Source organism: Osmia bicornis, chromosome 6, assembly GCF_907164935.1.
Source record: "Osmia bicornis bicornis chromosome 6, iOsmBic2.1, whole genome shotgun sequence".
Lineage (NCBI taxonomy): Eukaryota > Metazoa > Arthropoda > Insecta > Hymenoptera > Megachilidae > Osmia > Osmia bicornis.
The window spans coordinates 11644154-11716242 of record NC_060221.1 but is presented as its reverse complement, the minus strand read 5'-3'; the positions used below and the strand labels follow the sequence as shown (position 1 = coordinate 11716242).

General features: G+C 42.8%; 3 protein-coding genes across 3 annotated transcripts; all 3 read left to right on the top strand.

Moving 5' to 3' along the window:
• The first annotated feature begins 50536 nt into the window (after positions 1-50536).
• LOC123987900 lies at positions 50537-51649 on the top strand. Its single transcript, XM_046286219.1, has one exon. It carries the CDS (start codon positions 50537-50539, stop codon positions 51647-51649), a length of 1113 nt encoding a protein of 370 aa, XP_046142175.1.
• Positions 51650-54589: 2940 nt separating this feature from the next.
• On the top strand, positions 54590-55387 carry LOC123987899 (golgin subfamily A member 6-like protein 6). Its single transcript, XM_046286218.1, has one exon. The coding sequence runs from the start codon at positions 54590-54592 to the stop codon at positions 55385-55387; it is 798 nt and encodes a 265-aa protein (XP_046142174.1).
• Positions 55388-62559: 7172 nt separating this feature from the next.
• On the top strand, positions 62560-63588 carry LOC114882166 (vicilin-like seed storage protein At2g18540). The gene has a single exon (XM_029199048.2). The coding sequence runs from the start codon at positions 62560-62562 to the stop codon at positions 63586-63588; it is 1029 nt and encodes a 342-aa protein (XP_029054881.2).
• Positions 63589-72089: the final 8501 nt, after the last annotated feature.

Genomic DNA, 72089 nt, shown 5'->3' with positions numbered 1-72089 from the left:
TGTAAGTCAACCGTCCCTTATTTTTCTGTTCTATTTGACTATAATTGATAACCGAGCTATTCTATTTTCTATCTGATCAAATATTAATAACGTACGAAATGCCTTTATCCAACCACACAATGAACACAAATTCAAGTAATCCCGATTTAAACGTCACAAACACGATGCTAACATCAATGGCAGAATGCTTTACCTTACAATACGGTACACTAAATATACCTTTTTTCGATGGAAAGAATATACCATTAAAAGACTTCCTGCAAGACATTCAAAACGGTGCAGTTTATGTACCACCGGCTAGTGAAGGAGCATATGTTAGAGCAGTTATAGGCAAATTACAGGGATCCGCACGTGATAGTACGTACGGGAAAACATTTGGCTCGTTAAACGAATTGATCAAACATTTAAAAACTAAATTCGCTCCAGGAAAATCTTTTCCGTACTATCAACATGAAATAGGAAAAATTCGAATGCGGAGAGACGAATCCGTAAGTGACTTCCATGATCGATTAAATATTTTAATTAGTGGTGCTCGAAATGCGTTAGAAAATTCTTATGGTAAAGAAGCCGAACCTATGATACGTCCTGTATTAGAGTGTGCTTGTGATGCATTTCTCCGAGGTTTGCCTGACGATATGGCGCGTTATGTGGACGCACGCAATCCTAAGGATCTAGATGAGGCAGCAAAATATGCCGTCCGATTTGAAACTCGCATAAAATCCGGAATATTCTCTTCTCGTGATGAATCCAGTAAATTATTTTTGTCTCGACAAAACGAATCATACCAAAATTCTCGATCAAATTCTCCTAATCAACATGGAACAGAGACACATTTTTCCATTCATCGTAACCGACCTCGAAGTCCAAGTCCGATTCCCCATAGAGTTACCGAAATTTCAGAATCACCAACGGGGATTCTCAAATCACCACGAAATACTTCTGAACAATATAAATACCAACAACCCAATCTTCCCCAGTACCCACCTCATCCATATTTTCCTTATCCACCATATTACCCAATGCCTTATCCTCCTTACTATCCACCAAATCCGTATGACTCTCGTAGCCCATATAATTCTTATTCCGCTAATAGTTTCCAGTATCAGACGACCCCGTCGGGACCTCCGCGAAGTCCAAGCCCGGGTCCTCACACATCCTTTACACCGTCAAACTCAAGGTTAGAACAGCGAAAACCTTCTCGTTACAACGACAATAGATCCACTTCACCGAATCGTGTCCGTTTCTCCTCACCACAACCTCAATCGTCAACCAGCTCAGATTTAAACTCCAGAGTAGCTCTCCAGAAGGACGCGATGGAGGGTTACCAAGATTCAATGCGTCATCCAACGGTACGACATTTAGAGAGAAACCAATAGTATTAGATATACATTCTCGTCGCGATTCACCTCTTATCAAATTATCCGCGGACGAACTCAGGTCAAAAACAGCTACATTTTTAATAGATACAGGCGCAGACATTAATCTAATTAAATTGAAAGCATTGCATGAGGATCTGACAATAGATACCCACGATTCAACCGAAATGTCAGGAATTACTTCAGAGAAGGTTGAAACTTTAGGAACAACCACAATAACAATTTTAGGCCAACCCGTAAAATTTCACGTAGTACGATCATCATTTCCAATCAGTAGTGACGGAATTCTAGGAAAAGACTATCTAAGACAAGAGCAGGCTGAAATCTCTTTTGCACACAATACGTTAGTAACGAAAAGTGAACCTATCAAACCGTTTCGTTTTATTGGTGAAAATCCTCCAAAAGAAAAATCACGGCAATACAAACCTAGAGTTTACCGAATTCAAAGTCGATCGCGACAACCAATAGCTATAGATACGATTGATTGTGACCTAAAAGAAGGTTACCTCCCTTTGCTTCAAACTAAAGATGGAATATATATTGGAGAAGCAGCCGTAAGCGTCAATCAAGGCGTGTGCCATGTTCTCGCGATAAATACTTTAAACCAAGACGTAGAAATAGAAATTCCACCACAAGAAATTTTGCCATTCAAATATCATAATTTCCCTGAAGAAAAAGAACACCTCAACTTAGATTCGGAACACGAGAATCCATCAGAATCGGTAGACCGCGTAGCAGAAATTTTGACCACACTCCGTTTAGACCATGTAAACAACGAGGAAAGGGAACATGTAATTGAGTTAATCAAGGAATTTCCAGAAATATTTCATTTACCAGGTGACAAGTTAAGATCCACTCCGTTGATACAACACCCAATACATACCATAGACGACGTACCCGTTAACACTAGACAATACCGTTTTCCTCCAATTCATCAAGCTGAAATAGAGCGTCAAATCACTACGAAATTAACCGCAGGAATAATAACTCCTTCAAGTTCTCCCTACAATTCACCACTATGGATAGTACCAAAGAAACCAGATTCTAAAGGAAATCCAAGGTGGAGAATGGTAATTGACTTTCGGAAACTTAACGAAAAAACGATAGGCGATGCATATCCATTACCCAACATTGTAGACATTCTAGACCGCTTGGGCGAAGCCAGGTATTTTTCCACCTTTGACCTTGCAAGTGGGTTCCAGCAAATTGAAATGGATCCGAAACATCGTAGCAAAACCGCATTTACAACACCTCACGGTCACTACGAATACATTCGTATGCCTGAAGGGCTCAAGAATGCTCCCGCAACATTTCAACGGTTAATGGATCAAGTATTGCGCGGATTACAGGGTATAGAAGCTCTAGTGTATCTCGATGATATTGTAGTTTACGCGAAAAATTTGGTAGAACACGGAAAGAAAATTCGGCGTCTATTTACGCGATTAGGCGAAGCAAGGTTAAGTCTTCAACCGGATAAATGTGAATTTCTGAAAACCGAAGTAACCTATTTAGGACATATCATTAGTTCCAAAGGAGTAAAACCGGATAAAAAGAAAATAATCGCTGTAAAGAATTTTCCTCGACCGCAAAACGCAAAGAACATAAAACAGTTTCTAGGACTTGCAGGTTACTATCGTCGATTCATAAAAGATTTTGCCGCAAAAGCCAAGCCATTAACGGAATTATTAAAGAAAAATAGCAAATTCATTTGGGGAAAGGAACAAAAACAGAGTTTCAGAACTTTACGTAAAGCATTGTGCAAGAGCCCTAGACTGCAATATCCGAACTTTGACAAACCATTCACTTTGACGACAGACGCATCTGACTTTGCAATAGGCGCAGTACTTAGCCAAGACGTAGACGGACACGACTTGCCTGTAGCCTACCTTTCAAGATCGTTAATAAAAGCAGAACAAAATTATTCCACCACAGAAAAGGAATGTTTAGCAGTACTGTATGCCGTATTACATTTCCGACCATACTTATACGGAAGAAAATTCACCTTGGTTAGTGATCACGAACCCTTAAAATGGATAGACTCTATAAAGGATCCTGGACAAAGATTAGTGCGTTGGAGATTAAAATTGCGCGATTACGAATACGATTGCGTCCATAAACCCGGCCATTTGAACATAAACGCTGATGCACTTTCACGGAATCCCATTAAAGAATTATACGATACAAGTTCAGATTCAAGCTCAAAAGAAACTTCCGATAGCGAAGAGGAATGTGAGAAAATTCTTCCTATTCGAAAGCCAACCGTCAAACCAAAAGTAACAATCCCATCCGCATCCCGTACAAAACCTGCAGTGGAGCCCCGGAGACCTGTAGGCAGGCCACCAGGCAGAAAGGCACAACCAAAACTAGATCAACCCACATTAGATAAAAGTGCCATTTCAACAAGAACGCGTTCCAAGTCAGAAACTGAGGGATCGCCCAAACCTATAAACTATGCAGAACCTTCCACTTCCGAAATATCACAAAATACCGATGAGGATGAGGAACCTATTGAGACGTCTGACCTACCAGTATTCAGAGGACGAAAAAGCGTACTACCTAGTCTCGGTCCACCCACTGTATCACCACAAAATTTACCAAGGAAAACAGTTATTTTGGAAAACCCTGAGAACATTCCTGATGCAGAGTCTGACAATGACAAGGACGAAATCACAGAGACACATCCCGACAATGTAATGATAGAAATTTCAGCTCCTCTTGATAATAGCGACGATGAAGTATTTCTCCCTAACACCATCGAACAACCACCTATTAACCTAGACGAACCACATGAATCTTTCGACCGTTTTGACAAATCCCTCCACGAACATAGCGAAATTCTTCAGGAATCTCCCGACAAAGCAGAACCAGAATTAGAGGAACTAGACGAGGAAGAGCTAAACAAACGAGTAGACAAGTTACTGGCACGATACAAACAGGACCAACAAGACGCGACAAAACAGACTATGATACGACCTACATCCAAGGAATTCACACTAGACACAATTCATGAAGAAAACGAATTAAACGCACCAACCGAATTTGAAGATACCGTAGTAGTTCGACAACCATACAGATCCATATTACCCACACCAGTACCTTTAGATAAACCCTTAGCCCTTTCCACCCCTTTTCCACAGACTACTAATTCAGAAACGAAATCGAATCCTTCCATTTTACCAAAACGACTGATTACCTCACAATCATACGATACAAGTAAAATCACCCAGTACCGACCCGGCATTCAGATAACTGAAAGTATTCTACCAGATATAGAACCCGAACATCCATCCAGGAAAACAATTAAATTTACGCGAGAGAATTTGACGAGTATACGCAGTCATTATGTTCATTTCATCCCGGCTGACATAGAATTAACCACTCCAATCAGTAGGTTACTCGTAGATATGGGTGTTATAAGCATTGCAAATCTGAAAGCAGCAAATCCACAATTGGGACAGGTACTTGTTACACCACGAGGTAAATACAAAATTTTTAGCGTAGTAGTTAAACAGAAACATTACGATGTTATCTCAATTTCAAACTTTAGAATTGCTTTACGTAATTTAAGATTGATTCTTTCCAAATTAAAAATAAATACAATTCGAATTTCGAGATCTGGCGATTTTACCGATACGCTTCCCCAGGGTACCTTAGTAAACGTGCTAAGGGATACTCTTGGAGATAGCGATGTCGAAGTAACGATCTGCACAGGAAACATACAAGTCCCACCCGAAGAACTCCGTCTGAAAATAATTTCAGAATTACATGGAAGTTTAGTAGGAGGACACAAGGGTGTAACAAAGACCTATCACAGAATTCGAGAAAGATTTCATTGGCCACGAATGCGTAACGATGTGCAAAATTTCATTAGAACTTGTGAAAAATGTCAGGAAAACAAATTAGTTAGGACCAAAACCCGTGAGCCAATGCTTATAACAGACACTCCTCTCCAACCATTCGATAAGATCTCATTAGATACAGTAGGACCCCTTCCAGTAACTCCTAGCGGTAATAGACACATTTTGACTATACAAGACAATCTGACAAAATATTGTATTGCAGTAGCGGTACCAAACATAAAGGCAGAAACAATAGCACATGCATTAGTGACACATGTGATTTTGCAATATGGAGCTCCACGCACAATACTAACCGATTAGGGAACCAGTTTTATTAATAAAGTATTAAAAGAAATTGCAAGGGTTTTCAAAATTAATCACGTAACTACTTCCGGCTACAGACCACAAACTAACGGATCATTAGAACGAAGTCATATAGTATTAACTGAATACATAAAACATTATTTAGACGATTTCGATGATTGGGACAGAATAGTACCGTTCGCAATGTTCTCCTATAACACTTCCGTACATGAAGCAACGAATTTCACCCCATATGAACTGGCATTTGGAAAAATAGCGCGCTGTCCTAGTGCATTCCCGTCAGAAGAATCACTACCGACTTACAATAACTACCTCCAGGAACTAATTTCACGTTTAACAGAAATGCAAACTATAGCAGGACAGAATTTAATTCAGGCAAAAGAGAAATCAAAACTTTATTATGACGAAAAGGTATAACCATTTCAAGGAAAAATAGGGGACATGGCGCGAGTCTTGGTTGAACCTCAGAAAGGAAAACTTGGTAGTCGATATCATGGACCCTACAAAATTGTTGGAATCTTAGAAAAGAATAACGTAATTTTAGAAGCAGAAACGGGTAAACGTCTCATTAAACACGCGGACAAGCTACTGCTATATCACCAGAAATAGCTATCAAATAACTCTTCCTAATTAATTGTTGCAACAGGGCAAAATGAAATTGGTAACATTCATTTCTCTCACTCTCACTCTCTAGAGCGGATCGTACTCGGCGGAACAGGAGAAAACATATGAAATAACAAAACTTGACGCGACACCAGGCATGTACTTCGAAAAATTACACAATATCCGTTTGATAACAGCCGACTGGCGGGTGACATTGTCAATAGACACCAATAAGCTGAAGACACAATTTCCTCGCGAATATTCAGAATTAGACGGTGCCTACGGGAAATGCCTCACTCTAGAGACGGCAACCGCTTGCGCAGCAACCGTGCGATTATCCCACGTGTATGGAAAAGCAGAACAAGCACTAACCTTACAGGATGAACTAAACGAAACAGTAACAGAATTTCAGACACCGGAATCTTACGATGGCCCAAAAACAATAAGGCGACGAAGCGCTCCCTTTGGATTTATTGGTTCAATAAGTCATACACTTTTCGGAACACTCACCACAGAAGACGCGGAATATTATAACTCGGAGATAGATAAACTGTACCATAACCAACACGAATTGGCACATATCATGGAAAATCAGACACACATAGTTAGGAACGGACTACATAAACTTCACCAAGTATTTGAGAAAAACACGGCACTAATTTCGGAAAATCGCAATAGACTAAACGAGATTACCGAAGCCATCCAACAGGAGGAGAATAGGGTAACCACACTTCAATACATGATGGCTCTATCACGATTCGTACACGGCATAGAGGTATCTTTGGACCACTACATAAAAACAGCTGAAACATACCTCGCCGTAATACGAGCTGTAAAATCCGGTGAGGTGCCACACGCACTATTGGACAGATCTATTTCGTGCCGCATAATTTCGGATATACGGAACACACAGAGGAACTTCGATCTACCAATACCACCCGGTCACCAATCACTTAAAGAATTAACAAAATCTACCACCGTAAACGCAATAATTCATCAAGGAAGAATCCTCATAGTGTTACAGCTACCTCTTTCAGATGGAGCAACATACCATCTCTATCGCACTTACTCTTGGCCAATACCCCAAAGGTTAGGACAAAATACTACAGCATCTGGCTACATTCAACCTAAAACACCATATTTAGCAATAAGCAACGATCATCGATTCTACTTCGAAGCAGACGAGTCCTACATCAATAGTTGCCACAAGACTCCGTACACACACCTCTGCCCATTGGGACGACCGTTGTCTGAAATTGCCTCGTCCACCGCTTGCGAAGTTACCCTACTGCTGCGACCTACCGCCCACGCATTTAAAACATGTGAGGTGCGGATACAACCCCAGCACACACCATTTTGGGCACACTTAAGGACCATGCAAGCCTGGTTGTATTCATTAGAAAAACCAGAATCAGTACAACTCATTTGTAACGGAATGAAGAACGATATCCTAACAATAGAGGGCACCGGAATTTTCCAGCTGAGAGCGGGGTGCATCGCTAAAACTACTCATGAGACACTAATTGGAATGCAACATCTAGAAAGCCTGGAACAATATTTTTACCAACCAAATTTACTATTAAACATCTCAGAATTTTCTCCACAGATTCATCGTTCTAAAGAAATTAAGCCATTAGCCATGCCATCAAAAACCTCAGGCGTCATCACACCCATTGATGATTCATTAACTGATATAGAAGCCAAATTAGCCGAAATGGATACACACCATCGAAGCCGGAATCTTACAACCAACGTGCTGCACGGAAGCCTAGCCTACCTGGCTATTCTAACCGTAGCAATCTTTGTATACTGTACACGACATGCCACGAAGAAAATTTGGATAACAAAAATCTGTCAGAAGAAAAGGACCAAACCACAAAACCAACCTACACCCCCGGAGCAGCTCCCATCAACCACACCACCTTCAATTGCGCAACAACCACTGCCGTCACTACCTCAGCAGCGGGCACTAGTGAATTAAGGAAAAACTATTTATTGTAACAATTTATTTATTTTTCTGTCCGTTTTCTCTTTCGAGCCTCGCAGGGATTACACGTGTTCTGTCATAAGTTTAAAATTTCCTGTACTTGTAATTTTCGTTATTTTATTAGGATTGTAGTATTTTGAATCTCCTGCATTCTCCGATAAATGAAACAGAGAAGACTGGCATCACCAAGTCGGGAATCGGCAGTACGAGTTGAATCTAGGAGGGTCTTTGTCACGCGCCTAGCCCATTACACCAGGCAAAAGGATTTCCTCGAAATGATACTAGATACGAGCCACCACGGTCAATACCACTGCCCGGAGTGCGCTACACAACTACGAGACATCCACCATTCATAGATCTTGCAAAGATGGAACGAGTGTCCGAGAAACAGGCAGCAGGGCGTGAGTGGATACCTTCACCAAACGAAATTTCTGGATCTCACCGATCCGAGATGGACCAACAAGGGAGGGTACAGGAGAATATAGTCCGATGTTTATTTTTGGTAATATAGCACTGTAATCCCTGTCCAAAGTCATTAGTTTTAGTTAACGACGCAACTACCAATTATCAAAATCAATCACATCTAACATTAGATAAACGCTCCTACGACTATCCATATAATTCACATCATCGAGGACGATGATGACTCTAAGGGGGGAGGGATGTTACGTCTCGACTAAGAAAAATTCCATTGTCTTCAATTTCAAAATTACGAAAGCGTCAGCAATCAGGAAGTTGGTTCATTGACTGACCTCCTTGGAGTCACCAGCGTCAACAAATTCTCTCTTCTTCTCGAAACGCTGCGTCAATAATATGTAGCAATGATAGACATTCCAACAGGTCAATATACTACTGAACTCTTTCCTCCGAACTATGCGAAATCAGCATTTTCGACTCTAATAAAAAACCCGATTACGGACAATACAGATACAGTCGGCCATACAGTCGCGAGGTGCGCGGTCTCTCTGTCCGAGGAACGTTTAGTATTGCGAAATACGTCGAGCAGAGTTTCGTGAAAATCAACTGTCACACGAAAAGACTCAGTTCACTCGTTAAATAAAGACTCAAGTTTTCGAACCACCTACAATTAAAACTCTTAGTGTATGGCCATAGTTTCACTCAACAAGAACATTGTCCAACATCCGTACGTCGAGAGGAAGAGAGAGAGAAGGGAGCAATTCATCAAATTAACCGTTTACCGTTTCTGTACATCTAAACATCTGGTGAGTCCAATCAAGATCAGGATTCTCTATCCTCAGCAATTAAAGGAATCATAATATCTTTTGAATACGCGTTATATTTTCATACTTGTGTACCAATCAGATTTTTGTAACAATTCATTCTTTTATCAGAATATATATAGTTATTTATTCAAAATTTGATCATAATTTAATGCGTACTTTTCCAAACCTTGTATCTAGCGAGCGAAAGGCTTGTATAAGTCTAGACCAAATCCGAATCCTATATTATCTTTCCTTCATAAAGAAGGTGTTTAAGCGTTGCGTCGGAACATAACATACCGCAGAGTAGTCACCTACCACTACGCCTGCTCCGCACGTAACAATATAAGTAGTTGTTCTATGCGGATTCTAAATCACTGGCGTCAGCATTTTTTGTAATTTGACACCACACCGTCAGCAGAAATATGATACCCCCCCACCCCGACAATATCCACCCCTCTCCCCACCCTATGACCTTGAACTGAAATTTGACACCACCGTCAGCAGAAATATGATCCCCCTCCCCCTCCCACACCCCATAACCACCCCCTCGGCAGAAATAACCACCCTGTGACAACCCCCGCCCTATAACCACCCCCTCAGCAGAGATACCCACCCTATAACTATCCACTCAGCAGAAATACCCACCCTATGACAACCCCCGCCCTATAACCACCCCCACAGCAGAAATACCCACCCTATGACAACCTCCGCCCTATAACTACTCCCTTAGCAGAAATATCCCCTTCTCCCCTCCCCCTTCCCTCTCCCATGACCTTGAACTGAAATTTGACGCCATCAGCAAAAATATGATACGTCCTGACCTTGAACTATTTTTGTCTTATCGGAAGACGACACATGACGGTGTGGTATGATACCCCCCACCCCGACAATATCCACCCCTCTCCCCACCCTATGACCTTGAACTGAAATTTGACACCACCGTCAGCAGAAATATGATACGTCCTCGACAACCCCCACCCCACCCTCCATCCCACCCCATGACCTTGAACTAAAATTTGAAGCCACCGTCAGCAGAAATATGATACGTCCTCGACAACCCCCACCCCACCCTCCATCCCACCCCATGACCTTGAACTAAAATTTGAAGCCACCGTCAGCAGAAATATAACACCCTACCCCCACCCTCCATGACCTTGAACTGTTTGTTCTTATCGGAAGGTCACTTTTTCTACGTCTTGAAAATGATTTTTTCTACGTCTTGGAAATGAGGTTTTTGTTGACGCAGCAAATCTGACACTGCAATTCGTGACTATAGAAGGTAGGGGGTTTGCTAAAGTTTCAAGCATACGCAAAACCAAATTGACCATCACCGCAAGCGCATCGTTCGCGAGATTGTATTGTGAAAAGTGAAATATGTATTCTCAAAGTTTCAAAGAGTTTTTTTGGCAAAGGAAGCGCCCCGCAAGTTCTACTCAAGAAGAAGAGGCACGCAAAAAAATGACAAAACATCAGGACGACGTGAAGTAAGTGTTCGAAACACATTTCATTTAACGCTGCTGGTATTTATTTGTTCCAATAACATATTTAAACGGTATTTATTTGTTCTAGAATAGCACCACAATTATCATGTCGAATTTTGGGTCGAAAATATCCATTGACGGATTCCTGTACAAAGCATTTGGAAATCGGCATAAATATACTTGGCGACAATTTCTACCCGCAACTCATATTATCAGACAGCCGAAACAACCGCCTGGAGCTGAGCATAGTCACGTGGTCGCTGATTGTAGCCGAAGCGGACAACGTATGCAGCTTCTTTGACGATTCAAAAGATACACGCGACAATATTAATTTTAATGATATAAGTGTTGAATTTGGAGTGCTATATGGCGTAAAAGTAATTAAATTGATTAGCAATGATATATGTATGTGCATGATGAAAAAAACATTTGAGAAAATGGTAATTTTAAATGATTGTATAATTGAAATGCATAATGCATTATATGATAAACTGTATTCGGTGGAACAAAAATTTAAAGAGTTTGTTGCATTAGTTCGGGGATACGGAGATGTAAAAGTGCATGCAGAGGTTGTGCAGCATATCAAAGAAACTGATATTTATGATCCAAATTCAATTATCGATTGCGAATTAGTAGCTTTAGGTATTCAGGCAATAATAACAGCTGCATCAGCAGCATCTTAACAGAGAAAAAAGGATTATGTTACAAATTATGTTAGAAATTATACTTTAATAAATCATAATGTATTGCATCATTTGCAACTTCTCTCTCTACCTATATAAACCCAAACATCCCAGGAAAAATTTCACTTCCTATACGATAGCCGTACGATGTGCATATGCAAATTTGATCTTCGAATTAGCACAAAAAGAATTCGCACCAGATTGGAAAATACTTTTGTCTGCGCGCGTTGCTGGAATATTGTTAGCCAAAGAGTTAGCCAAAGAAGAAAGTAATGGCACCGCGGAAAAGTAACAAGAAGAAGAAGACGAAGTCGCGCAAACTTCCAGTTGCAAAACGTGGGGGATTTCTTCCAGCACTTGTACCTATTTTTGCAGGCCTTTCAGCTTTGGGCACGGTGGCTGGCGGTGCAGCAGGTATCGCCAAGGCAGTCAACGATGCATCTGCAGCACGGAAAACATTAGAGGAAGTGAAACGGCACAATCGTGTTATGGAAGGACATGGACTTTACCTTGCACCATATAAACGGGGAAAAGGGATTAAAGAAAAAAAAATAAAGAAGCGCTTCGGCAAATTGTAACGCTTCCAAAGGGCGCAATGACAAATGTACAGTTATATAACTTTGCACGAAAGTTGAACTTTCCATATTTTCGAGGTGTTTTCATGCGTACAAATTTACCCTCTAAATCGTTCTTAAACGAATGCGGTATCGTGAATTTAGATAAATCGGAAGGTCCTGGTACACACTGGGTAGCTTACGTAAAGCGGGGTAATTGTGTTAAATATTTCGATTCTTTTGGAAATCTGAGACCACCGACAGAGTTAATAAACTACTTCGGAAAGCATGTAACGATTTTATACAATCACACGCAGTATCAAAAATTCAATACGAGTGTATGTGGACAACTCTGCTTGCATTTTTTAGCTGGAAATGTATAAAATAGTTTCAATGCACATAGTCTTTACAGTTGCAAAGATGTCGTTGACGTTTACGTTAAGCGGAAAAAATTCTGTGCTTAGCACTGATTACTTTCCACCTATAGATTTGAAGGATGATAATTACGAACTCGGACTCGTTGATTTTCAAGCTTTCAACACAATACAAAACGTTGACTTTACAAACAATAAATTTTACTTTGATACCGATGGTGAGATCACGATACCGGATGGTTCGTATGAACTCGAAGCGCTAAATAAATACTTGCAAGAGAAAATAATGGACAAGACAAAAATCATTTTATTTCGTACAAATAACAGCACTTTGAAAAGTGAAATATATAGTGATTATACAATCGATTTTACCAAACCAAATAATATAGGATCGCTTCTCGGGTTTTCTACATATCGCATATTACCGCCGGGGCAATGGCACGAGTCGGATATACCCGTAAATATTATGAAAGTAAATGTGCTGAGGATCGAATGTAATATTACGACTGGCGCGTATAGCAACGGTCAATGTGTTCATACCATTCATGAGTTTTCACCGCGCGTGCCACCAGGATATAAAATTTCGGAAAGTCCTACGAACGTCATTTATCTTCCAGTTATCGTGAGAGCCATTGATCACCTTAGTATACGCATTACCGATCAAAACGATAATCTGATAAATTTCCGTGGAGAAGAATTGACAGTGAGGCTTCATATTAGGCGGTGTAAAAAATAACATGAATATAAACATAATAATCAATGGCCTGTTGAACGGCCCGCCGAACGGCTCGAACGGTCCGCTGAACGGCTCGAACGGCCCGTTGAACGGCTCGAACGGCATGCTGAACATTTTACGGCAGCTGCAGTAAGGATAATGATGTAAAAACGATAACAATTATACAATCATTCAGTAGAGGGAATATATCCAAATCGGACACATTGCAAGAGCACATCGTCAAACGCTCCAACGACGCGACCGTTTAATATACGTTATATATCCGTTCATTTAATCGCCTTTCAAGAGAACAAGCAGCACTTATGCTAAACATTACTAGAAATAATGCTGTTGTACACAGATACTAAAACTCAACCGATCAACAATCCGCCGAATGCATTATTGAGCACCCCGTTGAACGAGTTGCTAAAAGGATCGTTAGAAAATGGATGGAACCAGAACTTCAATCACAAACGTACAAATTGTACTTGCAGCAGCAGCAATTACCACGGTTGCAGGAATAATAATCATGTATTAAACGGTGATGACTCTTTACAATCATTTAGTAAGGACAATATCTCCACACTGAACACATCGCAAGATTTGAGCGACAAAAACACGCAATTTCTGCAATCGTTGGGTTTTGTGATTAAGAAACGAAAATGATGGACCCATTGAACATTGCCAGTTTACCGATTTCTGACGATCGAATTACAAAGATCGAATTACATAGTTACAGCCCATACGCCAACACAACGTTCGGAAACAATGATGAAATACGAATTCCCATTCAACAACAAGATTTGTACACGTTTCCTAGTGAGAGTTACCTTTACGTCGAAGGAAAACTCATTCTCAACGATGAGAATGTTGCAGGAACTTCAGTTGGACTAGAAATGAATTGCGCAGCATTTATGTTTGATGAAATTCGATATGAATTAAACGGCGTGGAGATCGATCGTTGTAAAAACGTTGGAATAACAACTATGATAAAAAATGGAGTATCGTTGACAACGACAAAATCAAAAATGCTTGAAAACGCTGGTTGGATAGACATACCCAATGCAGGAGGCTACTTTGACTTTTGTGTTCCTCTAAATATGCTGCTCGGTTCCTGCGAAGATTACAAACGAATAGTGATTAATGCGCATCATGAATTGATTCTGATTCGATCGCGAGACGACAAAAATGCTGTTTATGGAACAGATGGTGCAAAATACACGCTGCAATTATACAAAGTACAGTGGAGGATGCCACATGTCACGCTCGAAGAAAGACACAAACTTTCATTGTTGCGTATCCTTGAAAACGGTCAAACGATAATTATGAGTTACCGTTCCTGGGACTTATACGAGTATCCAATGTTACAAGCAACCACTAAACATACATGGAGCATTAAAGCAGCTACGCAATTAGAAAAACCGCGATATGTAATATTTGCATTACAAACGGATAAAAAAATAAGCTCAATAGACATATCACCAAATTTGATGACTACAAACTCACCAATTTTCGATTGTATTTAAATTCGGAATCATACCCGTATGACAATTTGAATCTTGACTTTAATAAAAATAGATACTCTGTCCTTTACGACATGTATGCAAAATTCAGAAAGTCATATTACGGAGCAATGTGCAGTAATGGTGATGACGGAGCTCTATACGATAAGATACTCTTTTTCGGCTACAGCCCATTCGTTGTCATTGATTGCTCGCATCAGAACGAATCGATAAAAAGCGCTACAATCGATGTAAGAATCGATTTTGAGTGTAGTGTAAACGTTCCTGAAAATACTAGCGCCTACTGTTTGATCATTCACGATCGTATCGTGCAGTACAATCCACTGACCAATGTAGTGCGCAAACTCTCTTAAGTGAAAGAGGGTTTATATGATCATTCCGCAGTAAAAGCGGTCATTTTTCGCCACAAATTCAACTAATCAAAATGAATGTACCAACATTCGTGGACATTCAAGGCTTCAAAAGCGATACGAACGAGTTTTTCGTGAAGGAACTTGCTATCTTCCAGAATGGGAATTGTGTACAATGTTTCATCTTTGCGCCACCATTCGCTAAGAAAAAATTGTCGAAAGCAGAATTAAGACAAATAAAATGGTTGACGCAAAATCATCACGATTTTGAGTGGGACGATGGTACCGTGCCGTATTCATGCCTTCAAGAGTGTGCCACTTCGTGTTTGAAAGATAGTATTCATGGATCCGTATACGTCAAGGGCATTGAGAAAGAAAAATGGCTGAAGAAACTTTATCCTTCAGTCAGTCCAATCAATATAGAGGTTTTGAACAAAGATGACGATCTACCGAATTTGCCAACCAAGAGCCGGCATATTCAGGATGGATGGATGGATAAACATATGGCATGCATCGCGCACAATGGGGCATGTACTATGAGAAACGTATCGATATTAAAAGAATGGTGGTTAAAAAAAAGGAAGGAGGAAGATGAAGAGCTGTGCATGGAACATTATAACCGGCCAGGGGATGACACGCACATAGATGGACCTCCACCGAAAAAGAAAAATTGTTACATTTGTCTTAAAACACGAAACATTTAATATCATTTATTAATTTTGTTCATTACTGTAAAATAATAAAATCTATTTAGTAAAAATATACTTTATGCGTCTTAATGTTGTTTTACCTAGAACGATTGTATGTGTAACGTTTGTGTTTCATATTCCAATGTAGGAGATACAAAAGGAATGATCTTCTATTTCAAAGACATGAGGGAGTAGGGCGAAATCCATGTTTACATGCAGACACGTGTTGATGTGCAATCTGGTACAGATAGAGAGAGCATCGTCGAGACAGACTTTTGGTCACGTTTTGCTTGGATGCCTCTTTGACGGCTTGCTGACGCGGTTAACATGAGGGGGTAGGGTGAAATGTTTACAGGTAGACACGTGTCGAGTGCAATCTGATACAGATTGAGCGAGCATTGTCGAGACAGACTTTCGGTCACGTTGTTGCTTGGATGCGTATTTGATGGCTCGGTCACGAATTACATTCCGCGTGTCCGCCACCACCGCGCGCCCGTCGCGCCGCGGAGAAAAGGGTTAATCGCGGTTAAAGCGCGTTATCGCCGCGGAGAAAAAGGGTTAATCGCGGTTAAAGCTCGTCTACGGCCGCGGTTAAAGCGCGTTCACGACGCGGACAAGCAGCTTTTCCGCAACCTATAAAGAGGCTGAATCATTAAATATATGGTTATTATATAGACGATATGCGTTTCGCAAAGCAGCCCCTGTCTATCCTTATTCTCGATTTAGACGAGAGGACAACACGCATGGACATGTCGTCGGCGACGACACGGGCCCCTCTTGCCGAATACGATACGTGGTATAATTTGCGGTCCATCGAACTGCGGTAAAACGAACGTCGTAATCAGTCTGATCGAGAGCCCGAACGGTGTAAGATTCAATAACGTATATGTATACTCAAAATCATTGCAACAACCAAAGTACAAATATCTCGAACGAATTTTGACAAACGTTCCTGAAATCGGATACTTTTCATTTTCAAATAATGCCGAAGTCGCGCCACCGAACGAGGCGCTGCCCGATTCGGTGTTTATATTCGATGACGTTGCGTGCGACAAGCAAGACGTGATAAGAGAATATTTCGCTATGGGTAGGCACTCGCGCGTGGACTGTTTTTATCTCTGTCAGACTTATGCGAGAATACCGAAACACCTAATTCGCGACAATGCCAACCTTTTGATCGTGTTCAAACAAGATGGCACGAATCTACACCACATTTATAATGATCATGTAAATACAGACATGTCGTACGAAAACTTTTGTAAATTGTGCGCGCAGTGTTGGGAACAGAAATATGGTTTTGTAATAATCGACAAGGACAGCTCGATGGAACATGGTCGCTACAGAAAAGGATTTAACGAATTTGCCGTTTTCTGAAACATTTAGTCCATCGATAGAACGCTTAGCGAGTAGACGTCTTCTCTTTGCAATGGATAATAGTAATATTAAAGAATCGTGTAAAGTTGCGAATGCTATAGCTAAAACAAGCGATGCTATACGCAAAAAACGCAGAGCTCTCAAATCGGAGAGCATCGACGAAGAGAGAGTCATCGAAAAACGATTGAGACCCATGGTTGAGCCGTTGGAACGAATTATCGAGAATATGTCAGTGGTATCGCCACATTCAGACACGATCGATATAAAATCCGAGTCGGCATTCCCAACCTTGAATATTAAAGAACCGCAAAAATTGACGTCAACTCCTTTTCTTAACCCTCGAAGCACACAAACTGCAAGAGCACGCATTTATTCCGAACCTGGTACATCTTCGAGTGAACCGACGGTGGATGTGACGAAAGATCGTGAAGAATCGATACATGCCGTTGAAACGTACGGCGACAGCGACGAGAATCTTAATGTTTCTATGCAGCGAATTTTGAACAAGCCTAGCGAAAACATACGTAGCCATTTCACGGAAAATTTGGGGCCGTTGGCAGCTAAATACATTCAATTACTCTTTACCGATCGTGAGAAGAAGATAGATGACGTGTATGGAGTATATGTACAACGCAACAAATTAATGCTTGGAAGTTCAGTTTTCGACGTAAGCAAAAACGACGATGTGATTATTAATGGGGTGAAGTACAGAGGAACAACTGGTTTGTACGAATTACTATTCATGAGAATGCCTGATGACACCTTATTCAACGATGCTGATTTACACAAATACGCGGAAATATTAAAGTCGTCGAACGCTCATAGACGCAGCCATATCTCGTCAGGGCTTGTGAAAAGTAACAAGGGCTACAAGTATAAATATATCATTGCAAAATTGCTTAAGAGCGAGCGGCGTGGAGGTAATCTGATACCGTTCGATATGGCGGTTAACGATAATGCGGTGGACTACGTGCACTGGAATGACCCAAACGAGCTCGTCGATAGATTACGTCTTCTCGTATCCTCGAAATCCGCAGGACATACGGGGCATGACAACGAGATCGTTTCTATAATCGAAGAACTTCGAGAAGCCGGGTTGATTATAAATTGACACGTTCGTAAAGCATGATGCTAGTTTACAAATATGAAGAAGGTGAAGGGCAATCATATCACGGACGAGAAGATACAGCGTGTCAACGAGTTGCACGTGCCAGCGAGACGTAACTTTAGACATAGACGAGTCATTGTACGGGGTTACGGTGATCTCTGGCAAGCGGATCTCGTAGAGATACGACAGTATGCGCAAATCAACAATGGCCACAATTACATACTCGCCGTCATCGATGTCTTATCTAAATACGCTTGGGCCGTAGCAGTGAAAGCGATCCCAGCAAATTGTATATAATGTATTATGTATTACATTTATTGTATTATTGTATTATGTATTACATTTATTGCATTAAAAAGTATTCAAAATTATCAATATAATTTATTCTTAGACCAACCTCCCTTCATTTATAAAATAACATTCCCCTGTAATAAAAGTAAACACAAAATAAAGCCGAAAAATTATTTATTCATATAATCAGTATAATTACAAACATTTTTAAATATAGATTACAAAATATTGTTCGCTCCTATCCATGAATTGTGCGTAGAATCAAACCCCGTCCATTTGACGAAAACTTTATTTCCCCTTCGTTGTAGAACCTTCTCCACTAAGTATGCATCGTGATTTTTACTTTTGTAGTTCATATTCATAGAACCCGCCAACCAACGGTTGTTTTGCATATCTTGCAAGAGATACGTTACAGGATTTGTTCGTTGAATTTTAATAATTGTGAAAATTTCAGTTGTCCAATTCGGTGTATAACCCTTTGCGAATAAGGTTTTGTATTTACTAACTCGCACGTGTTCACCGATCTTGTACTTGGCCGGAGCTACAATCTTTATGTTAGAATATACGGACGATAAAAGTTTGTCCGCGTGTTCCGATGTTACGTCGACGGGCAGCATTCTAATCGTACGATGCCTTCTATTGTTATAATCTGAGACCCAATCCGGCTATAACAGATAAAATAAAATATGCATTAATACGCAAATCTAATAAATCTAATAAATCAAAACAAACAAGCAACTTACATCATCGTGGCGGGCGAGTTTGTGCAGGAATTCGTGGCGGCGATACGGAAGTCGTCACACAGTGTGATGCCAAGAAGAGGACCACAGATGTCGTGAACATCTTTCAAGATATATAATAAGGGCGAGCGGAAGGAGCAGGATCACCAATCCGGCTATTACAGATAAAATAAAATATGCATTAATACGCAAATCTAATAAATCTAATAAATCAAAACTGATAAGCAACTTACATCATCGTGGCGGGCGAATTCGTGTAGGAATTCGTGGCGGCGAGCGGAAGGCAGAAAAACACTACCACCAATCCGGCTATAATAGATAAAATAAAATATATATTAATACACAAATCTAATAAATCTAATAAATCAAAACTTGTACTACAAAGGGCTTTGCCCGTTTATTATTAATAAATAAATAAAACAGACAAGCAACTTACATCAATTTCATATCCGAATAGATATCGCAGGTCGAAGACGTCGATGTTTTGACAGTGCCTTCGCACTCCTTCGACCCACAGCTCTTCCAGATTTTTCCTGTTTGCCGCCCGCTCCCGACGAACTCTTGCAACGTCCGCCACGTATACGATTCCTAATTGGCGCATTGCACCCGCTTTAAAAAACAATTAATTAAAAAGAAATAAAATTAACACGCTAAGAGTAATTACTAAAAAGTACTTACGCTCCGTTTTCAAAAATGCGGCCAACGCCTCCAGTTGCAATGTCGTTATTGTACGCTCCATTGTAAATAACGAAAACACGTCGGTGATGCGTTTATAAAGCACTGAGAAACATCCCCCTCCAAATTCTAAGACACTCGGCACTTCCAGTATCATGCCGCAAATTCTGAAATTAATCTGTCGAACGACTCGCAAGAATTTGCAAGGTTTGTGTGAACTCCGAGTCAGACGTCTCTCTCATGAAATTGCAAAGTTCGCAAGAACTCGAAAGCCTATAGGCTCAAAAAGATACTTGGAAATTAATAATATTTTACTCGTGGAGCAAAGAATAAATTGTGTTTTTACGAATAATTATTTATTTTATAATGTCCCCAAGGCAATGTTCTCGTGGATTGTGGAATTATGAATCGTTTATCATCGTAAGGACTAAGCACCTTCTTTTCTTCACATATAGAATATACATTGTGCAATTTTGAACGAATACATCTCTGTTCACGATGCACTTCTAAACGATCATACAAGCAACGTATATAATCATCGAAGGAAATAGTTTTTCTAATTACGTTACTTTTGACACCCTTCACTTTTTTCGTGTCCCGCTTGCCCTCTACGCGCAAAACATACATTTTCGACCGAAGTCCGACAAACTCAGTCATTATACACCCATTATTTTCATCCTTCATTAATCCCGGTACTTTTTTGTTTACTCGTGGCATACTGTAAATATTGTCCTCGGTATAGTCGCTCGTGTCAAACCGATGTATATCGCGTTTCATTACATCGTATATGTCATCACATACCAGTTCGTATATAAGACTATCTGTGTCTGTGTGTAATATTTTACAAAGATGTTTAAATTTCGGCCAAACATAATCATGGTGGAATTCGTACAAACATGTTTTTGATATATCCAGAATACACATACCAACATAAATGGGTTTTGTAAATTTAATTTCCAACTTTCGCATCTCTATTGCGACCAAATGTTCCGAAAATATTGATCTGCTATGAAAATTTGGTTTTGATATCAGGGCCTCGGCACCGTATCTACCTTCCCATTTTGTAACTAATTTAACGTCTACATGATTTCTAACGTTCTCCATAGTTTTACCAAAGACTGCATTATTCATTAATTTAAATAAATTCTTTTCAAAATCATTTTTAGCTACAGTTCTAAGTTGCGTGTTTAAATTAATGTATTCGCGAAGCCATGGAGATTGTTTAAATTCTAAAACGCGATGAATTACAGAAACTTTTAAACCATGATTTAAGCATTGTTGAAGATTGCGGTAATGGATGATGTAACGTTGCTTATCCTGAACTGTAGCGAGTAGTTTCTCATGTTTGCCATTAGGAGGCTTCTCGCGTATTGGACAAAAAGGTAAATCTGCATGCTTATCGTGTAATTCTAGTGGGTATTTCAAATCGACTTCCAAAATATATCCAATGTTCGAATTTTCGGATATCGCATGAATGTTAAAAGTTTTAATTTCATTATCGTCTAACCACTTAAACTCGCCGTAAGGCAGATACTGCGACATTGCCCATCCATACAAATTATTAACATCGAAATAAACTAAATATCGCGATGGTTCTTCGGAATTGTACGAATCCATGTATTTATTATTGGCCTTTGCGTATCGATTAGAACATTGACTTAAACCACCACGTATGCCGCGCTCTATGAAAAGTAGCATATCGATATCTGTCAATAATTCTAATTCGATACGCGTGTGCTTGAGCATTGCATCCCACGTAAAACCGGGTAAAGTATAGTAATATGCAGGATCCAATTTGTAACTTCTCAAACAGCTGCTTCGAAAATTTTCAAAAATGTCGGCCAATAATAAAACATCTGTTTTTAAATATAAATCGCTATATTCGCCAAGTGTTTTTATATTAAAACTGCGCCAGACTTTTATCGCGTGGTCATAATCCTGCTGTGAAACTGCACAGTCGCTTAGTTGATTATAGAATTTCTCATATGTCGACAATGTTGTCTGATTCAGTTTCATATAGTCGGTAACATAATCGTATGGAAAGATGCCTTTTCGTGTAAGCAAATCGAATTTTATTTCATCCAAAAAATTAAATTGCGATCGTAAAATCATCATATCGTCTTTCTCTAAATATGAACTCAATTTATCTAAACTTGAACTTAAAAATTTGAATGAATCTATAAATCGAAGCGAAATTTTGTAACGTTTTAGATTCGTTGAAAATGAAATATATTTTTCTTTTGTAATTGGCAAGACTGATGTCGAGCCTTCGATAATCGTTACCAATTCTTTTATTACAAAATGGGCATCGTATCCCGATAAGTTATGAAACACTATTGGTATAAAACGTTTATTTTTATAATTTAAATTACATCCCTGATGAGCAGGTCCTCGGTAACGACCCGTGAAATGGCAATGATCTCGAACTTTCGTTTCGTTGATGTCGAACGGTTTTTCGCAAATATAACAATGCGTTGCATTCATATAATTTTCTCTTTCATCACCCGTCAAATTTGTCATGGGCACAATCGTATTAAATAATGGTGCAATTTTTCTTACAAGGTTCTCAAGTTCATTCACGAACCATTCAGCACAGTCAGGACCCCGATGCGCGCGATACTCGCACACCGATGCGTTGTATGAACAGTGAAAATAATATCCCACACTGTATGCTTCGTGTTGCTGGTATGCATTGCGGTGTCCTTGATTGCTGTTAACCTTCTTAAGCATGCATTCGAAATCGGCGTACACGATGAATGGATGACGTTCTCGGTGACAAAAATTATCAAACTTTATTATTTTATCTTCACTCGATGGTAGAATGATTGCACAATCGTTCATCTTCATGCAGTCCTTCGTATGTTTCAATAACTTTTCTTCCGCATAAAAGTAGTGAAGGCATCTGCATATAAACAAAGTAACTGCATTAGTACAAAAAGAACAAACGCATACACTAAAATAGATCGTAATGGCATGATACAAACCTGTCACAAATATAAGTTTTACTCTTATGTGCACTCAGCTGGTTTGAAACAAGCCGGGAAAGATTTTTAATCCATGCAAAGTGACGCACATTACGGTTGGGCGTTTCAAGCATCAGCAGGTTAACGTGACGAAATCTGTTGTTGGTGGTGAGTTGGAGCGGAGCACACTTTTTCACATTCAAGTCCCAGAAATAAACGTTTATCGATACATCGTTTTGGCGCTCAAATTTTGGTATTTGATGAAGGGTTATTGGAAATGCGATGCCCTCCAAATTTAAAACGGTGTCATAGTTGGGATACGATGATGGTCGATTTGCATTCACATGGACGGGATATAATGCTGCAACTATCGATCTGACAAAACACGTATCATCGTCAACTGTCACATTTACTACCGCTCTTTTGTCCTTGATTGTTTTTGGTATGTCGGTGTAACAACCAGCATGCATCGGATTGCATTTATTGATATTTAACATCAAATGTAGAATTTTCGATATTGCCCAACCACTGTCCCGTTCCTGAAATTCTTCCATCAGTGTTAAAGTTGAGTTCACAACGTATTTGTCATAGCAATCGTTCAAGTTTGATGTAGAAAATAATTGTTTATTTCTTACACTGAAACTTTTCACATCAGTTTTATTATTAGCGGTAAACTCCCCATACAACACCGTATTCACTTTTATGCATGAATGATTTTGGAAAACTTCCGCTAGATGTTGGAATACTATTTTTCTAGCATCTTCCAAAAAGTTTCGTGGTTCAATATGCTCGGTGTTGATTATAATTCCTGTAGTTATCCGGTTATGGAAAGCTGATTCTACATTCTCCCAGATAAGAGATGATGATGCATGTGATTCAGCATCTGTTCTCCTTTGACCTTCGCCTATTTTTACAGATCCGTGTAACTCTGCTCTTAACGATTTAAATCTCGCTATCCTGGCTGTTAAACTATTTTTCAAACCAGTTGATAAGTCCTTTTCGAGTTGCAATCGCTCTATCATTAAATCAATGCATTGATTGCATTGCACCAGACATGCGTTTCGGTCGTCGTTACTACTTATGGCTGCAATACGTTGTGTCAAAAGTTGTTCTATACAAGCAAGTTCGTTTAGTAATATTGCCTTTTGACCACTAGGATGATCATTGTCACGATACAATATCCTACGCATGGCGTCGATTCTTTCTTTGTATGCTTCTATATCTCGCCATCCTTCGACTGATAAATCGTCTCACATTTGTAATCGTTCGTCTATCAATTCGATGCACTGGTCACATTGCATCAAGCAATCACAACGCTCATCTTCAGTATTGATGTTTATCGCCCGCTGCGCCAATAATTCGGTGATGCGTTCGAGTTCTTGCAGTAACGTGGCCTCCATTTCTCTTTTCCACAAACGCGTTAAGTAGCCTTGCACTTCCAATTGTCAAACTACATATGACGCACATTGCAAAATATTCTCCCATTTTATTAAAGTGGGGCTGTCATTGATGAAAGTGTTTAATTGCTGTTCATTCTGCAGCGTCAACAAAAAAACCGCATTTCCAAGATGTAGAAAAATTCGTTCAAGGTCATGAGCAAAACCTTTACCTTCTATAGTCGCGAATTGCAGCGTCAGATTTGCTGCGCCAACAAAAATCTCATTTCCAAGACGTAGAAAAGTGGGTGGGGCCTTGTGTCGTCTTCCGATAAGACAAAAATAGTTCAAGGTCAGGACGTATCATATTTTTGCTGATGGCGTCAAATTTCAGTTCAAGGTCATGGGAGAGGGGAGGGGGAGGGGAGAGGGGGATATTTCTGCTAAGGGGGTAGTTATAGGGCGGGGGTTGTCATAGGGTGGGTATTTCTACTGTGGGGGTGGTTATAGGGCGGTGGTTGTCATAGGGTGGGTATTTCTGCTGAGGGGGTGGTTATAGGGTGGATATCTCTGCTGAGGGGGTGGTTATAGGGCGGGAGTTGTCATATGGTGGTTATTTTTGCCGAGGGGGTGGTTATGGGGTGGGGGTTGTCATAGGGTGGGTATTTCTGCTGAGGGGGTGGTTATGGGGTGTGGGAGGGGGAGGGGGATCATATTTCTGCTGACGGTGGTGTCAAATTTCAGTTCAAGGTCATAGGGTGGGGAGAGGGGTGGATATTGTCGGGGTGGGGGGGTATCATATTTCTGCTGACGGTGTGGTGTCAAATTACAAAAAATGCTGACGCCAGTGATTTAGAATCCGCATAGAACAACTACTAATATAAATTATAAAATTAACATTTAAGTTATTTATAATAAATAAAAAATAAATTAAATTTTAAATTACATTAAAATATTTTATTTAATATAATTTTTATTATTATTATTTTAAATTTAAATTTAAAAAAACGTTAAAATTAAATATAATTTTTATTATTTTAAATTTAATTATTTTATATTTATATTCATAAAATAAAAATTTAATTTTATAATAAATATAAATATTTAAAAATTTAAAAGAACGTTAGGATTATATTTTATTAAATATAACCCTTTTATTATTATTTTAAATTTAATTATTTATATTATACTTATAATATATATATATTGTAACGTGGTGACACCTGTGCCCCCCCGTTACAATCGCTGCGCTTTTCCCACCTCAAATCCCACTTAAAAATGACCCTTAACCCTCCTAACACCTCACCCCTTTTCCCCGCCCGCCGGTGTCGGGCCGATGGAGGCGACGGAAAAGAGACAACAGGGATCACCCGCAAAAAGGAGCTACAAGGCCGGCGACAGACCTCCCACCCTCCAGGAGAGGAAAAGCAACGCGGGACTTCGGGAAACCAGACGAAGCGGCCCAGCAGCTGATACAAATGTCCACCCGGAGCCATCTGTCGCCGAGCCCGAAGACTTCAGTCCGCCCGCCACCGCAGGAGATCAGCCGGCCCCGTCGATCCCGAACACCGGCCGATCGACAATCGATAACCCATCTATTCCGTTGCCAGAAAAGGCCCCCTTCCTATTCCCCATCCCCTCCCCAAAAATCATCCCGCGACGGTCCCGTCGTCGCGGCAGCGACGACGAGCCGTCATTGAGGCTAGGCTACCTAAATAGAGAACGAATATAGAGAGATTTTGAGAGCATCGAGAAACGATTTGTGAGAGTGTGAAGTATTGTGGTGAGCCCTTAACACTATTATAAATTGCAAGAGTGTGAGTTTCGGCAACGGCGATCTTCGATTGCGAACTTGCGTGTCCGCGTATCGCGCCGGTTATCCCACGTTATATTTTTCGAAACCTCTTCTGCCCAACCCCTAACATTCCCGTCTAAAAGCATCCTCACGCGTAACGTAGACGAACTTCCAGAAAACCTCCTTACCCTGAGATTTCTCCCTTCCCAAAACGATCCTCCTCGCGTACTCCCCCGCGATATTGTAAGGACGTAAGTGCCACGAGTCCCATCCCCTGTAACGACCCCCATTCTGTCCCTTTGTCCAAATTTTGATTGCCACCGCGAGTGGCTGGCGCCCAACGTTTATACGAAAGAATTGTGTGAAGAGACTATAGAGTGGACCCCCGAAAGGGTCACAAATTTGGCGCCCAACGTGCGGCCTGGAAAATCTCTGTTCAAAAAACTCTCGCGTAGAGGAAAAATTTTTGTATTTCTACCGTTAAAAATTCGAAAGATCTCGAAGCCGTCGTGGAAGGTACCCGTTGCCGAGAGCCTCCTGTTGTCGTTTTTTTTGTCGAGTGTCGCTGGTCGAACGCGGCGTGAGTTTGAAATCTGATCCGTTAACGTCCTACGGACGATAAACAGTGAGTCAGCGACGTACGCCGTTTTCGACCGAACCGTCCTCGTTATTGAAATTAGTGGAACGGTATTGTTATCTGTGCCGAAATATATATTTCTATTGTGTATCCTCCCAAATTCAAAACTTTGCTCGCGATTTGTCGATATCGAGGGCCCGGCCGTGCTTTTGCCGACCGTGAGCACTCTATCGAGCCTTTTCGATTTCAGATTTTTCTTTTTTTTCTTTCGCCCTTTTTTTTTCAGAACCGATTACCGAAGACCGAGCTTTGGGTTCTCCAGAGAAAAAAAAAAATTAATAAAACCGGGTATTGTTGCGTCGAATTGCTTTATATATTTTTTTTTTCTTTTTGCGATTGTACCCCTCTTTTCTTTCAGGATCCTTTACCCTTTTTGTTTTCCCCAGTTTTTCTGTTATCGTTGCCGCCGGGAACGCGAAAAAAAAAAATCGCGAAAATGGATTCGGAGGAGGCACGGGTAATAAGAGAGCGCGTTGGTAATCTTGACGTAGTGGAGCTGATACAGCTCATGGATCACGCGCGGTTGAATATACGGGGAAAGTTACAGGATCTCCAGGACCGGTACGTTCGCGCGGAAATACGGCGAGTACTCGGCCCGAATGCCGCGCCATGGGATGTCACGCTCGACACAGCCGGGGATCGCCTGCCATTTACTCTTTTTACGGCATGGGAGACCCCGGCTGTCGATGATTCCCCTCCGCATCCCACCGCCGATCCTACTCCCCGCCAACCGGAGGATCCTGAGCCTGAAACGGCTGATCCACCCACTTATGAAACCTCCTACCGATCCCTTCCCGAAATACGCCCCCAACCTTACATTCCCAACCCCGCTACCCTGACTTCAACCACCACCCCAACCACCACGACTGTTACAGTAACTTCTGTTTCCCGTCCCACTCCTGTTAATCCTCCATCGATTGATCTAAATCAGTCCCAGCTTGCCGGGGAACGGCGCGAAAGGGTTACGTTCGCGCCCGACCCGAGTACCGGCGAGCACTCCACCCCCTTACCTACACCCCCCTTAAATCCATTCATCGATCCCATCACGATACCAGCACCCCAAAATCCACCCCCTAACCCTCCAACTCGTCCTCTAAATACCTCCAACCCGTACCGTACTAGCCTAGGGGCAGCTCCGCCTCCCCTAAGCAGTACCCACCTCCTACAAAGAATCTCTGAAACCCAGTATCCTTTCCTCCCGCCACAACCGATCCCTGCACAAACCCAAGCTCCAAACCCTATGGATTACACTTACCCCGTTCCATACCCCTCCCAACGCCCATACTGTCCTCCATTTTTCCCCTCTTTCCCTCAGCTACCCCCGCACTTCGCCGAACCCTCCCTTTCCCGAACCAACCCTTTTCATCTCCTAGGGAATTCTTCCCAACCTTCCTATATTCCTGCCGCAGGCGAGGCTCGCGCTGCGGAATTATTCCGTAAATGGAAGATTTCCTTTTCGGGAGCCCCCGGGGAAGACGGGGAGGAATTCCTCGAAACCTTGGCCGAGGTTGCCACCACCCAGAACCTTACTGAACCCGAACTGATCCGAGCTATCCCCTATGCCTTAACCGGAGAGGCGCGAGCCTGGGCGCGGGGGCAGGCCCATACTTGGGCCAGTTATGGCGAATTCCTGCACAACTTCCGTTTATGTTACACCCCGAGCAACTACCAAAACCGCCTAAGAATGGACCTAATGACCCGCACCCAAGGGGAGCGGGAACCCCTCTCCATCTACCTTTCCAAACTACAAGTGATATTCCGCCGCCTAGAACCTCCCCTATCCACTCCCGAACAGTTAGGAATAGTAATTCGAAATCTCCACCCTCGCTACAAATTAGTAGTCGATTTCCACCCTCCCAATTCCTTTAACGATTTACTCCGTCTGGGAAGGTGGGTGGAAGAGACCCAGCGGAGCAGCGAGGAGTATCGCGGGCCACCGACGGCGGGGAGCCTCACGATCCCGGGAACGGGGTACGTGCCCCCGCCGGGAGGGCCGCGATCGAAACTCGCGGCAGCCGCTGAGTACTCCCGACCTTCCTCAGCATCCCGATCCGTCGCGAAAATCCCACGAAATGCACCAGCCTCGAACCGCCCCCAAACCTCAACCTCCAACCGTCCCGTTACACCTCCTCCTCCCCTCACCATTACCGAAATCCCCAGTTTGATGTCCCTTCCCATGGTACCACCCCCTGCCGGATACCGTGCCCCAACCTCCCTGAACGCGTCAATCCCCAACCGCCCTACTTCCTACTCCCAAGCGACCTCCGGTTCCCGACAACTACCTCCTCGTCCCGCGGCTACCTCCACCCAATCCTCCCTTCCCGGCCAATGTTGGAACTGCGGTCAAGCGGGGCATTGGTTCGGCGCCTGCCAGCAGCCGAGGAGGAAGTTTTGCTTCCGGTGCGGCAAGTTCGACGTCATCGCACCGGAATGCCCGAATTGTTTGTCGGGAAACGCCTGCGGAGGTCGGCGGTAAGGGTCGACGCGACCTCCCCGAAAAACCCGATCCAACCCCCCAAATCCCGCGTCCAGAAACCCCCGAAAACTCCTTCAACCGCACCGATTCCAACTCCAAGGAAATCCCCTTTAGTAGAGTCCCGTACAGAACCCTATCCCGGCGATAATCGCATTTTCCTCCCCTTGCAGCACGGTAAATATATCTTCCAAGCCCTCCTTGATACCGGCGCAACCCATTCCTATGCAGGTCCCAAAATCGCTCAATTATTCAGACTCCATTTAACCCCTTCCCAAGCCTGCATGATCCTAGCCAACAACATCAAAGAGAGAATCCTCGGAGAGGTCACCGTCGCGATCCAGGTCGATGACGAAATCCACAACCTCCCCCTCCGCGCAAGCGAGTCATTGGGGTATGAGGTAGTCCTAGGGATGGATTTTATCGCCCGGTTTGGAATTACCATAGACGGAGATCTAAGGACGTCGCGAACTCCGAACGGACCTCTTCACCCCTTTTACCCTGAATCCTCACCCGATCCCTTTCCCATGAACCCCGCTTGCGCCGGACTTTCCGAAACAACCCCCGAGGAAATCTCGGGCATTCAAACCCTTCTTGATCGCCTCATCCCACCCCCATCCTCTACCTTAGGAACCACTCCTCTTGTTACACATTCTATTGATGTTCAAAACCACCCTCCTATTAAACAACGTCCTCGTCGCATGGCTCCCCGCGTCTTAGAAGCCGCACAGAAGGAAGTAGATTCCATGCTCCAGTCCGGTATAATTGAACCCTCCTCTAGTGCCTGGTGTAGTCGTCCCGTCCTAATTCCCAAATCCAACGGCTCCTACCGATTTTGTATAGACTACCGGGACGTTAATAAAGTCACAAAAAAGATGCCTATCCCTTCCCTAGCATGGATCGTATCCTCGATAGCCTCCGAACTGCCCGTTATATTTCCAAATTAGACCTTAGCCAAGCATATTTCCAAGTTCCCCTCGATCCCTCCAGTAAAGAAATCACCGCTTTTACAGTTCCCGGTAGAGGCCTTTTCCAATTCACCCGCATGCCCTACGGTCTCACCAACGCCCCCGCAACCTTCCAACGCATCATGGACAAATTGATCACTCCCGACTGGGAGCCACACATCTTCGCGTATTTAGATGACGTGGTAATCGCGACCGACACGTACGAGGAGCACTTAGAATGACTCGCGAAAGTTTTGACCAGATTACGAGAGGCGAATTTAGAAATAAACCGTGCAAAAAGCGAATTTTGTTGTTGCGAGGTCCGATATCTCGGCTTTTTAATAAATAAGGACGGTATGATTGCCGATCCAGAAAAAATAGAACCCATACTTTCCTACCCTCCACCCACTACCCTAAAACAACTCCGACGCTTCCTGGGAATGGTGAAATGGTATTCCCGATTTTTAAAAGATGTTTCCACAGACCAAACCCCCCTTACCCGTCTCCTACAAAAGGATGTTGCTTGGGAATGGGGTCCCGAGCAAGCATCCGCGTTTGAAACCTTGAAAACGGCCCTCACCAAAACTCCCGTCCTGGCTCGTCCCGATTTTACCCTTCCCTTTTCCCTCCAAACTGACGCTAGCGATACGGCTATCGGGGCAGTGCTTGTCCAAACCGTAGACGGTGAAGAACACCCGATAGCCTACGCTAGCCGTTCCCTCACTCGCGCGGAGAGAAACTACTCCGTGACGGAAAGGGAGTGTCTGGCCGTCGTGTGGGCAACCCAAAAATTTCGCCCCTTTATTGAAGGGTCCGAAATTACTGTGGTGACGGACCACAATAGTCTCCGGTGGCTTCACCACCTTAAGGACCCTACTGGACGATTGGCCCGGTGGGCCTTGACCCTTCAAGGCCAGCCGATGAAAATCGTCCACCGAAGGGGAACCCACAACGTCGTGCCAGACGCTCTCTCCCGAATGTATGGCGACCCAATAGACGGCGTAGCAGCCGTCGGTAACGATCCTGAGCCATGGTACTCCAATAAGCTTCGTGACGTAAGAGATTTTCCCTCCAAATATCCCGACTGGACCATTGAAGATAATAGATTGTATTACCACCGTCCTAATTTCCTTCTAGATCCCATCGTCCCCGACCTTGACGGGTGGAAATTAGTCCTCCCGCTTTCCTTACGCCAAAAAGCCCTTTCCGACGCCCACGATCCTCCCCAATCCGGTCACCTTGGCATTGATAAGACTTACTACCGTCTGACGCAAGATTTCTATTGGCCTGGAATGTTTCAGGATGTAGTCCAATTTGTCAGACGGTGTCTCCAATGCCAACAAAGCAAAGTTTTGCAGCGGCCACCGGCGGGGTTGATGCGGGAGCGCCCGGTGCAGGCGCCCTGGACCGTCGTGGCTGCTGACATTATGGGTCCCTTCCCTCCCAGTAAATCCCAAAATAAATATCTCCTTGTTTTCCAAGACCTTTTCACAAAACATATTGAAGTAAAACCCCTCCATAAAGCTTCCGCCAAACCAATCCTTTCCGCTTTTGAGTTCCTTGTCCTCCACCGATGGGGATGTCCCAAATTCCTCCTTACGGATAACGGTACAGAATTTTGCAACAGAGACGTAACGAACAGACTGACCACGTACGGAATCAAACAGACGACAATTCCTCCCTACCATGCCCAAGCAAATCCTATAGAAAGAGTTAATCGAACTCTCAAAACCATGATCACGACGTTTATTGGAGAAGACCATCGAAATTGGGACAAACACCTTCCTGAATTTTGTTTTGCCTATAATACCGCCGTACATTCCTCCTCCCTCGTTTCTCCCGCGTTCCTCAATTTTGGTCGAAACCCCCGTCCCATCCAATAATAACTCCCCAAAATCCCCAAGAATGGTCCAACCGCATTTCCCGGTTAACCCTTTTATACGACATTGTCCACCGAAATCTAGAGAAAGCCTCCTACCGCCAAACCTCCTATTATAATCGTGGGCGTCGTGACGAGCGCTACCAAATTGGTGACCTCGTCATGAGACGCCAACGAATCCTTTCCTCCGCTGCTCACAATTTCGCGTCCAAACTCGCCCCTAAATTTTCAGGTCCCTACACCATTTCAAAAATCCTTTCTCCCGTTGTATACGAATTAAAAGATTCTGATGGAAATATCATGCCTAAAGTCCACATTAAAGACCTTAAACCCTTCAGACCCCCTCCAAATTTTGACGATTCAATTTCCGAAAACCCTCCCTTAAGTCAAGATATTACCAATATTTCTCAGCCAGGACCTTCTTCACAAACCCATGACATTTCCACCCAACAAATACCACAACAAACTCCCACGCAAACGTCCCCTTCCTCGCCTACCCCTACTCCAGCGCCTCGTCGAGGACGAGGGAGACCCCGAAAAATCCAATCACCCCAAAGCACTCCACCGATAATAAACACACCACCCACTCCAGTTCCACTCCCACGCCGATGGCTAGGGAGACCGAGGAAAACTCCGATACCTCCACACAATACTCAAATCATAATTCCAACACCCATTCCTACTCCACCCCCTCGCCGTGGACGAGGGAGGCCCCGAAATGTCCAAATACTCCCAAACCCTACGCAAATCATACCCTCCCAACAAGCTCCTACCCCACCCCCTCGTCGGGGACGAGGACGACCCCGAAAACACCCCATAAACCCTACGATAAACGTAATAAAAACAGATCAACCCTCCATACCTCCCCTCATGTCCTTACCTATTCCACGACCTAGAATTTTCCTAGATATCGACAATAATGAAACAAAAATTTAGCGCTCAAATCTCGGAAAACGAAAACAAACAATAATAAAATTCCATTTGCGTAAGCCGTAAGCGACGATACCAGAAACCAAAATTAACACTAACCCACCACCACTAAAGCCACCCCCAGCAAAGTGCCCACCAAAGAAAATCCTACTAACAAACTTACACCCCAACAGATGTTTGCATTAAGGAGAGGAGGTAGGGGCCGGGGGAGCAGGGCTCGGAGGAGGAGGCCGACGCCGCGGCGGCCGCGGCTATGGAGAGGCCGGCCGCTACCGCAGACTGCAGAAATTGCGGTCCAGACGGACTCGGAAGAATCCGAGTACCAAACCCCTCCCGCATCCCCTACTCCTCCTCCTACACCATCCACCGCCGATTCCCTCTCATCCCCCACACACTCAACTCCTTCCCAAACCCCAACCAACCCAGCCCACGCACTCCAGATTAGAAAAATCCGGGAGGCAATCCAACAATGGAAACCCCCAACACCCAACACCCTAATTCCCACCCCAACATCCCACTCAACCACCTGCCCCCACCCAACCTCACCCGGCGACCCTCACCTGACCCTACTGCGGGCAGCTGCAGCCCGCCTTAGGACCCAGGAGGGCCGCGACACTCCCACAACCCCAACTACACCGTCCCAAGCCCCATCCCTCGAATTCCTCCGCAAAACCCTATCCCGTTATCCCCCTCCGGAACCCCTATTCCCCCAGTATTCCCCTGCCTCACGACCCCAAACTCCCGAGATCCCACCCCTCATGTCCTTAAAGATCCCTCCCCCACCATTAATGGCCCTAAAAATACGAAAACCCCGTAACCTCCCCTAAATTTTACCTTCGGTCTCCCTTTCTTTTCCCCATTCTTTCTTTTCCCTATTCTTTCTTTTCCCTATTCTTTCTTTCCCCTATTCTTTCTCTTTCCCTATTCTTTCTCTCTCCCTATTCTTTCTCCTTCACTATTCTCTCTCTTTCCTTTACTATCCCCTGCTTCTTCTGTACCTTTCCGTCTTTCTTCTTCTCCGAGTAACAGCCCCCTTGCCTCCAGTCACTACCCCTACATCCACCCTCCCCTACCCCAAATGAGCCCCTAACAATACTACCCCTCCCGTCCACCCAATCCCATCTTACCCGACAAAGACCAATTTTTTTTATTATTATTTTGGACGACAGCCCAGTATAAAGACGAACGGACGGACGAACGAGACAACGACGAAACCCTTCCAAACATCCTACCAAGAATTAGGCACACCTGCTACCCTCCCTTAATCCGCATAAAATTTCGGCACAACGAATAGTCAAAACCCAAGGCAGGTAAAATTAAGTCGTAATTTCTCCACCCAGCGTCTAGATTCTCCCCCCTTTCTCCTTTATGATTTCGGCCAGATACTAATCCGTTTATATTACAGGCCCATCAATTAAAAATGCTACAATTCGACACCACAACAGGAGGGTCGCTCATGTCCGCGACCCCTCCTGAATGAGAGCGCAGCATGGAAGGATGAGTGTCCGCGAGAACCCGCCGATGTTGGATCTCTCTTCTCTCAAAACTACTGTTCGCCTAAGTCCTTATCCCTACCCGTTATATCTCCCGTTTCCGGTCAAGGCGGGGGGGTGTTGTAACGTGGTGACACCTGTGCCCTCCCGTTACAATCGCTGCGCTTTTCCCACCTCAAATCCCACTTAAAAATGACCCTTAACCCTCCTAACACCTCACCCCTTTTCCCCGCCCGCCGGTGTCGGGCCGATGGAGGCGACGGAAAAGAGACAACAGGGATCACCGGCAAAAAGGAGCTACGAGGCCGGCGACAGACCTCCCACCCTCCAGGAGAGGAAAAGCAACGCGGGACTTCGGGAAACCAGACGAAGCGGCCCAGCAGCTGATACAAATGTCCACCCGGAGCCATCTGTCGCCGAGCCCGAAGACTTCAGTCCGCCCGCCACCGCAGGAGATCAGCCGGCCCCATCGATCCCGAACACCGGCCGATCGACAATCGATAACCCATCTATTCCGTTGCCAGAAAAGGCCCCCTTCCTATTCCCCATCCCCTCCCCAAAAATCATCCCGCGACGGTCCCGTCGTCGCGGCAGCGACGACGAGCCGTCATTGAGGCTAGGCTACCTAAATAGAGAACGAATATAGAGAGATTTTGAGAGCATCGAGAAACGATTTGTGAGAGTGTGAAGTATTGTGGTGAGCCCTTAACACTATTATAAATTGCAAGAGTGTGAGTTTCGGCAACGGCGATCTTCGATTGCGAACTTGCGTGTCCGCGTATCGCGCCAGTTATCCCACGTTATATTTTTCGAAACCTCTTCTGCCCAACCCCTAACATTCCCGTCTAAAAGCATCCTCACGCGTAACGTAGACGAACTTCCAGAAAACCTCCTTACCCTGAGATTTCTCCCTTCCCAAAACGATCCTCCTCGCGTACTCCCCCGCGATATTGTAAGGACGTAAGTGCCACGAGTCCCATCCCCTGTAACGACCCCCATTCTGTCCCTTTGTCCAAATTTTGATTGCCACCGCGAGTGGCTGGCGCCCAACGTTTATACGAAAGAATTGTGTGAAGAGACTATAGAGTGGACCCCCGAAAGGGTCACAATATATATAACATATATATATAATATATGTATATACATATACATATATATATTAAATTTATTAAATTTAAATAAAAATTTAATTTTATAATAGATATAAATATAATTTAAATAAATTTAAAAGAACGTTAGAATTATATTTTATTAAATATAATTCTTTTATTATTACTTTAAATTTAATTTATATTATATTTATAATATATATATATATATATATACTAAATTTATAAATTTAAATAAAAATTTAATTTTATAATAAATATAAATATTTAAATAAATTTAAAAAACATTAGAATTATATTTAATAAAAAATTCTTTTATTATTATTTTAAATTTAATTAAATTTATATACTTATACTTATATATATATTAAATTTTAAAAAACGTTAAAAAATTATATTTTATTAAATATAATCCTTTTATTATTATTAGGGTATTCGAAGTGCCCGCGTAGAATGTCTGAATACGCCTTTTGTTTGTTTCGTAACCGACTGCGTTGCCGGGCCTATTATTCTGGCGCGCTGTTCTTATTCTGTAAGCGTCCCTTTTCGCGCGCGAACCGGCATGTTCGTGTTTTTCCATATTATAATAGATCTTATTAAATGTAGTGCTGTGCTTATTACACCTGGCCACCGAGGGTAATGTCCCAACAGGTTATAGGCCCAGGGACGATATAATTAAAGACTATATTAACAAAACGTGAAAGAAAAAAAAAAAGGAGGTTAGGTGTAACTGTGCCACGTGTTCTGGTGAAGAGGCCTAGCATCATGAGTGTCGCAAATGCACAGCAAATCGAGAAATTAGGAGACGGTAACTATGAGTCATGGAAAATTCAAATGAAGAGCATTTTGCGTTATAATGAGCTCTGGGGTTACGTAAATGGAACAATTATCAAGACCGAAGATAATACCGCGCAGTGGACGCTTAAAGATGAAAAAGCTCTCGACTTAATTATATTGAGTTTGCATAAAACACAGTTTAATCATATTAAACGGGCTGAGACTTCATTAGAAGCATGGGAAGCGTTAAGAAACGTTTATGAATCAAAGGGACCCATGCGACAGTGCATTCTGTTTAAGCAATTGTACAGAATGAAGAAAGAAAGGAACCAAAGTATGGCTCAGTATGTGGACGAATTTGTTCACAAAGTAGAACAACTTACAGAAGCAGGCATTAAGTTACCTGAAACGGTGATACCTATTATGTTGCTGACGTCTCTGCCCATTCAATACGAAACGTTTTGTATAGCAATTGAGTCAAGGGAGACGATGCCCACCCTTGACGAGTTAAAGGTCAAACTATTGGAAGAGGAAATCCGGAAAGCAGACAACGACTTATCAAAAGATGCTGATAAAGAGACTGCGTTGTTGTCAAACAAGAAAACTTTTCAAGAGAAGAAATCACAGAAGGAACCCTTCCAGAAACAGAGGCCTGAGAATACTCACAATAGGAGACATAATGAAAAGTGTTACACATGCGGTAAGACTGGACATATAGCCAGATTCTGTAAAAGTAAGCAAAGGTTTGCCACGTCAAGAAATCACACAGAAGAGGCTATGTTAGCAAGTGCTCTCAACACTAGTCTTGTCACGTCAAACAATTGGTATCTGGACAGTGGAGCAACTGCACATATGTGCAAGGATAAAAGAATGTTTGAAACCCTCAATGAAAAACACAAGGAAAAGGTATACACAGCCATGGATAGTAGCACTCTTTCTTTAGGTAAAGGAGAAGTAAAAATAAGCCTAAGCTCACAGAACAAGCAGGTTAGTAATATTAAATTACAAGATGTAATGTGGGTTCCAGAATTCCGAACCAATTTAATGTCAGTTCCTAGTATAACCAAAAATGGATATAGTGTAACGTTCAATGAAGACTCAGCTGTCATAAAGCGAAAGGATGGTACTGTTGTATTGACAGCACCAAAACAAAATGATTTATATATTGCTAAACCCTCAAGCGAGCAGCAAAGCATGTTTACAGGCAAACAAGATGACAGACTGGCAAGGTGGCACCAAAGACTAGGACATCTAAACTTCAATGACGTAAGGAAAATGTTTGATAAGGGTATGGCAGATGGAATGCAGATGCTCCGACACGCTACGCAGAATGGATTGAGATGTGAGGTATGTGATCTCAGTAAAATACATCAATTACCATTTACAAATTCGAAAAATATAGAAAAAGACACATTAGCATTGATACATACGGACATATGCGGACCTATGAAAACGTCATCCCTAGGGGGAGCAAGATATTTTGCCACATTCATTGATGATAGGACAAGATACATAGAGATAGCCATCTTAAAAGAGAAATCTGAAATCTTCGACGCGTTTAAAATATATAAAGCCCGTGTAGAGAAACAGACTGGTAAGGCGATTAAGAAAATACGTAGCGACAATGCGAGGGAATATCTATCAAAGGAATTCACGGAATATTTAGAAAAAGAAGGGATAGCACGACAGCTATCAACTCCATATACGCCTCAGCAAAATGGAATCGCCGAGCGTGCTAATAGAACGATAGTAGAAATGGCACGTACAATGCTTACCCAGTCGAAGTTACCCATGAGCCTATGGGCAGAAGCTGTAAGTACAGCTGCTTACATAAGGAATAGATGTCCGACCGGAAAATTGAATAATTCAACACCATATGAAGAATGGACTGGTCGAAAGCCGTACATTGGATTCCTGAGAATCTTCGGAAGCAAAGCAATTGCGTTGGAAAGGAGTGCAGGAACCAACAAATTCATGCCAAAAGGTAAGGAATACATTTTAGTTGGATATTCACAAGTATCTAAGGCGTACAGGTTGTGGGAACGTGGAACGAGACACGTTGTTGTAAGAAGAGACGTGCGTTTTCACGAAAGCGTGGAAAACCACACAACACAGAACGAAGACACGTTTATAGTTCCGCTCGAAGACGAACCAGATACCACTACAACGAGTGAAGAAGGAAGAAACCAAGAAGACCGTGAGGAAGATTCGGAAAATGACATTTCAGAAGAAGACAACTTGGAAGAAGAGGTCAACACTGAGGAACCGATAGGTGACGAAGAAACACCTATTGGGAAAAGAACGAAAGGTCGTCCGAGATTAATACGGACCGGAAAAGCAGGTAGGCCAAGAAAGTTATTTCAACATGTAGCAAATGTTAGCCAGTTACAGTACATGGAGCCAAGAACGCTTGCCCAAGCTATGAAAAGCGATCAAAGTCAGTTATGACTGGCAGCGATGAAAGAAGAATACGAATCCCTAATGCAAAATGGAACGTGGGAGCTAGTAGACAAACCGAAGGACTCCAAAGTACTCACTAACAGGTGGGTATTCAAGATAAAGCAGAATCAAGACGGTACTATAAACAAATTCAAAGCGAGACTTGTGGCTCGCGGAAACGAACAGAAAAGGGGTATAGATTACGACGAAGTGTTCGCACCCGTTGCTCGGTACGAAACAATACGCACTTTATTGGCAGGAGCAGTAGAAACTGGGATGCATGTTCATCACATCGATGTAGCTTCTGCGTACGTACAGGGCGAATTGACGGATACCATTTATATGCACCAGCCAGAAATGTTTGTAAAACCCCGAAAAGAAAACAAGGTGTGCAAATTAAATAAGCCACTATATGGGCTCAAGCAAGCAGGAAGAAACTGGTATCAAACTTTAGATAGTCACTTAACGACTATGGGGTTAAGGAGGTCGCAAATCAACCCGTGTGTATATGTGAGTAGTGCGAATGAAGTAAGTCTCATATTATTAGTTTATGTTGACGACATATTAATAGCAGCAAAGGACCTGAAAGAATTAGAGAAAGTCAATAAACTAATACAAAAGAAATTTAAGATTAGTGACCTAGGCAAAGTCACGAACATTCTTGGCATACACGTCGAAAGAGATGGTGAAACAGGAAATATCAAACTAAATCAGCGCAAATACATAGAGGAAACCCTAAGGAAATTTGGAATGGAGGATTGTAAGCCAGCATGCACACCGTTAGTACCGGGAGAGACATTCGACCAGGAGACAGTAAACGCGCAAGAATTAACGGAGATACCATATAGAGAACTTATAGGAGCCCTTATATATATATCAAATGCTACGCGACCAGACATAGCATTTGCCGCGAATGCTCTCAGTCAATTCAATGGAAAAGCAACAAGTTACCACTGGAAAGCGGCAAAGCACGTTTTACGCTATTTAAAGGGTACCATTAATTATGGGATAAAGTATTCTGTTGCAGGTAGTCCAGTAAAAATTTATGTTGATTCGGATTGGGCGGCTGATAGAAACGAGAGGAGATCACGATCCGGTTATGTATCTATGCTGGCGAATGGTCCCATCAGCTGGCAATCCCAAAAGCAACACTCAGTCGCGTTATCAACCATGGAGGCAGAGTACATGGCGATGTCAGAGGCGACTAAAGAAGCAATTTACTTAAAAAGACTGTTAGTCAATATGAATCTTAGTAGTTTAGCATGCGAAAGATTAGATATATTTTGCGACAACCAAAGTGCGATACAGTTAAGCAAGAATAATACGTATCATCGTAGGAGCAAACACATAGACATACGTTACCATTACACTAGAGAGATGCAAGAGATGGGTGAGATAGGTGTGCAATATGTAAACACAAATGAAATGGTCGCAGACCTATTAACTAAGTCTCTGCCAAGAATTAAATTAGAAAAATGCGTTGATATGTTAAACCTAAGATGTTAGCATATATTCCAGATATGGTACACAGTATGTAATAAAATAAGGTTTATGTTTTCTTTAAACTATACAATTTATCAGAGATAGGTTAAGAAGAATTACATACGGAATTCAAAGTGCACTTCGAAAGGGGGAGTATTAGGGTATTCGAAGTGCCCGCGTAGAATGTCTGAATACGCCTTTTGTTTGTTTCGTAACCGACTGCGTTGCCGGGCCTATTATTCTGGCGCGCTGTTCTTATTCTGTAAGCGTCCCTTTTCGCGCGCGAACCGGCATGTTCGTGTTTTTCCATATTATAATAAATCTTATTAAATGTAGTGCTGTGCTTATTACACCTGGCCACCGAGGGTAATGTCCCAACAATTATTTTAAATTTAATTATATTATATATAATATAATTAAATTATAAATTTAAACAAAAATTTAAATTTCATATAATATAAATATATTTACATAATATAATTTATATAAATTCTAAATATTTAAATATATTGTTAGGGTTTGTGGGAGAGCATTGTCAAACACAGTTGTTTTGTGCACGTTTTTAATACTTTAATAATATTATAGAAAAATGAAATGTATAGCGTTATAATAAAGACACGTAACATCATAAGGGTTCATCGACGCTCTGGTCCTCGCGGCGAGAGGGCCTCATAGGTGGCGACACTGCACCCCTCAACACTCCCCCTCAATGTCGACAACCCCATGGCCGCAGTAAGCTCCTGATGTCTTGCCCTGGGTAAACTCTTGGTCAAAATATCCGCGACCATTTCTTGTGTCGATAAGTATTGGATAATGATGGATCTCTCTTGCACCAGATTTCTCAGAAAATGATACTTAACATCAATATGTTTGGTTCTGCCATGCCGTCCACCACCACTTGCTATTAATTGAGCACTCTTGTTGTCAATATATATTATCTTGCTCGCCAGGTTATCCAATCATAATTCTAGTAAAAAATCACTTAAATATAATGACTCCTTGGCAGCTTCGGATAGTGCAATGTATTCTGCCTCCGCGGACGATGTGGCTACTGTTTTTTGCTTTCGTGACTCCCATGATATAGCACATCCTCCAAGAGAGAAAACGTAGCCCGTATAGGACTTACGGTCAGTCATGTCGTTTGCATAGTCAGCGTCTGCATATCCCATTAGTGCATCATTGTTTGCCCCAAACACCAAACCAATATCCTTTGTAACCTTTAAATAGCGCAGGACGCGCTTCGCAGCTGTCCAGTGCTCTTCATTGTGGCAATCATTATACTGACTTAGTACGCCGACAGTATGAGCAATATCAGGCCTTGTAACAACGGCCAGATACATCAAACCACCAATCAATTCTTGGTAGGGTTTGCCATCACATTCTGTTGCCTTTTCTAATCTCGATCCAGTAATCATCGGCGTTTGGCACGGATTTGCAGCGCTCATGTAGAACTTCTCTAATAAATTCTGAATATGATTTGACTGCTTCATAACAATTGTATTCCCTTCTCGTTGAAATTCAGCACCTAAGCAGTTTGAAATTTCTCCAAGATTCTTTACCTCGAAGTAATTTTGAAGATATTCTCTCAGTTTAGTTATCTTGTCGTTATCTTGGCAACAGATTAAGATGTCATCAACATAGACACAAACGATCATTAAGCTGCCTGACTTACTGGCGAAAAATACGCAAGGATTATGCCTGGATTGCCTGAGACCATAGTCCAGTAATTTTCCGCTGAGTACCTGAAACCATTGTCGGCCGACCTGTTTCAGGCCGTATAAGGCCTTCCTTAAATAACACACGCGGTCTCCCTTGTTCAAATCTGTCAACATCTTCTTAGCTGCTTCTTTAATTTCACTCTTCTCTGTTTCTCTTTCAATTAAATGCTCAAGCCCTGTTCTAAAATGCTTTGGAACTTCCATAAAAATATCTTCATTCAGTGTTCCATTTAAATAGGCTGTTGTTATATCAATTTGATTTATTTTCATATTGAACCTGGAAGCTAAAGACATTATTAGTCTAATCGAACTCATACGACTTACCGGTGAGGAGGTCTCGTTGAAGTCCACGCCATATCTCTGTGCAAAACCCTTGGCAACTATTCTTGCCTTCTTCCTCTCGGGTCTGCCCTCTGAATCTCTTTTTAGTGTAAGTACAAATCGGCTGCCTATTACGTTTTGGTTTGCTGGTCGGCTTACTATTTCCCAGGCGTTATTCTTGATTATGGATTTAATTTCTGAATTCATAGCCTCTAGCCATCCATTGACATCTGGATCTTTCATTACCTCTTCATCTCTAAACTCGGTTGCACATACGAATCCGGTTTCAGTGAAATTTGTTTCATCACTTTCTCTTTGGATGAATTCATTATATAGTTTCCGGGGTCTCCCCCTTAACCCTGTACGATGGATTCTTGGGCGTCCAGGGCCTCTTTGAGTTTCTGGATGTTCCGCTGGCATGGTTTCATCGGTTTCACTATCCTCTTCTACAGGATTTATTTCCTCATCCGTTTCATTATCTCTAAAAACCTGATGCTCTTTTGATCCTGCTTCAGTATTTGAATCTTCCTCAGAATAAAATTCCCCGTAATCATTATCATTCATCATCGCATTTATGAATCTGACATTTCTAGCAAATTCGAATTTCCTCTTGTTAATCAACCATACCTTATAGGCCTTAATTTCGTCGCTGTATCCAACGAATATACACTTATCGGCTCTTGGGTCAAATTTTCCATTATTCGTTGTTCTCATAGCATATCCGACAAGCCCAAATTCCTTAAAATGCATCGTATTTGGCAACTTATTAAACCATAATTCGAACGGTATCTTTCCGTTTAAACTCGCTGTTGGGCACCGATTTCTGATATAATTGGCTGTGTTGATTGCTTCTGCCCAAAATGTTGGAGGTTGATTGGATTGCATTAGCAGGCATCTACTCATCTCTACTAATGTCCTGTTCTTCCTTTCACTGACGCCATTCTGTTGTGGGCAATATGGTGTCGTGATTCTTCGCTGGATGCCATTCACCCTCAGATATTCGTCAAATGTCTTGTTAATATATTCTTTCCCATTGTCACTTTGTAAGTACTTAATTCTGTGGCCAGTTAAATTTTCAGCTTTTGACTTGAAATCCTTAAACCTTTGGAATACTTCACTTTTGTGTTTCAAAAAATAGACTTCTGTATATCTTGAATAGTCGTCCGTAAACGTCAAAAAATATCTTGATTTCCCGAGGGATTCGACTCTCATTGGGCCGCACACGTCAGAGTGAATGATCTCTAATAGTTTGGATGATCGATTAGATTCTTTAGGAAATGGTAAATTGGTCAGCTTACTTCTCAGGCATACATCACAATTCAGATTATGGCTTTTGTCCTTCAAATTCGGTATTATACCTCGTTTTTCCAATTCTAACATGTCTCTTGGATTCAAATGTCCCAATTTTCGGTGCCAGATTTCAATATCGCTCTGTTGTTCTCGGATTTGGTGTACCTCTTCTTTATTATCACTAACTATATAATATAAATCACCAATTCTCTGTGCTCTCAATACAACACGGCCATTTTGGTTTAATATCAATGCTTTATCTCTTTGAAATAATACTTCTAAATTTTTACTTGTTATCTTTCCCACGGATAGCAAATTCATACTCAACTGTGGTGCGCATAAAATCATTGACTTTAGCATTATTGACATATTTATTCCTTATCTTTATTTGAGCCATTCCTTTAGCTGTTACGCTTACTGAATCACCATTTGCTAATTTCAAATTCTCTGACCTGCAACTTGTCATATCTGTTAACTTATCTGGGTTGTTGCACAAATGACTTGTGCTCCCACTATCGAGGCACCACCATGAATCTTTTCCGCAACCTATACTATTTACTGTAGTCAACATTGCTATATCATTATTGTGTCTATTCTTCGTAGGTCTATCCTTAGATCTACATTCGAATGATTTATGACCTACTTTATTACATTTGTAGCATTTTGACTTATTTTGGCCATGTTGATAAGAGTTGGTTTGATAATTTCGATAGGAATATCTTGGCTTACCTTGATACCCTGATTGATAACCCTTTGGTGGTACCTTATTAGAAACTGCATTTGCATTGGGGACATCGCAAGTTGAGGGATTTTCCTTGCGTGCATCACCTTCTTCAATTATCTTAATTCTTAAGGTATTTGGTGCTGGAAGTTCATCGCGAGATTCAATTGCGCACCTAAAATTCTCGTAATTTTTTGGTAAACTATACAGTAACATTATGGCCAGTAAATCATCGTTAATAGAAATTTCCATGTCCTCTAGTTTATCAACCACATCAAAAAATTGTCGTAAGTGTAACCTTACGTCGCCATCTTCGTCCATTTTTGTCGTAATTAATTGTTTTAGCAGCATAGCTTTCTTTGCCGGTCCCTGCGACTGATAGGTTTCCTTAACTTTATTCCATGTTTGGCATGATGTTTCACAATTCTTTACTAATTTCACGTGCGATGGTGCGATAGCCAATTCTATTTCTGCCCTAGCGTCTGCATCTTTCTCTATCCATGCGTCGAGAATCGCGTGATTTTCGGCGGTTCCTTCCGGTTTAGGTAACGAGCCATCTACATATTTCCATAGCTTTTTCTTTCTCAGGATTGCTTTCATATGAATAGCCCATGATTCATAATTATCTCTCGATAACAATTCAATTTTATATTCGCCGGGAGACATTTTTATAATTTTCGCAACGTGCACGTGGAAATCTTAACCTCAAAAAAAAAATTAAACTTACTTCGTTTCATTGGAAGTTTTTCGTTACTCTGGGCCCATAACCTGTTAGGGTTTGTGGGAGAGCATTGTCAAACACAGTTGTTTTGTGCACGTTTTTAATACTTTAATAATATTATAGAAAAATGAAATGTATAGCGTTATAATAAAGACACGTAACATCATAAGGGTTCATCGACGCTCTGGTCCTCGCGGCGAGAGGGCCTCATAGGTGGCGACACTGCACCCCTCAACATATATTAAATATTAAATTTTTTATATATTTAATTTAAATATATATATATATATATAATATGGATATTAGTTAATTTATATAACTTTTAAATTGCAATTAAAAATAAATGTTTATAATTATGTCTTCATAAATAAACTATTTTTAAGTTATTAGACTCATGATCTAAATAAAGATTAATTTCTTTTATAAATTTAAAATTAATTTAATTATATAAATATAATATATATATATATATATATATATATATATATATATATAAATTTATATCTACTAATTTTTTTAGTACCTTAAAATTCAAATTTTTAAATGCATTTACACTTAGATATAAAAATTATTTAACAATATGCCTGAATAAAGGAATATTTTGATAGAATATTTATGTATATTTTTATACTATTGTTTAATAATTTAATAAATTATATATATATACATATTTAATTTTAAGTTATTTATAAAATTAACCCAATTAAATTTAACAATTAAATTTTTATTTGTAATCCTTTCTATATCTATTTTTTTTTTAGAAAATATTTTTTCAAAATGAATAATTCTAGAATTTTTTTCTCTTATTTTTATTGGATATTTAAATTTTAATAATTTAAATAAAATTCCTAGATTAATTAATTTTTTTATCTCTAGAATTTCTCGGAGTGCCCCAACCCCCGAAAGGGGCGCGGGGAACCAGGACGACCTTGGTCGATCCAGGCCGAGCCCCAACCGAGCGCGTCTCCGGGTGGCGGATAGGAGGACGACCGGGTGCGTGAAGTGGGCCCCGAGTACCGTGGAACGGGACGCCTCAGGCGACCAGGAAACGGAAAAGGTGCGCCTACGGAGTGCCCCGGCCAACGGGTGCTATAAGTGACCCCTGAAGGCCTAAAAACCCTCGGAGGGGAACTAAAGCCCCGTCGCGGACCAGCTCCCCAAGCTAAGGTGTAAGCAATCGTGCCGAGAGCTGGATGGCACCGGGGTAATGGTGTCACGAACGATGCCCTTGGGGTACCAGGCGCCCCCCATTGTATCTAGCCTTACCCCTGCAAGCGGGCTCTGCAGGGGTGGACCTATACTTCCCGACTACTCGTGGGACACATATGGAAAACAAAAACAATAACCAAAATGAAAACAACGACACCCAAACAAACACGGACACTAACACGGACACGAACACGGACACGAACACCATAACAACAAACACCAACAGGAACGCACCCGGAAGCGGGCCGGTTGAGGAGGGAAGGGACCCAATTTTGGGGACCGCCTCCGAAACACCGCCGACGGGCGGTTCTGGGGCGAGTATGTCTGGGGCAGGCGAGGTCACAACCCTGCCGGCTCTGGACTTACTCACCCTCAATGAGGAGCCTTCCTCCGGCGCGGCCGGGGCCGACCAGGGAGCAATCCCAGGACCGAACCCGGTAGCACGAAGGAAGGTTAAGCTCAGCGGAGCAGCCAGAAAGAAGAAGGCCCGCTTGGCGCTCCTAGCGCCGACGGTGTCTTCCGACAAGACGGCTACCGCTGGGACAACATGCAAGGCGGAGATGGCCCCCGCGACGGCCGCTGCGAGAGGGGGCCTGACTACAGGGAAACCCCGCGCAGAGACGTCGCAGGTGGATAGCAAGGGGGCGGAAGGTAAGGGGCTCAAAAGGACCCGACCATCCGTCTCCCCCAACACCCAGCCTTGCGCGAAGAAAAGACAAAGAATCTTTCCTTCGCCAAAAAGCTTCAGTGAGGCGCTGACGGCGGAGAGGAGGCTGGCGATCGCGCCGGCCAACTATCCGGAGTCGACCCTCACGGAAGCGCAGGCTTCCGCAATCGAGCAGGCGATCGTGGGAGCGTTGTGTGGGCTTCAGAAAGGGGAGACCATGCCGCGCTTCGACGAGTGCCGGTTCGGAGGGGGCCTGCTACTGGTGACTTGCGCGGACACCGGAGCAGTGGAATGGCTGAGGGCCATAGCCACCACAATCAGGCCTTGGGAGGGGGCGGTCCTCCAAGTGCTGGATGGCCGGCGCCTCCCAAAGCTCAGGAGGATGGTCACGGTCATCCCCGGCCCTCCGGTGGCCACGGAGGCAATTTTAAAAATGATGGAGGGTCAGAACCTGGGGCTCCACACGAACCTCTGGAGAGTGTGGAGCAGGAGAGAGGGGCCGAATTCGGTTACTCTCGTCCTGGGGGTTGACCCGGCATCATACAGCCTCATCAAGAGGCAAGGTTCGGAAGTCCACGTGGGCCTGCGCAGGGCACTCTTTAGAGAGGGACCTGCCGGGACCACGGAGGACAAAAAGAACCCCAACACGGTCCCAGGGAACAAACCGGGACCAGCAGCCCCGATGATGGAGGAAGGGAAGGCGGGGGTGAGTGGTGTGGATGGAGGAGAAGGGGAGCCCAGGGCGCTGGCTACGGCGCCCACGGAGACCCTCCCACCCTGCGCCGACACCCTCCCACCCACCCCACCCAAGGGCTGCAACACAACGACGGCGGCTGCCGGATCCTCCCAAGGACCGAAGGCCGCCGATATGCAACCTCCGTCTAGTGGGAGCATCCCCAGGGCAGTAATGTCAAGGGGAAGGCCGACCACGGCGGAGGCGACGAGAAGAACCGGGCTTCTGGGGGTGCAGAGGGGGAGCCAACGCACCCTGACACACACCCTGAAGGCCGGCTCTAGGGGAAGAAGAGGGACAGGCCCCGGCAAGGGCCCCCTCACAAGCAGGTACAATGGGCCCCGGTAGGGAACATAACGTACCTACTTCAACCAAGCGAGACTGGACCACATCTGGCACCAACAAGGTGTCAGAAGGTACCAGATTCTCGCAGATCAATTTGCAACATTGCAAGGCGGCAACGGATATCCTCCTGTGCCGCCTAACGATGGGGCAGACAGATATAGCCCTCATACAGGAACCTTGGATCCACAAGGAACGTGTAGGAGGGCTTAACACGGGGTGTGGCTCACTTCACTATGATGCCATATCCACAAGGCCCAGGGCCTGCATCTTCGTCAAAAAGGAAATAGCGGCCCTGAAACTTAATGAATTCTGTACAGCTGATCTTTCAGCGGTTAAGGTCAAACTTAACCTCGGTGGGAATAAGTCAGAGCTGGTGGTATGCTCGGCGTACCTACCGTACGACTCCGAGGAACCTCCACCCACGAGGGAACTCAGGGCTCTGATAGATCACTGTGCTGTCAAAGGTCTGCACCTGGTGATCGGTTGCGATGCTAACTTGCACCACACAGTATGGGGCAGTACCAATACCAACGGCAGAGGCACAGCACTGCTAGAGTACCTCGCCACCACGAGCATGGAGATCCTAAACAAAGGCTCCGCCCCCACCTTCGTCACCTCCCGTAGACAGGAGGTAATTGACCTGACCCTGGGTACCACAAAGGTGGCACAGGTTGTCAAACACTGGCAAGTTCGAGACGAAAGCACGCTCTCGGACCACCGCCTAATTACGTTCAACTTAATGGGCGACAGGGAAGGCGGCACTGGTGAAGCATACAGGAACCCAAAGGCCACCAACTGGGCACTCTACAGAGAGGGCCTAGAAGGGAGGCTTAAGGGGCACTGTCAGCGTCCCAGGACCGTGGGCGAAATTGAGCAAGCGGTGAAGCACCTAAGCTCCGCCGTTACTCAAGCCTACGAGGATGCCTGCCCTGTTAAAATTGGAAGTAGTAACAAAAGGGTCCCCTGGTGGAACAAGAAATTGGACCAAGCCAGAAAGGACACCCGCAGACTACTGAACAAAGCCATGAAGGCACATACGAAGCCAGCCTGGGACAGTTACAAAAGGTCCCAGCAAGCTTACAAGAAGCTAATAAGAACTAGCAAGAGGTCAGCCTGGAAGACCTTCTGCAAAGAAACCGAAGCTCTACCAGTAGTTGCCAGGTTAAGGAGGGTCTTCTCAACAGGCCCCTCACCGGGGTTGGATCGTCTCAGACGCCCCGACGGAAGTCTGACGAACAACCACAAAGAGACATTAGAACACCTTATCCAGACACATTTCCCAGGCTCAATAGCGGAGGGCCGGGGGCGTCGTCGCAGCGATACGACGCGCACCGACCCCGCTCTAGCGGACTGGGAAACAGCGGAGAAGGTGATAAACACAGACAGGGTGAAGTGGGCCATCGGCTCCTTCAGTAGATTCAAGAGCCCGGGCACTGACGGGATCTTTCCGGCACTCCTTCAGGAGGGCGGTGAGGACTTGTACAGGCGCCTGGGCCAGATCTTCAAATCCTGCCTGGCGAAGGGCTATGTACCCAAAGCCTGGAGACACTCCAAGGTAGTGTTCATCCCCAAACCAGGGAGGGACAATTACGACCTTGCTAAGTCATACAGACCCATCAGCCTCACCTCTTTCATGCTCAAAACGCTGGAGAGGCTGGTTGATAGGTACATCAGAGACGAGGTTTTGGCCAATAAACCACTACACCCCTCTCAACACGCCTATCAAAACGGCAAATCCACCGAGACGGCACTTCATAAACTAGTAGGCTTTATTGAAGGCGCACTGTCGAGCGGCGAATCTGCCCTCTGCATTTTCCTCGACATCGAGGGTGCGTTTGACAACACACCCCATGATGCTATTAAGGAAGCTGCGAGGAGGTATAATATTAAGGACTCCGTCGTAAGATGGATCCACAACATGCTGACGAACAGAACAGCCATAGCAAGCCTGGGAGAGGAGACGGTGAGGGCTGACGTCGCGAGGGGCTGCCCGCAGGGAGGAGTCCTGTCCCCCCTGTTGTGGACCCTCGTGGTTGATGAACTCATACGTATACTCGCCTCGGAAGGCTTTGAGGTTCAGGGCTACGCCGACGACCTCTCTATCACGGTCAGAGGCAGACACCCGTTGGATCTAGCGAGGAGATTACAAAAGGCTATCATACTCGTAGAATCTTGGTGTCAATCACACTCACTCTCGGTTAACCCGAGCAAAACGGAGCTGGTCCTGTTCACAAGGAGAAGACGCTTTTATTTTTAGGCTCCTCACCTTTTTGGGACGCAGCTACAACTCACAGATGAGGTTAAATATCTAGGTGTAATACTAGATAAAAATCTCACCTGGAAGAACCATGTGAACAGGCAGACCCAGAAAGCAATCAGCACCTACTGGGCCTGTCGCAGAATGTTTGGCCCCACATAGGGACTCAAACCAAGGGTGGTCAGGTGGATATACCAGGCCATCCTTGAACCTATCACAACATACGCCTCGATTGTGTGGTGGACCTCCATGAAGAGGGAAGCACACAGAAAGGCTATAGAAAGAATATACAGAATAACGCTGCTGGGGATAATAGGTGCACTCCCCACCACGCCCACCTTGGCAATGGGTGCGCTGCTCAACATCAAGCCACCCCATCTAACAGTGATGGCAACGGCTTGGAGAGCGGCCATCCGCCTCCACCAAGCTGAAGAATGGTCCCCGACGGGCGGCGGGCACACCGAAATCCTCAGGGATGTGGGATCAGAGTCAATTCTGACCCACGGTGGGGACCGCTGCAAGACGGAATACCTCTTCAGACGAGAATATGATCTAATCCTCCCAGACTGGGAGAAATGGCTGAAAGACCCAAACGACATTCTGACTCCGGGGGGGCTGGTCTGGTTCACAGACGGCTCTAAGACCAGTATCGGCACCGGAGCCGGGATTGCGGGGGAAAGCCCTAGGGTCGAAATGACCCACAAGCTGGGCCACCACGTTACGGTCTTCCAAGCAGAAGTGTTTGCCATATGGGCCTGCGCCAAATATAATTTGGAAAGGGCCCACTCAGGAAAACACATATACATCTGCAGTGACAGCATGGCCGCGCTGAAAGCCCTCCACAAAGTGGAAATAGGGTCGAAGCTAGTCAAGGACTGCGCACTGACTTTGAGACAGCTATCTCTGAACAACAGAGTTAAGCTGCTATGGGTACCAGGTCACACTGGTATCCCAGGAAACGAGAGGGCTAACGAATTGGCACAACTGGGGGCGTCAAGCTCCCAGCCATGCCATGAGTACCCTATTGGTGTCTCAACCTATGCGTTGAAAGGCTTGGCCAAGGACTGGTTAAACCAGGAATTCACCAGGCTCTGGCACAACGCCAATGGCATGAGACACACGAGGGCCCTATTTAAGGGACCGTCACAGAAGCTGGGTGACACCTTAAGTCACCTGGACAGGGCGCAGCTGCGCATGCTCGTGGGCCTAGTGACAGGACACTGGTACACGAGAAAACACCTCGCGCGCATGAGACTCACGGAGGAGACATTATGTCCGAGGTGTGAGGAAGAGGACGAAACCCCTCTACACGTACTTCTAAGATGCAGGGAACTAAGGGCCCGAAGAGGAGCAATCCTGGGGACCTTGGAACCCTCATCATTAAGCATTTCGGCTGGCCTGGTGCCGGCGCTTCTAAACTTCGCCACAGAAGCCCAGTTGCCAAGGCACAGCCAGTAAAGAGGCTGCCTAGCGGCCCGGGTACAATGGTCCCCAAGGACTGAGTGCCCGGCTAGCCTCAGCCCACTAGAAATAGAATAATAGAATATTTATAATTATTTCAATTATATTTTTTATATTAATAGATATTTTTAATAATAAATTTATTAATCGATTTCTTTTAAAACATCATACTATTGAAATTGTTTGAACTATTATTCCAGCTATTATTCTTTTATTTATTTGTTTTCCTTCTTTAAAAATTCTTTATTTTACTGATGAATTATGAAATCCAATTTTTTTTACAGTAAAAAGTATTGGACATCAATGATATTGAAGATATGAATATCCCGAATTCAATAACTTTGAATTTGATTCTTATATAAATAAAAATTTTGAATATAACTCTTTTCGATTATTAGATGTACATAATCGTTTAATTATTCCTTTAAAAATTTCTGTTCGAATATTAACTACCTCTACTGATGTAATTCATTCTTGAACAATTCCATCTATAGGAGTAAAATGAGATGCCACCCCTGGACGAATCAATCAAATAAATATTTTTGCTCTTCGTCCTGGATTATTTTTTGGACAATGTTCAGAAATTTGTGGTATAAATCGCAGATTTATACCAATTGTTCTAGAATCTACATCTTATAATAATTTTATAAAATGAATTAAAAATTCTATTTAAAAAATTCTATTTAAAAAATTAATTAAAAAATTCTATTTAAAAAATTAGTTAAAAAAAATAACATTAATTTGTCAAATTAAAATTAATTATTAAATTATTTTTTTTAAATTAATCATTAAGTGTCTGAAACAAAATAAGAATTGGTCTTTTAAACCAAATATAGTAAATTTTATTTACTCTTAATGAAAATTTTATTCCACAAATAAGTCCTAGTTATTGAACATTAATTTCAATTTTTGAACTATTAATTTTTTTTATATTAATCTTTAAAATATATTTTTTTCCAATTAATATAAAAATCTATTTTCCTAAAAAATCCTTTAAAACTCACAAAATTTTTAATTGAAAATGATAATAAATCTCTTTGAAATTTTTGATCCAACTACAAATATATTTTTTTCTTTAAATTGAATTAGACCAATATTAATTTTTATTATTTTACCATTAAATTTTTGAATTATCCCATCTCGATTTGAAATATTAATTATTTCAATTTCTAAAATTATTTTTTCTGAATTAAAAAATTTAACAAAAAAAAATATAAACTAAATATTTTAATTTTTTTTAGATTAATAACTTTTATTGCTTTAAGAAATTTTATAGGTCTATTTCCTTATATTTTCACATCAACAAGTCATATTTCATTTAATTTAATTATTGCACTCTCATCATGATTAGGATTCTTTATTTATAGATGATTAAATAAACCCTTAATAATATTAATTCATTTAGTCCCTTTAAATACTCCACCTGCTTTAATAAATTTTATAGTAATAATTGAATTAATTAGAAATATTATTCGACCTTTTACTTTAGCTATTCGATTAACTGAAAATATAATTGCAGGACATTTATTATTAACTCTTTTAGGAACATTTATTTCTAAATTTTTAATTTTATTACCTTTTACAATTATTATTCAAAATATATTAATAATTTTAGAAATTGCAGTTTCTATAATTCAAGCATATGTATTTTCAATTCTTTCTTTATTATATTTTCTAGAATCTAAAAATTAATGTCAACTAATTATAATCATCCATTTCACTTAGTTACAATTAGACCTTGAACAATCATCAATGCTTTTAATTTAATAAATTTTTTATTAAGATTAGTAATATGATTTTTTTTACTACATTTTTCATTATTTTTTTTCAATTTTTTTATTCTTATTTCTTCAATATTTTTTTGATGACGAGATGTAATTCGAGAAAGAACTTTTCAAGGATATCACTCATTTTCAGTTATAAAATTAATAAAATTTAGAATAATCATATTTATTGTCTCAGAAATTTTTTTTTTTATCTCATTATTTTGAGCTTACTTTCATTCTATAAGATCCCCAAGAGTTGAAATTGGTTTATTATGACCCCCCAAAAATATTATTATATTTAATCCATTTAGAATTCCTTTATTAAATTCCTTAATTTTAATTTCATCCGGAATTTCTTTAACTTGAAGTCATAATAGTTTATTAAATAGAAATTATAAAGAAAGAAAAATTTCATTAATAATTACTAGGATTCCCTGCTGGGTAACGGTCACGTGCGAACGGGGTTATTTAAGCAGAGCGAGTTTAGAGCGTGAAAGATAGAAAAGTGGAGTATAAAGCGATAGTGTGGTAGAGAGCGTGAGTGGATAGGGAAAGGGAAGAGTGGTGGTGAAGGAAGAAAGAAAAGTAGGGAAATAGAGAAGAAAAACCGACAATAAGTGAGCCGATTAAGTGTGAGGTTAGAATCTTGAGGGGAGAGGCAGGGGGCGGCGTGATAGAGGAGACGGAAACGGGCGACACCTGGAGAGAAGGGAGAGAGGAGACCACAGGTGATAGGATGGTCGGTAAGGAAGAGGAGGGAGCGATGAAGAGGAGTGGAGAGGCGGGAATGGAAGGTGAGACAAAGGAAAAGAAAGAGTTGGAGGGGTACGAGGAAGACGGAAAATGGGAAAAAGGGGGAAAAAGAGGTAGACCCTCGAATTTAGAGGTGCTGAGAAGAGAAAGGAAGCAAAGCATGGGAAGCATGCCAAATCTAGAGGAAATCTGGAAAAGAAAAAGAGAGGAAGGAAGTGAAGAGGGTACAACGAAAGGAAAAGAGGAAGAAGGAAGGAGGAGAACAAGCGGATGGATGTTCAAAGAAAGCAATGTGACGGAGAGATCACCAGAAAAGAAAAAAGAAAGAAGAGAAGGAGAAAGAGAAGGAGAAGGAGAAGGAGGATTTGGCGAAATAAAGGAGTTAATAAAAGATTTAGGAAGAGATTTGAGAGGCAAAATGGAAAGGGTGGAAGAGAATATAAGAGACCTAAGAAAAGAAGTAAGAGAAGATATAGAGAAATTAAAGGAAGAAGCATTGAGGAGAGAACACAGGTGGGCTGAGCAAAAAAGGGAAATGGAAGGGAAGATAGAAATACTGATAAAGAAAATTGAGGAGATAGAGAAGAAAGAGGAGAGGGCGACAAGGTGGAGTGAGATCGAAGAGAAAATGCGAAAAACTGTACAGGAAGAGGTGGAGAAAAGAAAGGAAGAGACAGGAGGCGGGAAGGTCGGCGAGAAGCTGAGTGAACTAGAAAAGAAATGGGAGAGAAAGGAGAGAGAAGAGAGAAGGAATAACATAATAATCAGGGGCATGAAAGTAAGGAAAGAGGAGATGAAAGAAAAGGCGGAGGAGATCGTAAGGCTAACAGGAGTGAAAGACGCAATAGAAGAGGTAAAAGAGGTAGGATCGATAGAAAGAGGAAAAGAAGTTAGAATGATGCTTATAAAAATTAAATCGAGTGAGTTAAAAAGGAGGATAATGGAGAATAAAAAGGCGTTAAAAGGAAGAGAAGAGAGAATAGAAGATGATCTAACGTGGGCGCAGAGGAAGATACAATGGACACTAAGGAAAATCGGAAGAGAAGAAAGAGAGAAAGGAAAGTACATATGGGTTGACCACGGAAAAATAAGAATAGAAGGAAAATGGTGGAAATGGGATGAAGAAAAGGGAATGCTGGTTGACTGGGTGGGAAGGGAGAGGAAGGGAACCCAGAGAGGAGGACAAAGGACGGGGGAAGAGGAGCAAGGGACATAGGAGAGGGTGGAAGCGCAGAAAACTCAGATAAGCAGAAGAAAAAAGGAAGGAAAAGAGAAGAGGAAGGGGGAGGAAGCAAGAGAATAGGGGAGGGAAAGAGAAAAAAGAAGGAAGAGGGAGTATGGACAGTAGGATTCTGGAACTGCGCTGGAGTCAGAAATAAAGACGAAGACTTCTGGGAAACTATAAAGAAATGGGACGCGATAATCCTAATAGAGACATGGTTGGAGGAAAGGGGCTGGCAAAATATTAGAGGAAGGCTACCAAAAGGGTTTAGATGGGAAGTACAACTAGCGAGCAGAAAGAACAAAAAAGGGAGAGCAATGGGAGGGATGCTAATGGGGGTGAAAGAGGAGATGATGGGGTCGGAAGGAGGGTTCAAAATGGAGTCAGGAACTGATGGCATAATGGTAGCAGAATGCAAGGGGGGGGGAAGAGAAATGGAGGATAGTGGGGGTATACATAAATGGAGACATGGAAGCAAAGCTAAAAGAGTTGAAACCCTGGCTGGAAGAAATTGGGAAAGAAGGAAGGACAATAATAGGAGGTGACCTCAACGCGAGAACAGGAGAGGAAGGCGGAGTACCGGCGAAAGGGAAAGAAGAGGAAGAGGAAGGGAGAAGGAGATCCAAGGACCAGAAAATCAATGCGGAAGGAAAAAGACTGCTGGAAGCCTTAAGGGAGACAGGGTGGTCGATAGTGAATGGGAGTGTTGAGGGGGACGAGGAAGGAGAATACACATATGCAGGACCAAGAGGAGACACGGTAATAGACTATGTGGTAGCTGAAGATGAAGGGAGGGAAGGAATCCTAAGTTTGGAGGTAGGGGACAGGATAGACTCAGACCATTTCCCCGTGATAGTGAGGTTGAAGGCAGGATGGAAGCAGGGAATGAGTGTAGGAAAGGAAAGGAGAAAAATAGCGAGGGGGAATTGGACGGAGCAAGGAGGAAGAAAATTCAGGGAGGAATTGAAATGGAGAAAAAAGAGGGAGGGCAAAATCAACGAAGACGTTGAAATAATGCTAGAGGAATTCAGAAAGGGACTAGAGAAAGCCAGAGTGGAGGGGCAGAGGAAAGAGAAAAAAGGCTGGTGGGACATGGAGTGCAAAGAGAAGAAAAAGGAACTTAGGAGAATTCTAAGAGAGTGGAGGAAAGGGAAAACGGGGGGAAAAAGTTATGGGAAGGCAAGGGGAGAGTACAACGGACTATGCGAAGAGAAAAAGAGGGAGGAAAACGAGAGGTTCATAAAAGAAGTAGAGGGAGTAAAAACGGATAGGGAGGTATGGAGAATAGTAAACAGAGAAAGAAAGAAGAGAGAACAGACTCAGGCAAGCATAAAAGAAGAAGAGTGGAAAGCATACTTTATGAACCTCCTTGGGGGAACGGAAGAAAAGGTGGTGATGGGAGGAGAGAGGAAGAAGGAAGAGGAGGGAGAGGGAGAACAAGAAGAGGATATAAGTAAGGAGGAAGTTAGAAAAGCAGTGGGAAAGCTGAAGGACGGGAAGGCAGTTGGCGGAGATGGAATACCAAATGAAGTATGGAAGTACGGTGGAGAAGAGGTGCTGGACTGGATTTGGGAAACCTGTAACAGAGTCTGGAAGGGAGAAGGATGGCCAGAGGGATGGAAGGAGGGAATAATTGCACCAATCAGAAAAAAGGGTAGTGGAAAACTGGCTAGGGAGTATAGGGGAGTCACCCTGATGCCGACTCTATACAAGATCTATGCGGCAGTACTAACGGAGAGGATAAGCAAAGAGGTGGAAGACAAGGGATTAATTCCGGATAACCAGACAGGTTTCAGGAAAGGAATGGGAACTATGGACAATATATATGCACTGAATTATGTGGTGAATAGGCAGATAAAAAAAGAGAAGGGAAAGGTAATAGCGTGCTTTGTTGACCTAAAAGCAGCCTTTGATTCAGTAGATAGAGGAGTACTGATGGAAACGCTGAGGGAGAGGGGGGTAAGGAGAGGGCTAAGAGAAAGGATAAGGGAAGTACTGAGAGAGACCAAAAGCAGGGTAAAAACTGGAGAAGGGATGACGGAACCGTTCTGGACGGCAAGAGGCTTAAGACAAGGATGCCCGATGAGTCCAATCCTATACAATCTGCTGACCGCAGATCTAGAAGAGGAAATGAGAAAAGGAGGAATAGGAGGGATCAGGATAGGAGGGAGGAGAATATGCACGCTGGCGTATGCCGATGACGTAGTGATAATGGCAGAAAGGGAAGAAGACATGGCAGTATTGCTAAAGAGACTAGAAAGGCACCTGGACAAGAAGAGGTTGGAATTGAACAGAGAAAAGTCAAAGGTAATGAGATTTAGAAAGGGAGGGGGAAGGTGGAAGAAGAGAGACTGGCTATGGAAAGGAAAGAAAATGGAAGAGGTGGAGGAATTTAAGTACTTGGGATATACATTCAGAAGAAATGGGAGAAGTGACCGACACATAAAGGACAGAGTGAGCAGAGCTAGCGTGATCATGAGACAAGTGTGGGGGATCGGGAAAAGAAGGTTTGGCAAAGATTGGAAGAGGAGAATCTGGCTGTGGGATAAACTAGTATGGACGGTAATAGCGTATGGCGCAGAAGTCTGGGGATGGAGAGAATGGAGGGAAATAGAAGGGCTGCAAGAGAGGGCCTTGAGGTGGATAACAGGAGTAGACTGGTGTACACCAGGATATATGATGAGAGAGGAACTACGAAGAGCGAAGCTGAGGGTAAAGGCAGGAAAGCTAGCCTGGGGGTTCGAAAAAAGGATGTGGGAGGGGAAGGGAGGAGAACTGGCAAGGAAATGCTGGGAAGAAATGATAAAGGGGGAGCAAAGAGGGGCAACTAAAAATAAGTGGGAAGAGGAAAGGGAGAAGTACTTTACGGAAAAAGGAATAGAAATGACACATCTGGAAAGAAAAAGGAGGGAGGGAGAAATGAGCTTCGAGGAAATGGAAGAGGCAGACCTCCGAAAGCAAGAAGAAGAGAACTGGGAAAAGATAGTGTCATCAAGATATAATAAATGGTATAAAGTAATAAAGTGCAATGGAATACCAAAGTATCTGGAAAAAGGATGGAAGGAAGAAAGGTGGAGAAGAGTAGCAAGGTTTAGGCTAGGAAATGAGGTAAACGATGCCAGATACTGGGAAAGTGAAGAGAAAAAGAGCTGCAGAATATGCAAGTGGGAAAAACAGTCGTGGGAGCATGTATGGGAAGGCTGTGGGGCAAGCAAAGGGAGAAGAGAGAGTTGGCAAGAAAAAGTAAAGGAACTGCTGGGCGAAGATGGAGAAGGGGAAAATTGGATGAAAGAAGTAGGAAGAGATAGAGAAGAAAGGGAAACAGCCGATCCAGACGAGAAAAGAGGCAACGACATCAACGGCACAATTAAGAACTAAAATAGAAAGTAATAATAGGAAGATGAGAGAGATGGTGCCAACATCAGAGCAGAAAGCGGTTGGCAACACTGTGTCACGTGGAAGTCGTATGCGGCGAAGAAGCAAGCACTTAAGCAGGAGACACGTGGTTAGAAAGCTGAAAGAAACGAAAGAAAAGTGCAAAAGAGGAGTAAGCCGTAAAAAGAAAAAGGAGTAGGCGGAAGCGGTTAAGCCAAGATCAAGACACGAAAGTGGAAAAGGAAGAAGAAATGGAAGCACCGGGTGAATTATTTAGAGAGGTGAGAAAGCTAAGAGATGAGGTTAGGGAACTGAGAGAAGAACTGGGGGAATGGAAGCTGGAAGCACGTGTTACAAAAAAAGAAAAACCGGTGGCAGAAGAAAAGGAACAGGGAAAGAAGAGAAAGGAGGAAACGGAAAAGAAGAGAAATGGGAGCGGCGAGCCAGAGAGCGAAGAGAAAATGAGTCTAGAAAAAATGAGAAAAGAAAGAAGGAAGAGAAGTTTAATATGGAAAGGGCTGGAAGGAGAGTGCATGGAAAAGAACCTGACTGCAATTAAAAACATACTAGAAAGGGAACTGGGAAGGAAAATAAATATAAGAAGTGCGACGGAAAGAGAAGGAGACGGAGGAAGAAAGATAATAATAACGGAGCTGGTGGAAGAAGAAAGAAAAAAGGAGATGGTTTGGATGAAGAATGGTATATGGGAAAGATGGGGCATAGAAGTTGACGAAGACTTGTCAAGAGAAGAAAGGAAGACAAAATGGTTAATAAAAGAAAAGGCTAAACAAGAAAGGGCGAAGGGAAAATGGGTGGTGTATAATAACAGGAGAATATAGGTGGAGGGGCAAGAAATGATATGGAGCGAAGAAGAAGGAGCGTGGAAAAAGGAGAGTCTGGGGGAAAGAATGGAGAGGACCATGAAGATGTGGAAGGAAGAAGAAACTGAAACAAGGGGTGCGAGAAGGAAGGGAGAGGAACAATAAGGAAGAAGTGGAAGAAGCGGTGCAAATCAGGAAACAGGAAAGAGGAAGGAGAGCACCGAAGAGGCGGGAGGGAAATATATATATAGTGCAGGAGAGGAAAATAGGACAGGGGGCGAGTGAGGTGTAAACACATATAGTGAGGTTTAGTTTAGTTTAGTTTAGTTTCTCATATCCTTGTAATTATTATTATTATGAGTTAAGTTTTTGGTTCACCGCCCTACAAGAACAGTATTATTATTATTAAAATAGTTGTGACAAGACGCAGTGACAATTTAGTCTAGTTACGTTGGGGATAGGCAATACGCTGTAGCCACTCATATTATATGTTATTTTCTACAATTTTGATTATTTTGATTTTTATTATTTTATTTTGTTTATTATTATTAATACTATTATTATATTATTAGGTTATTATGATCACAGGTGTATATTTTATTTTATTATGTTAAATGCGGAATACTCTTATTTATTCTTTCTTTCTTATATACTATACTCGTTTTATATTATACTTTTATTTTTATATCCTTATTTTATTTTTATTTCTATATTGGTTTAGAGCGCTAGTTTTTTCTTTTTCTTTTTCTGTTTATAATTACGTAATACCACAGAAACATAAATATATATGTTAAGTTTAACAAGTCTATCAGAGGGAAAGATTGAAAAGAAGAGGTGCTTGGCTATTTGGTCTAGGGAGATGAAAATAAAAAGGCGTTGTAAAGGTTTGGGTACGCTCCTATTAAAAGCGCCACGCAACCCGGAGGGGAGCGAATAAATAAAATACATACATACATACATTAATAATTACTATTATTTTAGGAATATATTTTTCTTCTTTACAATTTATTGAATATTTAGAAGCCCCATTTTGTTTTAATGATAGAACTTTTGGATCTATTTTTTTTATAACCATAGGATTTCATGGATTACATGTAATTATTGGAATTATCTTCCTATTCTTCACATTTATTCGATTAATTAACTTACATTTTTCATCTATTCATCATTTTAATTTTGAAGCAGCATCTTGATATTGACATTTTGTAGATGTAGTATGATTATTTTTATATATTTCAATTTATTGATGAATATTTTAAATTAATATATATATATATATATTATATATAATATATATATATATATATAGTATAAATTTATTACATTTAATTTCCAATTAAAAAATTTAAATAACTTTAATATATATAATTTTTAATATCATATTTTTATTGAATTTTATTTTATTTATTACTTTTTTATTAACATTAATTAATTTTTATTTAAGAATATATAAACCTTTAAATCGAGAAAGCTCGTGGGACTAGTGACAGGACACTGGTACACGAGGAAACACCTCGCGCGCATGGGACTCATAGAGGAGTCGAAATGCCCGAGGTGCGAGGAGGAGGACGAAACACCTCTCCACGTACTTCTAAGATGCAGGGAGCTGAGGGCCCTGAGAGGATCAATCCTGGGGACCTCGGAACCCGCATCTTTAAGCACTTCGGCTGGCCTGGTGCCGGTGCTTCTAAATTTCGCAACAGAAGCCCAGCTGCCAAGGCACAGTCAGTAAGGAGGCTGCCTAACGGCCCGGGTACAATGGTCCACAAGGACTGAGTGCCCGGCTAGTCTCACTACAATTAATAATAATAATAATAATAAATCGAGAAAAAATCACCCCATTTGAATGTGGATTTAACGCCCAATCAAATTCCTGATTACCTTTTTCTACACAATTTTTTTTAATTACTTTATTATTTTTAATTTTTGATATTGAAATTATCTTAATTTTACCTTCTATCTTTCTAATAAAATCTAAATCTATTTTCTTAATATTAATTATATTAACCTTTATTTTTCTTATAATTATTAGTTTATTTATTGAATGAAGTTATAGATTATTAAATTGAATTTTCTAATATATGGACTATAAAAATCTAATATTAAGCCGAAATTAATTGTAAAAATTACTATATATATATATATATTTATATATATAGAGTCGACTTTGAGAAGCGGTAGGGTGCAGACGTGACGTGTGAACGGTCCGCGTTAATTGTATACTTCCGCTTCTACTTTCGAGCGTCTTGTAAACATACTTGTGATAACGTGATTTCTAATCGTGACAGTCGGATGTGAACCGTTGATCGTGTCGTATTTTATCACGTATAAGGCGTTTCGTTTCCGATCGGCGAACCTCATGGGACCCCTGTCATTGGATAGACGCATCTGCATAACTGTATAATTGACGGTGTATCGTGAGATGTATAGTAACTCTTGAAATGTTTTCTATCCTGGTATGTACCAGTGTCTGAGGTTGTCATCTAAAATAGGACTCCCGTTCGGGACATGGCTGCGTTAAGAAGTGATAAGTGCTCGCTCAGTAGAATTCTACAATAACCAGGATAAAGAAGAATTGGAGGGGCAGGAAGCCACACCAAAGCAGACAAAAAGACAGGAATAGACAAGAAAGATAAGTAATAAGAGAGAGGGAAAGAAGAAAGAGAAAAGAGAGCAGAGGAAAAGGTGCAATTGTAGGTTAGGAACGGAGAAGAGGTGACAGGATCGACAGAAAAGGCGGGAGAGAGAGACATCTAGATCGGAAGAGAAGAAGAGGAAAACAGAAGAGCAGTCGGCAAGGAAGAGGCAGCGGCGAAGAATAACAACAAGAGAGAGATGGGAGACGAGAAAGAGGAAAAGAAGGTGGGGGAAGGAAAGAGTGAACAGGGAAAACAAGAGAAAGGCGGAAGGAGAGGGAGACCCTCAATCGTAGAAACTCTCACAAGAGAAAGATCACAGAGTATAGGAAGCATGGCGAACCTGGAAGAAATATGGAAAAGGAAGAGAGATGAAGAAAAGGAGGAAGAAGTAGAGAAGGGGCAAGGGGGAGGGGGTAACAGGGAAACAGACAAATGGATGTTTAAAGAAAGCATGCTGATAGGGAGGTCACCGGAAAAGAAAAAGGAAAGAAAGGAAGAAGGGGGAGGGATGGGAGAAGTAAAAGAGCTAATAAGAGAAATGAACAAAAACCTAGGAGGAAAAATGGAGAGGATGGACACAAATATGAAGCTGCTAGGGAAGGATATAAGAAGAGAGATGGAGCAACTAAGAGAGGAAATGAGAAGAAGAGAAGAGGAATGGATAGAGCAGAAAAGAGACCTGGAGGGGAAGATGGAAAAGATGATGAAGAAAATGGAGGAGATAGAAAGAAGGGAAGGGGAGGACGAGAGATGGAAAGAGATAGAAGAAAGAATGCTAAAGGCAACGCAAGATGCAACAGGAAGTAGAAGAGAGGAGTCAAGAGGGGGAAAAATAGAAGAGAAACTGAAGGAGATAGAAAGAAAACTGGAGAGGAAGGAGAAAGAAGAGAGAAGGAAAAACATAATAATTAAAGGAACAAAAACGAAAAGGGAGGAGATGAAAGAAAAAGCAGAAGAGATCTTAAAGGTCACGGGGGTAGAGGGCGCAATAGAGGAGGTAAAAGCGGTGGGACCAGTAGAGAAGGGAAAGGAATTATACATGATGCAAGTAAAAGTAAAGACTGTCGAGCTGAAGAGGAAAATAATGGAGAACAAAAGGGCGCTAAAGGGAAGAGAAGAGAGAATAGAAGATGACCTAACCTGGGAGGAAAGGAGAACACAGTGGACATTAAGAAGAATCGCAAGAGGAGAAAGAGAGAAAGGAAAAAACGTATGGGTAGACTCCAAGAAAATAAGAATAGAAGGGAAATGGTGGAAATGGGACGACGACAAGGGTGTACTAATGGACGGGGAGGGGAACGAATGGAAACCCACCCAGGAAGGGGAGCAGAAGAAGGGGGAAGAGGGGAAAGGGACATAGGGAGTAATGAGGGAGAAGAGGACGTCAAGCCACTGAAGGAAAAAAGAGAAGGAAAGAGAAGAAGAAAAGTGGAAGAACCAGATGAAGAAGCATGCGAGGAGTCCGAAAGAGAGCACGAAAGAAACAGAACAGAAAGAGAGAAGAAACAGGAGAAGAAAAAAGGGACAAGAGGAAAAGAAAGAAAAGAGGATGGAAGCTGGACAATAGGATTTTGGAACTGCGCAGGAGTATTAAATAAAGATATAGAATTTTGGGAGACAATAAAAGAGTGGGACGTGGTAGTGCTTATAGAAACTTGGCTGGAAGAGAAAGGTTGGGACAAAATAAGAGACAGGATGCCAAAAGGATACAGGTGGGAAGCGCAACTAGCGAAAAGGAAAAACAAAAAAGGAAGAGCAATAGGGGGGATGATAATGGGAGTAAAGGAGGTAATAATGGGCAAGGGAGGGAGGATTATAATGGAGGAAGGGAAAGAGGGCATAATAATGGCTGAATGCAAAGGGGGGAAATTAAACTGGAGGATAGTAGGAGTGTACGTAAACGGAGACATGGAAACAAAGATAAAGGAACTCAGACCATGGTTAGAAGAAACAGGGGAAGGGAGAAGGACGATAATAGGAGGCGATTTTAATGCGAGAACGGGAGAAGAGGGGGGAAGCAAGACAGAGGAGGAGGATGAAGAAAGAGAGGAGAAAAGAAAATCCAAAGATAAGAAGTGCAATGCGGAAGGAAAGAGATTACTAGAGGCGCTGAGGGAGACCGGTTGGACTATACTGAATGGAACGATAGAAGGGGACAAGGATGGTGAATTTACATACACAGGGGCTAGAGGAGAAACAGTGATAGACTACGTTATAGTAGAGGAAGAAGGAAGAGAAGAGATTAAAAAGATGGAAATTGGGGACAAGATAGATTCAGACCACCACCCCTTAATAGCGGAAGTGAGAGAGGGGGGAGTGCAATGCATAGCGGAAGAAAGGAGGAGGAAGACAGCGCCAAGAGGGGACTGGTCGGAGCAGGGAAGGAGTGAATTTAGAAAAGGAATATGTTGGAAGAAAGCGAAGAGCAAAGAGTTGAACGACGAGTTGGAGTCAACTCTAGAAGAATTCAGGAAAGGCCTAGAGAGAGGAAGTAAGAAAGGGCGCAAGACCAAGAGGAATGGATGGTGGGACGAGGAGTGTAAAGAGAGAAAAAAGGAGGTTAGGAAAGTGCTAAGAGACTGGAGAAAAGGGAGAAAAGAGGTAGAGAGCTACAAGAAGGCAAAGGATGAATACAATAGGCTATGCGAAGTGAAAAAGAAAGAAGAAAACGATAGGTTTGTAAAAGAGATAGAGGGGGTGAAAACAGACAAAGATGTATGGAGAATAGTCAACAGGGAGAGAAAAAGGAGAGGGCAGCCCCAGACGAGCATATCGGAGGAAGAGTGGAAAACACATTTTATGAACTTACTGGGAGGGACGGAAGAAAAAGTAGTGATGGGGGGAGCCAGAATAGCAGAAGAGGACGGAGAAAAAGAAATAAGTAAGGAGGAGATAAGAAAGGCAGTGGCGAAATTGAAGGATGGGAAAGCGGTGGGGGGGGATGGGATTCCAAACGAGGTCTGGAAATATGGGGGGGAGGAAGTATCAGAATGGGCATGGGAGGTATGTAACAGGGTCTGGAGAGGAGAGGGCTGGCCGGAGGGCTGGAAGGAGGGGATAATCGCGCCAATCAAAAAAAAGGGAAATGGAAACCAGGCGGGAGATTATAGGGGGGTGACACTGATGCCGACACTGTATAAGATATACACAGCGGTATTGACGGAGAGACTGAGGCAAGAGGCAGAAAGCAAGAAAATGATACCGGATAACCAGACGGGATTTAGGAAAGGAATGGGCACGATGGACAATATATATGTGCTGAATTTCCTGGTAAATAGGCAAATAAAGAAAGAGAAAGGAAAGGTGATGGCGTGCTTTATCGACTTGAAAGCCGCATTCGACTCGGTAGACAGAGGTGTGCTGATGGAAGCATTAAGAGAAAGGGGTGTAAGAAAAGGACTCAGGGAACGAATTAAGGAAGTGCTGAGAGAAACCAAAAGTAGAGTAAGATCAAATGAAGGAGCAACAGAGCCATTTTGGACAGCGAGAGGCTTAAGACAGGGATGTCCAATGAGCCCACTACTATACAATTTACTAACGGCCGACCTGGAAGAGACGATGCGGAAGGGAGGGTCGGGAGGGATTAAAACAGGGGAAAGGAAAATATACACGCTAGCATATGCGGACGATGTGGTCCTCCTGGCAGAGAAAGAAGAAGATTTGGCAGCAATGATAAGAAAACTGGAAAGGTATTTAGATAAAAAGAAACTAGAGTTGAATAGAGAAAAATCAAAAGTAATGAGATTTAGGAAAGCGGGTGGACGATGGAAGAAGAGGGATTGGGTTTGGAAAGGAAAGAAAATGGAAGAGGTAAAAAGTTTCAAATACCTCGGATACGTCTTCAGAAGAGATGGAGGAGGTGAGTGGCATATCAAACATAGAGTGAGCAGAGCGAGCGCAGCGATGAGACAAGTATGGGGAATTGGAAAAAGAAGATTCGGAAAGGACTGGAAGAGAAGACTATGGTTATGGGACAGACTGATATGGCCGATAATGGCGTATGGGGCCGAAATCTGGGGGTGGAAAGAAAGGAGAGAACTAGAAGGGATCCAAGAGAGATTTCTGAGGTGGACATTAGGGGTGGACTGGTGCACACCGGGGTACATGGTAAGAGAAGAATTACAAAGGCCAAAATTGAGAATCAAAGCAGGAAGGCTGGCGTGGGGATACGAGAGGAAGATGTGGGAGGGCAGAGGAGGGGAACTAGCAAGGACCTGCTGGGAGGAGATAGTCAGAGAAGAACAAAAAGAGAGGACAAAAAGCAAATGGGAGGAAGAAAGGAAAAAATACTTTGAGGAGAGGGGAATAAATTTAACAGCACTGGAAATGAAAAGGAGGGAAGGAGAAATGGGCTTTGAGTGGATTGAAGAAAGAGAGATGCAACAGCAAGAAAGAGAGAGATGGGACAAGATAAGGGAATCAAGATACAATAAATGGTATAAGGAGATCAAGAATGCTGGAATCCCTAAATACCTGGAAAAGGGATGGAAAGAAGAAAGATGGAAAAGAGTAGCTAGATTTAGGATGGGGAATGAAATAAAAGAAGCGAAATATTGGGAAAAAGAAGAAAAAAGGAGGTGCAGGAATTGCCTGTGGGAGCAGGAATCGTGGGAGCACGTATGGGAAGGGTGTGGGGCAAACAAAGAAAGACAAGAAGGATGGCAAGAAAAAGTTAAAGTACTGCTGGGGGAGGAAGGAGAAGGAGAACAATGGATGAAGGAAGTGGAAAAAGAAAGGTCAATGGATAAAGGCGATACGAAGAACAAAAGTGCTAGGATGGAAGAAAAGAAAGAACGCGACATTACCGACAGAAAGGGTCAGTAATAGGAACAAGGAAAGAAAAATTTACAGTTGGCAGCAGAGCGAATAAACGGAAAACAGGTGGCTACACTGACGAGACACGTGGTGCGAGAGTAGGGAAGCACGCAACAAGTGGAAAGTGGAAGGAAAGGTAAAAGTGAATGGTAACACCTAGGAAAACAAAAGAACCGAAAAGAAACAAGGTAGAAGCAAAGAGCGGCGGATCCTAAAAGAAAAGAAAAGAAAGGCAAAGAAGATAGGAAAGGTAAGAACTACACAAGAGGAGAAAGAAGGAAAAAACGAAAAGCACGTGTACGGTAGTGCGCAGTGGCACAACCGGTCAGCCCAGAAATAATAAACCAGATTTTTCACGGTTAGGATAAGAATTAGACAAATTAATTAACATAGGCAATCAGAGAAATACGTTCTTATTTACAGCAGGGTGCAAAGGGTAGGGGAAAGGCAGATAGAAGATGGGAAGCACGTGGAAGGTCGAAGTATTAACAGAGCTGAGAAGAATAGGCGAGAGCGTGGACGAGATAAGGATGGAATTAGAAAGGAGAAGGACAGGTGAAGAGTGGAACGGACAAAGTTCAGAGGAGGCAAAAGACGTAGACATAGGAAACGGAGAAGACGACACAGAGGAGGAAGCGGTAGAAAGAGAGAAGAAAGGAGGAAAGAACAAAAGTGAAGATAAGAGTGGAGTACCGAAGAGAGACAAGAAAGAGCAGGGGGGAAGAGATGAAGAAGGTGACAACGAAGAGAAGACAAAGAGGAAAAAAAGGAAAAATGTTGTATCGCCTGAGGAGAAAGGAGAAGAGAAGCTAAAGGAAAGAATAAACGAAGGAAGAGAATTACCGGAGGATGAAGGTGAGGAAATCACAGAGAGAGAGACAGCGGGGAGTGAGGAAGGAGAGATCAGAGAGCCAGAAAAAGAACTGGAAAAATCAGAAGAAAATGAGGAAGGCGAATGGAAAGAAAGCTGGGAAAAGAGAATAGAGAACGAGAGGAGGGAGAGGAGAAAAAGAAGCATCATATGGAAGGGGGTAGGAGGAAACGACACTGAGGAAAGAAGCAGGAGAATCACCATTATGACACAGATAGAACTGGGAAAAAAGGTGTTAATGAAGAAAATAACTGAATTGACGGGAGAAGGAGGGAGAAAACTAATACTGACGGAGTTTGAAGAGGAAGAGGACAGAAACGAAATTCTAGGAAAGAGGAACGAAATATGGGAGAGATGGAGGGCCACGGTAGAAGAGGACCTGTCATGCGAAGAGAGGAAGATGAAGTGGAGAATAAAAGAAAAAGCGAGGGAGGAAAGAACCAAGGGAAAGAAAGTTGACTACAACAACAGGAGGTTATGGATAGAGGGAACTGAATGGAGATGGATAGAAAAAGAAGGGAAATGGAAGAGTATGTAAAATTTATAAAAAGAGAAGAAAAGGAAGAAAGGTGGGGGAGAAGACTCCACAGAAACACCCCTGCAAGGAGGAAAGCCCTCGGGGACTCAGATGCGCACTTGAGCTGCAATATTCTCGGTTGTGTTGATTCTATCAGCTATCTGTTGCCCTGATACTGCCTTGATACTGGCAGATCTGTCTGTACTTATAGCGGCATGCCTACCTCACCCCCGACAACTGTGATTTACTCTTACGGTAGTTTAATCAATTTAATTTAATATAATTTTCAGCCCATTGAGTGGTTATGTTTGTGTTTAAGTTAAAGGGACCGGAGGACAAGTCTGATTTAGTTGGTTAATTTATATTTTATTTTTAGTTTTTACTCTAATCATATTAGAGCCTAGACCGGGGGCGGAGAAAGGCACGCGAAAGTAAGGACAGACAGAGTCATAAGGGATATTATTTTGTTTGCATATTAAATCAGAACATTTGTTATGGTTATTTCTATTTTTATTTCTACTTCGAATTTGATTATAGTCAAGCCGCTATATTTGCGAAACAGTGGTATATTTAGCTATATTTTGTTTTTTATATTTATAGTTTTGGTTATTTTATGTTCAGGCCACCAACCTAGTTATAAAATTATATATAATACAAGGAATAGACGCCGTATTTTAGTTTTTAGTTTTAGTATTAGTAGCAGGGACGGTTAGAACTACGTCAAGGAACGAAGGAGAGGATATGTGAAATCTAGAGGATTAGGGGGCAAAAGACGGGTAAGTTAGAGAAGGAAGGGTGAAGACAGCAGTTTGTACAAAAGAGGAAACAGAGTAAGGAGGAAATGTAGGTTGGGACCGCTTCCGTAAAGCGCCCCGCAAACCCGACAGGGAGGCGGACAAATAAATAAATAAAAAAAAAAAATATTTATATATATATATATAATATTTAATTGAAGCTAAAATAGAAGCAATTTATTGTTAATAAATTTATTGAATTTAAATTCCAATTAAAGAAATAAATTTAAATAGAACTTCTAATTCTATAATTAATATAAATATATTATTATTTCTAATTTTTATATAGTTTAAAAGAAAACATTATAATTTCAATATAATATTAATAAATAATTTATTTATAAAAATTATATTTAAAAATTATGAAATTATCTTAATATCTTCAATATCATGCTCTATTTTTTAAGCTATTTAAATTTTAAATTAAAATAATAAAAATTAATATTATTAATACTCGGAGTGCCCCAACCCCCGAAAGGGGCGCGGGGAACCAGGTCGACCACCGGTCGAGCCAGGCTGAGCCCCAACCGAGCGCGTCTCCGGGTGGCGGATAGGAGGACGACCGGGTGCGTGAAGTGGACCCCGTGTACCGTAGAACGGCTCGCCTCGGGCGACCGGGACACGGGAAAGGAGCGTCCACGGAGTGCCCTGGTCAACGGGTGCCATAAGGGACCCCTGAGGGCCTAAAAACCCTCGGTGGAGAACTAAAGCCCCGTCGCGGACCAGCTCCCCAAGCTAAGGTGTAAGCTATCGTGCCGAGAGCTGGATGGCACCGGGGTAATGGTGTCTCGAACGATGCCCTTGGGGTACCAGGCGCCCCCCCATTGTATCTTGCCTTACCCCTGTAAGCGGGCTCTGCAGGGGTGGACCTTTATTTCCCGACTACTCGTGGGACTTAAATGGACAATAAAGACTTAAACAAAAAAAACAAAAATACACAGAAACAAACAGACGGAGACGATACGGTAACGCAGACGGACTCCAACGAACACGCGCCCGACAACGGTGCAACGGAAGGGTTAAGGGGCTCAATCTTGGGAACCACCCCCGCGGCACCGCTAGCGAGCGACCAGAAAATGAGTGCGCCAGCGGCGGGCGAAGGCATAGCCCTACCTGCCCTGGACTCACTCACGCTCAACGAAGAGCTCTCCTCCGAAGCGACCGGGGACATGCAGGGAGAAATCCCTTATCTGGACCCGGAAGTATGGAGGAAGATGAAACGCTGTGGGGCAGCCAGGAAGAGGGCCCGAAGAGAGCGTATAGCTCTCGAAAGGAACTCTGGCGGGACTGTCCCCACGGACAAAAGAAATGAGGCGGGGAAGGCCCCAACGACGGCGACCGCGAAGGGAGGCTCGGTAATCGGGCAACCTACTGCGGGAACGTCGAAGGTAGGCCAAAGGGGAGTGGATGGTAAGGGGCTTAAGAGGTCCCGGCCGTCCATATCCCCGAACACCCAACCTCTAGCGAAGCGGCGACAGAAGGTATTCCCGTCGCCGGTCAGCTACAAGGAGGCGTTGACGACGGAAAGGAGGCTGGCCATAGTGCCGGCCAACTACCCAGAGGCGACACTCACGGAAGAGCAGGGCTCCAACGTCGAGCGGGCGATTGTGGAGGCGCTGTGTGGAACCCCCAAAGGGAATACCATGCCGCGTTTCGATGAATGCCGGTTCGGCGGGGGCATCCTGCTGGTCACCTGCGCGGATGCAGGCTCAACAGAGTGGCTAAAGTCCACCATCGCCGCAGTCAAGCCCTGGGAGGGAGCAAACCTCCAGGTCATTGACAGTCAGCGGCTACCAAAATTGAGAAGGATGCTGACAGTCATCCCCGGCCCTCCGACAAAAACGGAGGCTATAATGAGGCTCATTGAGGGTCAAAACCCAGGCCTCCGCACCGGGCTCTGGAGGGTCTGGAGCAGGAGAGAGGGGCCGAACTCGGTCACCCTGGTCCTGGGAATCGACCCGGCCTCACATAGCCTCATAAAAAGGCAGGGTTTCGAGGTCCACGTAGGAATGCGCAGGGCACTTTTCAGAGAAGGACCTGCGGGGACCACGGAGGACCCGAAACAATTGAATGCAGGCCCCGGAACGGATCCGGCGGCAACAGCCCCGGTCACCGAGGGCAGATCAGACCAGGAGATGGGAGGAGAGGAAGGGGAACCTGTGGAGTCACAGGAGACACCCCAGGGTGCCCCTCCTACCCCCACCGCAACCGATCCACCACTCGAGGTGGATAATGCAGACAAAATAGCCGGACCCTCGCAGAGGACGAGTCAAATCGGCCCAACCGCCCCGCCGGGCAGATATATACCCAGGACGGGGACGGTGAGGGGAAGGCCAACCCTGGCAGAAGCCACCAAAAGGACTGGTCTGATGGGAGTGCAAAGGGGCGTCCAACGCACCCTTCCTCACTCCCTGAAGACCAGTACTAGAGATAAGAGAGGGAGAGGCTCCGGAAGGGGCCCCCCTCAAAGGTAAGTCTTATGGGCCCCTCTGGGGAACACAAGACAGCCGCGAACACTAAGCGAGACCGGACCAGTGCTGACACCAACAGGGTGTCAGACGGTACCAGGTTCTCGCAGATTAATCTGCAACATTGCAAGGCGGCAACGGATATCCTCCATCACCGCCTTGCGACAAGGCAGACAGATATAGCCCTCATACAAGAACCTTGGATTTCCAAGGAACGCGTAGGAGGGCTCGATATGAGATGCGGCTCACTCTACTACGATGCCACATCTACAAGGCCCAGGGCCTGCATCTTCGTCAAGAAGGAGATAACGGCCCTGAAACTAAATGAATTCTGCACAGCCGATCTTTCAGCGGTTAAGGTCAAACTTAACCTTGGCGGGAATACGTATGAGCTAG

What these genes read in the sequence shown, in the direction of transcription:
- LOC123987900 (XM_046286219.1), top strand. Translation starts at nt 50,537, where the DNA reads ATGGGTGCGCTGCTCAACATCAAGCCACCCCATCTAACAGTGATGGCA.
- LOC123987899 (XM_046286218.1), top strand. Translation starts at nt 54,590, where the DNA reads ATGGAAAGGGTGGAAGAGAATATAAGAGACCTAAGAAAAGAAGTAAGA.
- LOC114882166 (XM_029199048.2), top strand. Translation starts at nt 62,560, where the DNA reads ATGGCGAACCTGGAAGAAATATGGAAAAGGAAGAGAGATGAAGAAAAG.